The sequence below is a fragment of the Hippocampus bargibanti genome, linkage group LG05, assembly GCF_051943395.1.
Source record: "Hippocampus bargibanti isolate YZ-2025 linkage group LG05, ASM5194339v1, whole genome shotgun sequence".
Taxonomy (NCBI): Eukaryota; Metazoa; Chordata; class Actinopteri; order Syngnathiformes; family Syngnathidae; genus Hippocampus; species Hippocampus bargibanti.
In genome coordinates, this window is record NC_142738.1 from 15,787,501 (window position 1) to 15,845,102 (window position 57,602).

The window sequence follows — 57,602 nt, forward strand, 5'->3', positions numbered from 1 at the left end:
GGTTAACCACGTTGTCCGTCTCCACGGGATCCTGGTGGACATCGTGTCGGACCGGGGACTGCAGTTCATGTCCAAGATATGGAAACGCTTCTGCAGGGCTATAGAGGTGTCGGCGAGTTTGTCGTCTGGTTACCACCCTCAGTCCAACGGCCAGACGGAGTGAAAGAGCCAGGACTTGGAAGCGGGTCTACCGTCCAGCGTCCTGGGCCCTCCACTTGCCGTGGGTGGAGTACGCGCATCTCTTCAGCCACGGGTCAGTGTGCTTTCATGTCTGCCTGTGGGTATCAGCCGCCGCTATTCCCCACCCAGGAGGGCCAGGTGGCGGTCCCATCCATTCAACATCACCTCAGACGGGCCCATCGGGTGTGGAAGGAAACCAGAGCCGCCCTGTCGCGCACGGCGTCCCGGACTACCAGGTCGGGCAAGAGATGTGGCTGTCCACGAGGGATCTCAGGCTGGCCGGGACGTCGTCCAAATCGGGTCCTTTCCCCATCGAGGCCATCCTCAGCCCGGTCTCGGTCAGGCTCCGTCTGCCCCTCACGATGAAAATCCACCCGGTATTCCATGTTTCCCTCCTCAAGCCTGTGGCCCGTCCACCCCCCCCCCCCCCCCCCCCCCCGCGGATAGTGGACGGCGACCCGGTGTACACCGTGCGGGAGCTCCTGGAGTCGCCGCGCATGGGCAGGGGCTTGGTATCTGGTCGACTGGGAGGGCTACGGGCCAGAAGAACATCAATGGGTCCCCCGCTCCTGGATCCTCGACCCGTCACTTACCCGAGCTTTCCACTCGGCTCATCCCTTGAAACCGGGTGGGCCGCCAGGCGGCGTCCGTTGGGTGGGGTGGGGGGGGGGCACTGTCACATCCTGATTGGCGACAGGTGCGCGCCCCTCCCCTCCCTGCTCCTCCGGCACGCACACCTGTTGCTCATTCACTGATGTGCCTTCTAACTATAAGAGTCACCCGTTTTCTCCCTGTATTTGCCAGTGTATTTTTCACCACTGCCGTAGGCCAGGTTGGTCGCTCTCCCTTTGTGTCTTTTTGTTTGGTGTTCCCCTGTGTCAGTCAAACCTTTTGAACTCATATATTGCCTCCATCGAGTATTTTGGATCCAGCTCCTTTTTGTCCGACGAAGTCGTTTAGTTTTTTTGCCTCGTGCGGACGTGAAACGGGGAGAACATGCAAACTCCGTACAGAAAGGACAGATCGAACCTGGTACCTCCACCATGTGAAGTCAATGCGCTAAACATCGGGGATTTGACTGTTCAACTTTTTATTAATTTGCTTTTGAAATTTCAACAGCTTTGAAGGGTTTTAGAAGTAAGACTATTTCAAGACCGCGACCCTTGTGAGGATCGGAAAATGAATGGATGTATGGATGGTTTAAAAAGCTACATTAAAAGTCATGGTTGTACCACATTTGGTTCCCATATCTCAGCACCAATACAACGGTCGATGCACCACCAGAAGTCATCCTCTGACTCCCCTTTCCAGGCAAACACAGCTGTACCTGAGTGGGCCGAGGTAGGGAAATTACAGTAAATAACAGGATGAAGAAGACAAGAAGTGCTTGAAAACAATAAAAGTGTACCTCCTTCGGCCAGAGCAGCTGCTACGGCATTCTGGGTGGAGAAGATGTTGCAGGCCGCCCAACGGCACTGAGCCCCCAACACTAACAGAGTCTCCATAAGGACCTGGAAAATAGGCATCAACTGTCCCCACTTGTCATTTTCTGCCTTTATTTCTAGTCATTATTTGAAAACACCCCCACACAGTGACAAGAATACTTAATCATCAACTGTAGGGACACAAGGCGTGACCGTAAGCACTCGCCAATCATTTGCTGTGCAGTATACACACCACAACTTTGTGGGGACACCAAAAAAATCTCACTTTCCTTGGCTGGACAGAAAGAACAAGACAAAAAAACAACTTCCACACACATTGGTGAGAGGTGCATGGCTTTGTTCACTCAAGGGAAGTGAGACAGTCATAAAGTGAGGCTATATAACAATCTTTACAGTTTGAGATAAACTCATCATTTCAATATTTTGTGACTTTTTGACAGAGGGTCCGGAGAGAGTGCTTACCGCAGTTTGTGCAGTGATGTGTGTGCAGCCAACCACTTTGGCTCCAGCCAGAGGTTTCTCCACACCAACTTTCTTCCTCAGAACCATCAAAGCCGGCATCTCTGAGTAGACACCAGCATATATAACAAGCAGGATGTGTGTGTGTGTGTGTGTGTGTGTGTGTGTGTGTGTGTGTGTGTGTGTGTGTGTGTGTGTGTGTGTGTGTGTGTGTGTGTGTGTGTGTGTGTGTGTGTGTGTGTGTGTGTGTGTGTGTGTGTGTGTGTGTGTGTGTGTGTGTGTGTGTGTGTGTGTGTGTGTGTGTGTGCATGAGTAGCAGAAGTTTTTTTCCTCACCTTGCTCTGCAATGCCGATTTCGCGACGTCCGAAATCAGCCTGTTTGATATTTTTAATGCAAAAGTCTGAAACGCCTTTTGATGTCTTTTGGATTTTGTTTCTCGGTGAACTCTCGTCCTCCGAGCCGGCACTGTCCACTGTCCAGTAGAATAAGGCCCATATGTTTGCCATTCAACACAATCATGATTTGAAATAAGACAATTTAGATGGAGTGTTATGTTATGGTTGTAGAGTCTACAATCATAATTCAAGGGCATTTAAACCTAAACTAAAGGTGACAAATGACCGAAAGGCACCTGAACTTTGACTGTCAATGGACGACTGCGAGATGGAGCGAGCCAATGAGCATGGGATGGCCTTGATGGGACGTTTGTTGAAATCTCGTTTCTCCTCCGTCAATTGTATTTGCTGTAGAGCAAACAAACAACAAAGCACTTTTAAATGAAATAGTCATCCAATGAGCTCCTGTCTGACATTCCAGGCAAAGGAAGGATTTTCCCAGCACTACCTGCATTTGTTAAGAGCTTAACCTTCTCATGGCTTTGTATCACAGCAAATTTCCCCATTGTCGGACGAATAAAAGTTTTCTGATTCTGATTCTGAATAGTTTTAGCATGAATGTTCCTCTTTTTGTAGCTTCCTCGTGCGTAATAGTACTTGTGTGTGCTTTACTTTCTTTTATTTTGGTGTTCAATTTAATGACTCCTCAGATCTTTAACAAACATCGATATATAATTAAGGCTCCACGAGTCATGGGAATGCTTGTGTAATCACTTAAATCTTCTTGCATGTCAGCAAGGCAATATACATGTCAAATACTCACAAAAACTAAAATTTAGAATTATGGTTATATATTTTAAACGCACTGATCATCTTAAAAAAACATGATGCATGTCATTAAAAAAATGATAAAGTACACGAGCGTCTGTTTAAATATTTCAAATACATTGTAGTCATTCACATTGAATTTACATACAGTCTTCGTTTTTTGTTTTAAAGGACAAAAATTACTTATGCTGAATACGTATACCTGTCATTCAAAACACTCAAATTGTATTTATTAGATATTGTTGATAATCCTCCTCCTTTGTTTTGGAAAATGGCCTGTTTGTGTTTGAATGGATGGAAATGTATATATATATATATATATATATATATATATATATATATATATATGGATATAGATAGATAGATAGATAGATAGATAGATAGATAGATAGATAGATAGATAGATAGATAGATAGATAGATAGATAGATAGATAGATAGATAGATAGATAGATAGATAGATAGATAGATAGATAGATAGATAGATAGATAGATAGATAGATAGATAGATGAGCCCTCATCAAGGTCACCAGAATGAGTGTCACAAATACAATACAATGAGGCTGTGACCTCGTCCCAACTCAATGACCCTGAATATGGCAATATTGTCACAAATTAATACATAATTTAGTTTAAAATCTATGATTTTGAACCAATAATATCAGTGAAAGCCATCCAGTGCTGCATTTCCCTTGGCAATTATTACAAATGAGGCGCTACAGTTGAGTGAATGCCGGTTGCGTTTTCTTCTATTTGGTAGCACTTCAGTCAAGCAGCTTAATATTTAACACTGTGTGGCGGCGTGTCGTCAAATTCAATGATTACATTTCAAAGCTGAAGAATCCTTTTTTTTTTTAGATCAAGCAGTCCCGTGTGAAAGTTCAAAGAAAGGACGCATGTTACCATTTTGACATTAGGAGTAAAACAAAAAAAATCCTTGATTCAATAATAAATTGCCCATTGAGGCAAATTATCAACAATTTATGATAGAAATGTATATTTTGACAATAGTGATGTCTCTGAGGAGACAAAGGAAAAAAAGGGAGAGCTACCTTAATGCGAACAGACTGTACAGCATCCTGGTCCTTGGCTTTGGTCACATTAACAAGACTGTATACTTTCTTCATGCTTTCACCTTGGTGGAGTTCAGTACATACTGCTGCATTAGGCATTAAGCATGTGGTGACGCCACAAGTTCACAGAGCAAGCAGACACGCCTCGCAGAAGAACAGGCTACGCTCAAAGCAGTCTTTGTATGAGGATAGTTGAAAAAGAAATAATAATAGAGGCTCGGTGTAAATTCACACACAATGGAAGATAAAATGGCATGTCATGATTCCTTCAGGGTATTGCGGGGAACACAGTCCCATTTAAATAGCAATGGGTAATAAATGGCAAAATTGGTATATGGAATATTAAAAGTTTTTCGATGAAAAGGTTTCTTCAGCCATCATCTGTACTTCTTTCAAGGTTCAAAGAAGTACAGATGACGGCTGAAGAAACCTTTTCTTTGATGGACCGCTCCTGCACGACTGAAAGCTTACACAGAAGTATTAAAAGTTATATGGATTTTTTTTTCTACAACTTACTTAGAAAGATATGAAATGCTTCTCCTGTGTGTCTGTCTGTATTATCGCGCCCTAGGTGACCAAAGTGTATCTTCAAAAAGAGAACAACTAAAGTCCATCGAATTTCATAAAACAAAAAGTGGCAAAAAAATCTATGTATTGTATGTATACTGTATATTTACATTCTGTTTAATTTTGTCATCACTGAATATTAATATAAAGGACAATATTTTCAGATTCAAACTCTTTATTGAACCCCTACGAGTAGATAACTGTAGACTCCTGCCTGTTCATGGTGAGCGCAAGGCACGATGCACGAAAACACATCCACACACTACAAATACTGCTCTGACAAAATAGCATGCAAATACAGTGATACGTCGGCGTACGAACACTTTAGCTAACAAACTTTTCGCCTTACGAAAATTAAATTCGCGAGAATATAATCTTGGCATACAGAGCGCCATGGGATCTGGCGGACTAGTTTTCGGCAGAAGAACACCAAACCACGCGGCTGAATAGCGCCACGGTGGCTTCCGGACTGCTTTTCCCACACCCACTTTCTTTGAGTGCACTCAGTCCAGATGTGGTTTGTTATCGAGTGGATACTTTTGCTTTTTTGGGACCGAAAAACACCCCACCACAGGCTAGTGTTAAGCCAAAGGGGACACAAAAGAAAATTACGGTCGAGACGAAGGAGATCATCAAGATGTAAAGAACTACATGGTGGTTAGCTTGACTCAAACACACAAAAACTAAAATAAATAAAAAAAATGCCTCAAATCCAACAAAACACGTAAGGTGTGATACTAAATTATAATCCTTGATTGCTTTCCACCACTGGTCACCATCTCTACTCACCATGTCAGTCTTCAGCGCCTCGGTGACGACTTCCCCCGTCCCAGTCTCCTCTCCCTCTCTTCCCTGACCCTGATGGGGGGCCCACCTGCTCTCGGCCGCCTTCAACATCTGCAGCAGGTTGGGGCCCCTCTTGATCGCCTGCTCCTCTGCGGTGCCTATGCATCCATCTCGCTCGTCCTCGTTTTCTGTGGCTTGAGCACAGTGTCCTGAGCCCAACACGTGCAGGGTCTCTACGGAGACGCCCATCAGCTGCTTTTCCTTATCCATGGGACTCCACTTTCCAAGTGAAGTACGTGTTGCTCAAGTGGATGTAACAGAGCTTTAGTGCATGCACATAAGGGCTGTTTTGACTCCAAACACCATTTGTCTCAACGTAAAGTAGCCGCAAATTAATCCTGGGGCAGTGTGTACACGCTAAACACAGATTGTTGGCACACAGAGAAATAAATACCCCATGCAACTTCTGCCGCATATGAACAAGGGTGGGAAGTGATAAATATTTTGTAACTTGTGTGAAATCTTGATTTTGTTCTGTCAGCATTAAGGACAAAAACCTAGACAAACCGTGGCTTTCTGCTCTAAAATAACTGGCACTTATTTTGGACGCTTTTGACTTTTCTGAACATCTGACATGCGGGCTAGCAGGCCGCAATGCTCAAGACGCCTCACATGCTTTGTTTACAAAGTTTGAATTGCTGCCTTCAGGACGTCGATTTTGTTTCCCCACCTGCAGAACTCAAAGTAGAAAGGTCACTTTAGTGCTGAAAGCTGATTCACTCCTAAGTAAGTGAATTTCATCAAACATTTCTGTCTATCATTGAATATATTTGCACACGCGTTTACAATCCACACTAACTTGTACATGTCTTTAAAATTCTTCTTTATACATTTAAAGCTATCCATAACCTTGTCCCCCCATACTCATCTGACCTTCTTCAAATTTCTATTCACTCTCGTTCCCTCAGATCCTCTTCCTTCCTCCACCTCTGTGTGCCTCCAACCCCTGCCCGTCTCAGAACGATGGGGGACAGCTGCTCTGCCCCCAAACTCTGGAACTCACTTCCTCTCAACATTCGTAACATCGATTCTTTCCCACCATATAATTGTATTTTGTTTATTATTGTATCTATGCTTGTCTGTGACTGTAAAGTGTCCTTGAGAGCTTTGAAAGGCGCTTGAAATAAAAAGTATTATTATTATTATATTATATTATAATTAGTACTTTAACATTAGCCTTGTCCATGTACATATTCCTTTCATTTTTTTGTTTTAAATAGCTGCTTTACATACATTAAACCCACCCTCTTGAATAGAAATACTGTACTGTTTTTTTAATTTGAGAACCTCAACTTATGTGATACCAGCCGTTGTGAGCAGAACATTGTCTTGTGAGAAAGAACTTTTTCTAGTAGTGGAAATGCAAACACGCAATGCAACCTATAGGCCAATCTTTCAAACTTTATACAACTGACATTTGAACACACATGGTAGCAACACGTGCAGTAACAATACTCATAAGCATACAAGGGTAATTTGTTGCTTAAAACAACTAATACTGTTGCTCAATTGAAAGCATATTTTGTGTTTTATCAACAAGTCTACTTCTAATATGTCTCCATGTATGATATTGCTCCCCAGTAGCTACACAGGAGACTCCTTGAATTCAAGCATGAAATCAGGATGCAGTTTAATTCCTCACTGTAGCATATGTCACACTGCTACAGAATGTTGCGACAGGTCGAAAAGCAGCGGTGACGTCACGACCGCAGGTAGATTAAGATGGTGGCACAATAAACACGTTGACAAAGCAACTCTCCTCTCTCATTCCTCCGGACACAACATTGGCGACGAAGATGGACTTCTACACAGCTCCCCTCCCCTCGTTCCTCGCGCTCCCCGGTGAGCCACCAGTCCCGTGGTCCCGCTGGTATGACTCGTTTACGACGTATCTGACGGCGACCGGACTAAACGAGGCAAGCGAAGCACGCCGAACGGCTATGCTAATACACAGTTTAGGTAGTGAGGGGCAGCGCATTTTTCGCTCTCTTGGACCCGCGAAGACATACGGGGATTGTGTCACTTTATTGGCCCGACATTTCGCCCCACCTCAGGGCGTGATTGTCCGGCGGATTGCCTTCCGTCAACGACGGCAACGAACAGGCGAGTCAGTACACCACTACGTTGCAGACTTGCGGTGTTTAGCGGGCCTCTGTAAATTCGGCCGCTTGGAGGAGGAAATGATTAGGGATCAACTCGCCGAGCACACGATTGATCCCAAACTACGGGAGAAACTGTTATTGTTCCCTGACGACCTCCCACTATCGAAGGCTGTGGAAATGGCGTTTCAATTGGAGAACGCAGCACAATTAACGGCTCGGTTCGTGAACCCACCCACACCTTCACACTCTCCCGCGTTGGCACAGATTGTTGCTCCAACCCCTCCACTCCCAGACGCCACCTTCACCTACGACTCCACTGCTACATACGACGGTGCCGAGATAAATGTGGCCAGACGTCAAGGGGCCGATGCACGCACGCCTTGTGCCAACTGTGGGTCAGCCTCGCATCCCACACGTGCGCCCACTTGCAGAGCCACCGGACAACGATGCCAACGCTGCGGGAAGATGAATCATTTCGCAAGGATGTGCCGCTCTGCTCCCACCTTCACCTACGACCGTACCGAGATAAATGTCGTCAGACATCAACGGGCCAACACACGCAGACCTTGTGCCAACTGTGGGTCTGCCTGGCACCCCACACGCGCGCCAACTTGCAAATCCATTGGACAGAGATGCCAGCACTGCGGAAGGAGGAACCACTTCGCCAGGATGTGCCGCTCTGCTCCCACGTCAACATACCCGCCACGCCGCTCACCAGACCAGCCGAGGCGAACCACCATCCACTGCGTGGGCTCGCACGCCAAGCCATTCAAGTGGTGCACAGTGGAACTGGATGGAGTGAGCTTACCACTCCTGCTCGACACTGCAGCCTCCAGGTCACTGTTGAACGTGTCCACAGTTCGACGGCTATTTCCTCATCTCCAGATCGAGGCCAACGCTGAGGACTTGTTTGGCTATGGCCAAACTAAGATTGGTATGGTGGGCACTGCCACCTTCACAGTGCGCTATGGCTCGAGGACCCCCCCCCCCCTCTTCACCTTCCAAATATCCTGTCATGGCGCCAACCTCTTGGGCTTGGACTTGTTTTGTGCACTCGGCTTTTCCATCTCTGACAATGCGGGTGCCACAATTCACCCCCAGGCCAACGGGGGTGGAGAAAGCTCCAACCAAGCAGACGGCCTGCCCTACTCTTCCTCAGCCAGCAGAGGGCCCAACGAGAAGCGCCGGACCAAGCAACGCACACTTACTGTGTCGGACTGGGTCCGCATTCGCCGGCCGTGCTGCTCTCACAAATTGGACTCATTCTGGACAGCACCAGTCCAGATTACCGCCCAACTCGGACCGACCACCTTCTGTCTGGCTGACGGGTCCCGTTGGCATGCCAGCCGCCTAAGGAGAGTGGCGGCACCGACCCCCTCGAACGACTTCTCAGGCAAAGACTACTAACGTCCTGTCACACATCAGAGAACACCGATGGGACGCCTCGAAGAGCGTGGTGAACCAGCTGTGCCTGTGGGGCCAGAGCCTCGGCCAGCTCGCGTTCGCCTTTGCCCTTTGGTAATTTGGACAATTATCACCGATTTTGAATGTTCAGACCCTAGCCAGTGCTTAGCCTATCGCGTGGCAGAATAACCCACACGGCTAAGCAGGGAAACCGGCAGTCTACCCGGTTTGAGTGTTTTTGGTTCCTTCAGGGAGGGGGGTAAATGTAGCATATGTCATACTGCTACAGAATGTTGCGACAGGTCGAAAAGCAGCGGTGACGTCACGACCGCAGGTAGATTAAGATGGTGGCACAATAAACACGTTGACAAAGCAACTCTCCTCTCTCATTCCTCCGGACACAACACTCACGTTTCATTTAATCAACTTATTACTTTAATTTCATAACAATATTATAAAAATGTGTGGGTTTATGTTTTTTAGGGGTCTGAGATGAAGGAATTGCATTTCTATGCATTTCATTGGTGATGGATAATTTCAGATACTGTATAAATGTTTTGGACTGTGGTCACAGAATGTATTTCACTCAAATGACCGAAGTAGCTGTGATTTGAGATATAATTTTGGAGCATAAATACTTCCTATCAGGGGAAATACAGAACCAATCCACACATCACTGAAAACATGTATATTTGTGTGTGTGTGTGTGTGTGTGTGTGTGTGTGTGTGTGTGTGTGTGTGTGTGTGTGTGTGTGTGTGTGTGTGAGTAGCAGAAGTTTTTTTCCTCACCTTGCTCTGCAATGCCGATTTCGCGACGTCCGAAATCAGCCTGTTTGATATTTTTAATGCAAAAGTCTGAAACGCCTTTTGATGTCTTTTGGATTTTGTTTCTCGGTGAACTCTCGTCCTCCGAGCCGGCACTGTCCACTGTCCAGTAGAATAAGGCCCATATGTTTGCCATTCAACACAATCATGATTTGAAATAAGACAATTTAGATGGAGTGTTATGTTATGGTTGTAGAGTCTACAACCATAATTCAAGGGCATTTAAACCTAAATTAAAGGTGACAAATGACCGAAAGGCACCTGAACTTTGACTGTCAATGGACGACTGCGAGATGGAGCGAGCCAATGAGCATGGGATGGCCTTGATGGGACGTTTGTTGAAATCTCGTTTCTCCTCCGTCAATTGTATTTGCTGTAGAGCAAACAAACAACAAAGCACTTTTAAATGAAATAGTCATCCAATGAGCTCCTGTCTGACATTCCAGGCAAAGGAAGGATTTTCCCAGCACTACCTGCATTTGTTAAGAGCTTAACCTTCTCATGGCTTTGTATCACAGCAAATTTCCCCATTGTCGGACGAATAAAAGTTTTCTGATTCTGATTCTGAATACTTTTAGCATGAATGTTCCTCTTTTTGTAGCTTCCTCGTGCGTAATAGTACTTGTGTGTGCTTTACTTTCTTTTATTTTGGTGTTCAATTTAATGACTCCTCAGATCTTTAACAAACATCGATATATAATTAAGGCTCCACGAGTCATGGGAATGCTTGTGTAATCACTTAAATCTTCTTGCATGTCAGCAAGGCAATATACATGTCAAATACTCACAAAAACTAAAATTTAGAATTATGGTTATATATTTTAAACGCTCTGATCATCTTAAAAAAACATGATGCATGTCATTAAAAAAATGATAAAGTACACGAGCGTCTGTTTAAATATTTCAAATACATTGTAGTCATTCACATTGAATTTACATACAGTCTTCGTTTTTTGTTTTAAAGGACAAAAATTACTGATGCTGAATACGTATACCTGTCATTCAAAACACTCAAATTGTATTTATTAGATATTGTTGATAATCCTCCTCCTTTGTTTTGGAAAATGGCCTGTTTGTGTTTGAATGGATGGAAATGTATATATATATATATATATATATATATATATATATATATATATATGGATGGATAGATAGATAGATAGATAGATAGATAGATAGATAGATAGATAGATAGATAGATAGATAGATAGATAGATAGATAGATAGATAGATAGATAGATAGATAGATAGATAGATAGATAGATAGATAGATAGATAGATAGATAGATAGATAGATAGATAGATGAGCCCTCATCAAGGTCACCAGAATGACTAAGTGTCACAAATACAATACAATGAGGCTGTGACCTCGTCCCAACTCAATGACCCTGAATATGGCAATATTGTCACAAATTAATACATAATTTAGTTTCAAATCTATGATTTTGAACCAATAATATCAGTGAAAGCCATCCAGTGCTGCATTTCCCTTGGCAATTATTACAAATGAGGCGCTACAGTTGAGTGAATGCCGGTTGCGTTTTCTTCTATTTGGTAGCACTTCAGTCAAGCAGCTTAATATTTAACACTGCGTGGCGGCGTGTCGTCAAATTCAATGATTACATTTCAAAGCTGAAGAATCCTTTTTTTTTAGATCAAGCAGTCCCGTGTGAAAGTTCAAAGAAAGGACACATGTTACCATTTTGACATTAGGAGTAAAACAAAAAAAATCCTTGATTCAATAATAAATTGCCCATTGAGGCAAATTATCAACAATTTATGATAGAAATGTATATTTTGACAATAGTGATGTCTCTGAGGAGACAAAGGAAAAAAAGGGAGCGCTACCTTAATGCGAACAGACTGTACAGCATCCTGGTCCTTGGCTTTGGTCACATTAACAAGACTGTATACTTTCTTCATGCTTTCACCTTGGTGGAGTTCAGTACATACTGCTGCATTAGGCATTAAGCATGTGGTGACGCCACAAGTTCACAGAGCAAGCAGACACGCCTCGCAGAAGAACAGGCTACGCTCAAAGCAGTCTTTGTATGAGGATAATAATAATAGAGGCTCGGTGTAAATTCACACACAATGGAAGATAAAATGGCATGTCATGATTCCTTCAGGGTATTGCGGGGAACACAGTCCCATTTAAATAGCAATGGGTAATAAATGGCAAAATTGGTATATGGAATATTAAAAGTTTTTCGATGAAAAGGTTTCTTTAGCCATCATCTGTACTTCTTTCAAGGTTCAAAGAAGTACAGATGACGGCTGAAGAAACCTTTTCTTTGATGGACCGCTCCTGCACGACTGAAAGCTTACACAGAAGTATTAAAAGTTATATGGATTTTTTTTTCTACAACTTACTTAGAAAGATATGAAATGCTTCTCCTGTGTGTCTGTCTGTATTATCGTGCCCTAGGTGACCAAAGTGTATCTTCAAAAAGAGAACAACTAAAGTCCATCGAATTTCATAAAACAAAAAGTGGCAAAAAAATCTATGTATTGTATGTATACTGTATATTTACATTCTGTTTAATTTTGTCATCACTGAATTTTAATATAAAGGACAATATTTTCAGATTCAAACTCTTTATTGAACCCCTACGAGTAGATAACTGTAGACTCCTGCCTGTTCATGGTGAGCGCAAGGCACGATGCACGAAAACACATCCACACACTACAAATACTGCTCTGACAAAATAGCATGCAAATACAGTGATACGTCGGCGTACGAACACTTTAGCTAACAAACTTTTCGCCTTACGAAAATTAAATTCGCGAGAATATAATCTTGGCATACAGAGCGCCATGGGATCTGGCGGACTAGTTTTCGGCAGAAGAACACCAAACCACGCGGCTGAATAGCGCCACGGTGGCTTCCGGACTGCTTTTCCCACACCCACTTTCTTTGAGTGCACTCAGTCCAGATGTGGTTTGTTATCGAGTGGATACTTTTGCTTTTTTGGGACCGAAAAACACCCCACCACAGGCTAGTGTTAAGCCAAAGGGGACACAAAAGAAAATTACGGTCGAGACGAAGGAGATCATCAAGATGTAAAGAACTACATGGTGGTTAGCTTGACTCAAACACACAAAAACTAAAATAAATAAAAAAAATGCCTCAAATCCAACAAAACACGTAAGGTGTGATACTAAATTATAATCCTTGATTGCTTTCCACCACTGGTCACCATCTCTACTCACCATGTCAGTCTTCAGCGCCTCGGTGACGACTTCCCCCGTCCCAGTCTCCTCTCCCTCTCTTCCCTGACCCTGATGGGGGGCCCACCTGCTCTCGGCCGCCTTCAACATCTGCAGCAGGTTGGGGCCCCTCTTGATCGCCTGCTCCTCTGCGGTGCCTATGCATCCATCTCGCTCGTCCTCGTTTTCTGTGGCTTGAGCACAGTGTCCTGAGCCCAACACGTGCAGGGTCTCTACGGAGACGCCCATCAGCTGCTTTTCCTTATCCATGGGACTCCACTTTCCAAGTGAAGTACGTGTTGCTCAAGTGGATGTAACAGAGCTTTAGTGCATGCACATAAGGGCTGTTTTGACTCCAAACACCATTTGTCTCAACGTAAAGTAGCCGCAAATTAATCCTGGGGCAGTGTGTACACGCTAAACACAGATTGTTGGCACACAGAGAAATAAATACCCCATGCAACTTCTGCCGCATATGAACAAGGGTGGGAAGTGATAAATATTTTGTAACTTGTGTGAAATCTTGATTTTGTTCTGTCAGCATTAAGGACAAAAACCTAGACAAACCGTGGCTTTCTGCTCTAAATAACTGGCACTTATTTTGGACGCTTTTGACTTTTCTGAACATCTGACATGCGGGCTAGCAGGCCGCAATGCTCAAGACGCCTCACATGCTTTGTTTACAAAGTTTGAATTGCTGCCTTCAGGACGTCGATTTTGTTTCCCCACCTGCAGACCTCAAAGTAGAAAGGTCACTTTAGTGCTGAAAGCTGATTCACTCCTAAGTAAGTGAATTTCATCAAACATTTCTGTCTATCATTGAATATATTTGCACACGCGTTTACAATCCACACTAACTTGTACATGTCTTTAAAATTCTTCTTTATACATTTAAAGCTATCCATAACCTTGTCCCCCCATACTTATCTGACCTTCTTCAAATTTCTATTCACTCTCGTTCCCTCAGATCCTCTTCCTTCCTCCACCTCTGTGTGCCTCCAACCCCTGCCCGTCTCAGAACGATGGGGGACAGCTGCTCTGCCCCCAAACTCTGGAACTCACTTCCTCTCAACATTCGTAACATCGATTCTTTCCCACCATATAATTGTATTTTGTTTATTATTGTATCTATGCTTGTCTGTGACTGTAAAGTGTCCTTGAGAGCTTTGAAAGGCGCTTGAAATAAAAAGTATTATTATTATTATATTATATTATAATTAGTACTTTAACATTAGCCTTGTCCATGTACATATTCCTTTCATTTTTTTTGTTTTAAATAGCTGCTTTACATACATTAAACCCACCCTCTTGAATAGAAATACTGTACTGTTTTTTGAATTTGAGAACCTCAACTTATGTGATACCAGCCGTTGTGAGCAGAACATTGTCTTGTGAGAAAGAACTTTTTCTAGTAGTGGAAATGCAAACACGCAATGCAACCTATAGGCCAATCTTTCAAACTTTATACAACTGACATTTGAACACACATGGTAGCAACACGTGCAGTAACAATACTCATAAGCATACAAGGGTAATTTGTTGCTTAAAACAACTAATACTGTTGCTCAATTGAAAGCATATTTTGTGTTTTATCAACAAGTCTACTTGTAATATGTCTCCATGTATGATATTGCTCCCCAGTAGCTACACAGGAGACTCCTTGAATTCAAGCATGAAATCAGGATGCAGTTTAATTCCTCACTGTAGCATATGTCACACTGCTACAGAATGTTGCGACAGGTCGAAAAGCAGCGGTGACGTCACGACCGCAGGTAGATTAAGATGGTGGCACAATAAACACGTTGACAAAGCAACTCTCCTCTCTCATTCCTCCGGACACAACATTGGCGACGAAGATGGACTTCTACACAGCTCCCCTCCCCTCGTTCCTCGCGCTCCCCGGTGAGCCACCAGTCCCGTGGTCCCGCTGGTATGACTCGTTTACGACGTATCTGACGGCGACCGGACTAAACGAGGCAAGCGAAGCACGCCGAACGGCTATGCTAATACACAGTTTAGGTAGTGAGGGGCAGCGCATTTTTCGCTCTCTTGGACCCGCGAAGACATACGGGGATTGTGTCACTTTATTGGCCCGACATTTCGCCCCACCTCAGGGCGTGATTGTCCGGCGGATTGCCTTCCGTCAACGACGGCAACGAACAGGCGAGTCAGTACACCACTACGTTGCAGACTTGCGGTGTTTAGCGGGCCTCTGTAAATTCGGCCGCTTGGAGGAGGAAATGATTAGGGATCAACTCGCCGAGCACACGATTGATCCCAAACTACGGGAGAAACTGTTATTGTTCCCTGACGACCTCCCACTATCGAAGGCTGTGGAAATGGCGTTTCAATTGGAGAACGCAGCACAATTAACGGCTCGGTTCGTGAACCCACCCACACCTTCACACTCTCCCGCGTTGGCACAGATTGTTGCTCCAACCCCTCCACTCCCAGACGCCACCTTCACCTACGACTCCACTGCTACATACGACGGTGCCGAGATAAATGTGGCCAGACGTCAAGGGGCCGATGCACGCACGCCTTGTGCCAACTGTGGGTCAGCCTCGCATCCCACACGTGCGCCCACTTGCAGAGCCACCGGACAACGATGCCAACGCTGCGGGAAGATGAATCATTTCGCAAGGATGTGCCGCTCTGCTCCCACCTTCACCTACGACCGTACCGAGATAAATGTCGTCAGACATCAACGGGCCAACACACGCAGACCTTGTGCCAACTGTGGGTCTGCCTGGCACCCCACACGCGCGCCAACTTGCAAATCCATTGGACAGAGATGCCAGCACTGCGGAAGGAGGAACCACTTCGCCAGGATCTGCCGCTCTGCTCCCACGTCAACATACCCGCCACGCCGCTCACCAGACCAGCCGAGGCGAACCACCATCCACTGCGTGGGCTCGCACGCCAAGCCATTCAAGTGGTGCACAGTGGAACTGGATGGAGTGAGCTTACCACTCCTGCTCGACACTGCAGCCTCCAGGTCACTGTTGAACGTGTCCACAGTTCGACGGCTATTTCCTCATCTCCAGATCGAGGCCAACGCTGAGGACTTGTTTGGCTATGGCCAAACTAAGATTGGTATGGTGGGCACTGCCACCTTCACAGTGCGCTATGGCTCGAGGACCCCCCCCCCCCCCCCCTTCACCTTCCAAATATCCCGTCATGGCGCCAACCTCTTGGGCTTGGACTTGTTTTGTGCACTCGGCTTTTCCATCTCTGACAATGCGGGTGCCACAATTCACCCCCAGGCCAACGGGGGTGGAGAAAGCTCCAACCAAGCAGACGGCCTGCCCTACTCTTCCTCAGCCAGCAGAGGGCCCAACGAGAAGCGCCGGACCAAGCAACGCACACTTACTGTGTCGGACTGGGTCCGCATTCGCCGGCCGTGCTGCTCTCACAAATTGGACTCATTCTGGACAGCACCAGTCCAGATTACCGCCCAACTCGGACCGACCACCTTCTGTCTGGCTGACGGGTCCCGTTGGCATGCCAGCCGCCTAAGGAGAGTGGCGGCACCGACCCCCTCGAACGACTTCTCAGGCAAAGACTACTAACGTCCTGTCACACATCAGAGAACACCGATGGGACGCCTCGAAGAGCGTGGTGAACCAGCTGTGCCTGTGGGGCCAGAGCCTCGGCCAGCTCGCGTTCGCCTTTGCCCTTTGGTAATTTGGACAATTATCACCGATTTTGAATGTTCAGACCCTAGCCAGTGCTTAGCCTATCGCGTGGCAGAATAACCCACACGGCTAAGCAGGGAAACCGGCAGTCTACCCGGTTTGAGTGTTTTTGGTTCCTTCAGGGAGGGGGGTAAATGTAGCATATGTCATACTGCTACAGAATGTTGCGACAGGTCGAAAAGCAGCGGTGACGTCACGACCGCAGGTAGATTAAGATGGTGGCACAATAAACACGTTGACAAAGCAACTCTCCTCTCTCATTCCTCCGGACACAACACTCACGTTTCATTTAATCAACTTATTACTTTAATTTCATAACAATATTATAAAAATGTGTGGGTTTATGTTTTTTAGGGGTCTGAGATGAAGGAATTGCATTTCTATGCATTTCATTGGTGATGGATAATTTCAGATACTGTATAAATGTTTTGGACTGTGGTCACAGAATGTATTTCACTCAAATGACCGAAGTAGCTGTGATTTGAGATATAATTTTGGAGCATAAATACTTCCTATCAGGGGAAATACAGAACCAATCCACACATCACTGAAAACATGTATATTTGCCTTAAAAATTGAGAAGCGGTGCAATTCCAGTGTCGTCTTCAAGAGGCGTCCGAACGAATGGACGCGTCACAGCAAATACGAGGACACTCTCAACTGCGGTTAACTTTTATACCAGTAGAGGGCGAAACTCTCCCGTCGTGACCGAAGGACTTCCCATAGAAAACAAACACTCCTTCCTTTGAAAGGAGAGCTAGTTCGAGGCATGACAGAAAAACCTCTTTCTGCTCTTCTGCTCGCTCTCATTGCTATAAATCACAGAATGTGCTTCACTCGTTTATTCACTTTATTTAAATATGCCACAACATTTATTTTCATGCCATGATTTATTGTTCATGGTTTAGGTCAACATTGAGTCAGAAAGGGAGAGAGCGCGCGATAACGGTATTACTAAATATCATATTTAGTTTCACAACCTGCACTGGACCCAGAGTGAAAATGAACACAGTTGCACAGACACACGGTTCAACGTTACTTAAGCACAATGTGTCCTAATAGTTTATGGTCATTGAGACACATGAGTACCACTTTACGTTGTGTAGTTTGTTTGAAAACAGGGTAAACACATCATGACAATCAGGAAGACTATTCACATCATCTATTTATACTTCACATTTTGCACCCACATTCTATCTATCTATCTATCTATCTATCTATCTATCTATCTATCTATCTATCTATCTATCTATCTATCTATCTATCTATCTATCTATCTATCTATCTATCTATCTATCTATCTATCTATCTATCTATCTATCTATCTATCTATCTATCTATCTATCTATCTATCTATCCATCCATCTATCTATCTATCTGCGCAATAGAAAAGCACTATGAATTAAGCACATGTGCTTCAAAGTTCCACTCAACAAAACGTGAAGTAAATAATGACACAAAAGGTAATCTGGACTCGAAATGAATAAGGCAACTGATTAGATAACACTAGACAGTATAAAAGGGGAAACAAAATAAGATATTGTCATGAAAATGCGCGTTAATCGAGACCAACAGAAAATTGCGACTCACCCTGAATCTCCTCGAGATTGTTCTGGAAACTATGGGCGGGACATGGTGCCACACTGTGCGCCGTTGCGTCACTTCCTTCATAATTTAATAATCTACGTGCACAACTCCGTTACATATCTATCTATCTATCTATCTATCTATCTATCTATCTATCTATCTATCTATCTATCTATCTATCTATCTATCTATCTATCTATCTATCTATCTCAGAATCAGAATCAGAATCAGAATCATCTTTATTGCCAAGTATGTAGGACACACAAGGAATTTGTTTCCGGTAGAACACGCTGCACTAGTATCGTTGTCAAAAAAACTGCTAAGTGCCACTATACAGTTCCATTTTGGCTACTGTTGAAAGAGTTCAAAGAGTTAATGGCTTGGGGGAAGAAGCTGTTTAAATGTCTGCTGGATTTGGTGCGCATGGATCGGTAGCGCCTGCCTGAGGGGAGTAGCTGGAAAAGGTGGTGGGCAGGGTGCGGAGGGTCCAGTAAGATTTTCCGCGCCCTAGTTTGGATTCTTGCAGTGTGCAAGTCCTCGAGAGTGGGTAGGGCGGTGCCAATGATTTTTTCCGCCGTCCTAACTGTCCGTTGAAGTCGGATTTTGTCCATTTTTGTGGCGGCCCCGAACCAAACGGTGATGGAAGAACACAGGATGGATTCGATGACAGCCGTGTAGAAATGTTGCAGCACCTCCTGTGGCAGGCCATGCTTCTTTAGCAGCCTCAGGAAGTACATTCTCTGTTGGGTATTCTCTCTATCTATCTATCTATCTATCTATCTATCTATCTATCTATCTATCTATCTATCTATCTATCTATCTATCTATCTATCTATCTATCTATCTATCTATCTATCTATCTATCTATCTATCTATCTATCTATCTATCTATCTATCTATCTATCTATCTATCTATCTATCTATCTATCTATCTATCTATCTATCTATCTATCTATCTATCTATCTATCTATCTGTAATGGAGTTGTGCACTAGATTATTAAATTATGACGGAAGTGACGCAACGGCGCACAGTGTATAGTTTCCAGGACAATCTGGACGAGATTTATGGTGAGTCGCATTTCTCTGATGGTCTGGATTAACGCACATTTTCATGACAATATCTTATTTTGTTTCCCCTTTTGTACTATTTAGTGTTATCTCATTAGTTCCCTGATTCCTTTTGAGTCCAGATTACTTTTCATGTCATTATTTAATTCACGTTTTGTCGAGTGGAACTTTGAAGCACATTTGCTTCATAGTGCTTTTCTGTTGCGCAGTTAATCACCAGACGAAATCCATGCGACTTCACCCATCCCTTCTCCCATACTGTGTTGCAGGTAATGATTGTTTCATTTCGTTTTTATTGTATAGTATTTAGTTTCTTGTGCCTCGTGTCATTTGGCCGTGAGTGTTCGTGGCAGGTCGTACTGCCGCCATTACGGACTGCGTGTTCCCTCCGACCGCGTGTTCTGCCGACGTCTCTGCATGTGATGCGTTCAGGGACATCATGTAAATAACCGTGAACTTGCGTTGTTTTCTCTTTTTTTCTGGAAATAACCACTATACGATCACACGTTGTTCATTCTGTTTTGTTATCTACAATGTTTTGCATATTGAGAACAATCTGGACGAGACTTATGTTAATCACAAGACGAATTTTAAACCCATGCGACTTCACCCATCCCTTCTGCCACACTGTGTTGCAGAAATAAAAAGACACATCCACGTGTCTGACCTTATTATGGCAGCATAGTGGAGATGAAGACAGTCACTGTTGTGACACCCGTCACATATCTATCTATGTCTGTCTGTCTGTCTGTCTGTCTGTCTGTCATTCTGTCCGTCCGTCCGTTTTGGGGGGTAAATACAGTCAATTCCAAATTTACAGTTGAACATCTTCATTATAGTACTGTGTTGTGCAAAAACGTTGTTGGGCACACTGAGATCTCCTGGAAATGATACAACGAAGATAAAGAAGGGGAGAAAGTGAATGTCCCAAATAAGCTCCGACAATAGTACTTGTTCCGACAGAGTAATTGCTTTTTTTCTAGGGCACTTGTAAGTCACAGTATGATTGTACTTGTGGGTTATCCATATGTGTGCTCACCTTCATTTGGACTGCCTACAAATACAGTACAAGATTTTGCCATAACATCGACATTGAATGACAGAAGGCCCTGGTAATGAGCCCTGTGGCAAACATAAAAACATTTGGTGGATAGTGTCGAGTGAGACAAAAAAAGAAAGTTGGGGCACTTGTAAGTCAAGGTTCCATTGTACTTTGAAAGTTATGATCACATTTGGATATTTATTTTACATTTCGTCCATTGATTCTGCGTCAAGAGCAACCTCACCGCATTGCTCGTATGTTCTTGTACTGGCACAGTAACAGATGCTTAAAGGTGTTTTTGAAGGTGGTGTTACAGAGGGCATAGCACGCCGGGTTGATGGTGCTGTTGATGTAACACAACCAATAGCCAATGGTCCAAAGGGTGTTAGGAATGCAGACGGAGCAGAAGGTGTTGATTAGCACCATCACATTGTATGGCGTCCACGTCACCACGAAAGCCACCAGGATGGCCATAATGGTGCGTGTCACCTTCTTTTCTCTTGAAGATGTGCTCTTCTTGCGCCACTTGGCCACTGCGCTCTGCTTTGTCACCTGGAGGGAAATAGATGGCAACACATCAGTGATCGCAACTTGTGAGGTGTTCTCTGATGGCCTAAATGTAGTGAGAAAGACTGACCTACATTTTGTCACTTACAGAATGCTTGCATCATAAAAATAAAAAATAAAAATTGAGAAAAACCAAAAAAACACCAACCATCCACAGCAAAGTCTGTGTTCACGCCATACCAGCCAATATAAAGGCTTTCAAAACTTCACAAATGTTGAAGGACGATGGGTACATTATCAATCAAAACTTATATTCCTTGAATAATTGAATAAATAAAATGACAACAACAAAACAGGATTTCTTAAGGATTTCGACAACACCCGCCTCACCCGCAGAGCCATCAGGATCGCTGGCGATCCCACCCACCCCTCCCACAGCCTGCTGCCATCGGGTAGGAGACTGCGGAGTCTCCGAGCCAAGACCAGCAGGCTCAAGGACAGTTTCTGCCACCAGGCAGTCCGGAGACTCAACTCCCTCCCAGCCCTGCCCAACCTGCCCCATCCCACTGCCACACTCACCGAACTCTGAGGACATGCTACACGCTGCACTATCATCCTGAACTCTATTTTTTGTTCTTTGTCATTTTTTTCTGCAAGACCTCACTTCAACCACTTCAACCCTTTCTTCTTGTTTGTTTTTGCATTACTACATTACGTCACTTTATATATGTCACTTCCTCACTTTACATACGTCACTACCTCACTGTACATACATCACTACCTCACTTTACATACGACACTACCTCACTTTACATACAACACTACCTCACTTTACATTCAGAAATTACATGTCTAGTCTTGTCAATTGTATGTCTTTTTTAGCCACGTTAGCCAACTATTAGTGCCTTGCATGCTGGGTCCGAGAGGACATTAATTTCATCTGTGCTGTATGTCATGCATATTAGCATATTTGACAATAAAGCTGACTTTGACTTTGACTTAACACATTCCCTGCCAGACGATGTGCAAAAATATGTCCACTCGAGTACCAGGGTTTTTGTAATTTTCACTCAAATTGCAGGACCCACAGAATATTGAGTTTTAGGACCACATAAACATTCAATGCTGCATAAGAAACCGTAGATTCGCTTCTTTCCTTAGAAAAAAGAGTTAATTTCGCGCTTACTTTGTTGTAGAGTTATCCTCATTGAAAGTGGGGGCGGCTGTACAAAAGGTAAATGCTGCCCCTGTGACAGGTTGTAAATTATCGTATTTCCTATTTTGGTTACATTCGCGTAGTTCTATTGGTTTACAAATGATATATATCGAAAATGTTTATTTAAACATGGAACGCCTGCTTCGGTTCGTGTTTCGTGTCGGACCGATTTAGATCGTTGGACCGGAAATTGTTGTGCGCGTACGTTTGCATTAGATCGGGGCATTCGAAGTAAACCACTGTTGAGTCAAGACGTATCACATTGCTTGTCTTGTGGTTTTTTTCTGGATCCCACAACACCGTATCTCCCTTACTATAGTGGAGAGCGCAACATTTTGGAGGCACCGCTGGGATATTTGCGTTCGAGTGTTGTCTACTCGCCGTGGGTAGAAGCTCGCGCTGAATATCCCCAATCAACCCAGTCGGAGTGGCGTCGCCGTTTACTGGTTTGTTTCTACATGTGCTCTAGTTGCATCTCTGTGCGTACAGCCACCACTAGAGGGCACTGGAAGACTTTGAAGTGAATCCGGCCAGCTGAACTGCGTCTACCCTCTCGAAAATGGCGTTGGAGGAATTACAGTTGGACATCAAAGGCAAGTTATTTGGACTGAATTTTCGACAGTTGTCAGAGTTATGTGCTGAAATCCAAATATCTGGACTGGAAAGAGAGCAACTTACAGGAAAGACTCGAGGCCAACTAATTAATATTGTGTCAACCTACATTGAAAGAGCTGAATTAGAGCTAGAAGATGGAGGAATGTCAGATTTGCTACGTGTAAAGGACTTGATTGAAAGTATAAAAGATTTTGAACTAGGAATAGCCAACCCAAGTGAAAAAGGTCGGGATGCAGTGCGAAAGAGAAGCATAGTGCCCCCAGACACTGCCCCCTGGCGCAAAGATTTCAAAATACCTGGACAAATAGGGGAACTCGGACAAAAAGATAAACTCACATTTCCTAATTTGGTCAGACAGATAGAAAGTGGGCTCAGTAAAGGCTACCAGGGGGATGAGATCATCGATGCAGTGGTTCGTGCCATAACACCAGGTCTGCAGTTGAGAAGCTACCTCGAAGGGAAAGAAAATCTTACCCTAACTTCTTTACGAAGGATTCTCCGATCTCACTATCAAGAGAGAGGAGCCACTGAGTTGTACAAGCAGCTCTCATCGGAAGTGCAGACTAATAAAGAGTCCCCACAGAAATTTCTACTGCGTGCAATGGATCTTCGTCAAAGGATTCTTTTTGCATCTCAAGAAGCCGAATCAGGGGTGAAGTATGATCCCACGTTGGTCCAGAGTTTATTCCTGCACACAGTTCTGACGGGGTTACAGAGTGACAATGTAAAGAGTGACATGCAACCTTTCCTCCTGCTAACCACCACATCAGATGAAGTACTGTTAGAAAAATTAAACATGGCATGTGCAAATGAAAAAGAGCGACAGGAAAAAAAGAAAAATGCTGCTGCACGGGTGACAACGCTGAACACTGTCCAGTTAGATGACACACCAGTCCCGATTGGGAAGAAGACAGTCTTAAAGCAGAATACTGTTACTGTTCCGAATGAACTCCTTTCAGAGATCAAAGAGATGGGGTCAGAGATGATGCTGTTAAAAGAGCTGCGTGCAGAAGTGTCCCAGATCAAAGAGACTATTCAGAAACCAACAGCCACTTCTCAGCCCACCAGTGGAGGACCTGAACGCCTGCCTGACCACTACCCTGAACAGGTCGCCTTCATTCCACCTTCACAATATCAGGTAGATCCACCAGCCAGGCACTACTACACCCAGCACTCCCCATCAGCTCTTCAGCAGTACCACCCAGCACCAGGCCCCAGGCCGATGAGGGGGGCAGCACAGTTCCAGCAGCGGTTCGCCCCTCAGCAGTACTACATGCCCCGTCGCCCTCAGCCCAGGTGTTATTCTTGTATTCAGACAGGTGAAGAATATTGTCAGCACTGTTTTAAATGTGGAAGTAGTGAACATTTCAGAGCAGGCTGCAAAGCACAGAACTCAGCTAGGAACCACGCTTTAAACTAGAAAGGGTTACCCCAGTGGGACATGGTGTGACCACAGAGACAGATAGGTCCCAGTATTACAGTGGTGCTATGAAAATGGAATGTAAGCCCCACACATGTGGCCCCGTTCAGAAGAGACATAAGCAGTCATTTGTCGAGCGTACAGATAAGAAACAGTGTGGCAAATTACCTTCGGTCAGGGAGTTAGTGGGAAAGAAATGTCTTATTCGGTGCTTTTTGGGTAACAAAAGGGTTGAAGCACTCTGGGACTCGGGGTCCCAGTTGTGTGCTGTAGATGAGTTATTCGAAATAAACAAACTTACCTGACGTGTCATTGAAAAATGTGAATGAACTTATTGACCCTGATAACACTCTCAATATTGTGGCAGATAATGGAACGGATATGCCTTATGTAGGATGGCTTGAGATACCATTTAAACTTGGTGCTAATGATCCAGGGCTACTTGTACCAGTATTAGTACTAAAAGGTGACCAGCAACAGTGTCCTATCATAGGGTTTAATGTCATTGAGCGTCTTGTGTTAGATAGCCTCTCTAATGAGTCACAAACAGGGGATACAGAAAAGCTCTTGAAATCGGTTAGACTAGCTTTTCCCCACCTTAAGCGCAATAAAGCTGCCACTTTCATAAAAGCAGTTAGTCTGGGACAAGCACATGAGTACCGTGTAAAAACAACAAATGAGAGATTCACTATAGCCAGGCATAGCTCACTTATTATTCCATGCAAAGTACAGGCTAAGCCCTTTAAGGAAGATGTTACATTGGTTTTTGAGCCAAGTGAAAACCCACAGTGGCCAGATGGCCTCGAGCTTTGTGACTCGTTGGTCTCAGTAAAGGCAGGTTCCATCCCTAGGATAGTTGTTAGTGTCCAGAACCCTACTAATCATGATATTAGGTTTCAAGTAAAGGCTATTATTGGTACAGTGCAGTCAGTAGGGTCTGTCTACCCAGCTAACATATTTAAAAGGGACCTTCCTTCAGCGGTTGTCAATGAGGTCCATGTCCAGAATACCACCATCGCTCTCAGTGAGCAGTGGGACCCCCCAATTGACCTTTCTCATTTGGACGAAGATTAAAGAAAGACCGTTCAGCAGATGTTGAGAGAGGAATCGGCATCATTTTCAAAATCGGACGACGACATAGGGTGTGTGGAAAACCTACAAATGGACATTTTGTTGAAAGACACTGAGCCCGTTTCAAAGACATATATGTCTGTCCCAAAGCCAATGTACAGAGAGGTGAAAGATTATTTACAGGACTTGATAGCGCAGGGGTGGGTGGAAAAGTCCACTTCCTCCTACTCATCCCCTGTCGTCTGTGTCAGGAAAAAAGATGGTACACTGCGCTTATGTATTGATTACAGAGAGCTGAAGCGGAAAACACACCCTGACCGGCACCCCATCCCACGGGTACAGGACGTGGTGGATAGCCTTGGGGGTAACACCATCTTCTCGCTGCTGGACCAAGGCAAAGCATACCACCAGGGGTTCATGTCCAAAGGGAGCCGAATTTGTATTCAGTATTACACGAGAATAGTACATTAGGTAGCGGCAGCCCAATTACTAACTGTAATATCGATTTTAAATTGTGTTAATAACCTCATTATTAAAATAGAATTAACAGTACAGGTAGAGTAGATAGAAATGTTAGCGTCACTTTCACTTTATTGACCTACTACCAATACTACTTCGAAAAAAAATGTCCATGTTTCTCTTGTTTTGCTTATTACATCAGACTTTGTAGCTGTATGCCCACCTTGTCGCTTTTCATACGTGCAATGTCCACGTGAGGGACGTTTCTTGACTGCAAGAAGTGTTCCAAGTCTTCCTCCATGATGCGCCGAGTTGTTGCCTTCTCTCAATAAGCAGCGCGCGCGACCGTCTACCTGAGCCAAGCTGACCCGGAAGTACAGGAACGCACATTTTTTTAAAAAAGATTGCGAGATCTCGCAATCTTTGCGAGAGAACGCAAAGTATTGCGAGGGAACGCAAAGTATTGCGAGGGAACGCAAAGTTTTGCGAGGGAACGCAAACTTTTGCGAGGGAACGCAAAGTTTTGCGAGGGAACGCAAAGTTTTGCGAGATCTCGCAAAGTTTTTTTTTTTTTTTCTTCGATGTCCCCTTAGGGGCTCCGTACTAGTTCGAGGCATGACAGAAAAACCTCTTTCTGCTCTTCTGCTCGCTCTCATTGCTATAAATCACAGAATGTGCTTCACTCGTTTATTCACTTTATTTAAATATGCCACAACATTTATTTTCATGCCATGATTTATTGTTCATGGTTTAGGTCAACATTGAGTCAGAAAGGGAGAGAGCGCGCGATAACGGTATTACTAAATATCATATTTAGTTTCACAACCTGCACTGGACCCAGAGTGAAAATGAACAAAGTTGCACAGACACACGGTTCAACGTTACTTAAGCACAATGTGTCCTAATAGTTTATGGTCATTGAGACACATGAGTACCACTTTACGTTGTGTAGTTTGTTTGAAAACAGGGTAAACACATCATGACAATCAGGAAGACTATTCACATCATCTATTTATACTTCACATTTTGCACCCACATTCTATCTATCTATCTATCTATCTATCTATCTATCTATCTATCTATCTATCTATCTATCTATCTATCTATCTATCTATCTATCTATCTATCTATCTATCTATCTATCTATCTATCTATCTATCTATCTATCTATCTATCTATCTATCTATCTATCTATCTATCTATCTATCTATCTATCCATCCATCCATCTATCTATCTATCTGCGCAATAGAAAAGCACTCTGAATTAAGCACATGTGCTTCAAAGTTCCACTCGACAAAACGTGAAGTAAATAATGACACAAAAGGTAATCTGGACTCGAAATGAATAAGGCAACTGATTAGATAACACTAGACAGTATAAAAGGGGAAACAAAATAAGATATTGTCATGAAAATGCGTGTTAATCGAGACCAACAGAAAATTGCGACTCACCCTGAATCTCCTCGAGATTGTTCTGGAAACTATGGGCGGGACATGGTGCCACACTGTGCGCCGTTGCGTCACTTCCTTCATAATTTAATAATCTACGTGCACAACTCCGTTACATATCTATCTATCTATCTATCTATCTATCTATCTATCTATCTATCTATCTGTAATGGAGTTGTGCACTAGATTATTAAATTATGACGGAAGTGACGCAACGGCGCACAGTGTGGCACCAAGTCCCGCCCATAGTTTCCAGGACAATCTGGACGAGATTTATGGTGAGTCGCATTTCTCTGATGGTCTGGATTAACGCACATTTTCATGACAATATCTTATTTTGTTTCCCCTTTTGTACTATTTAGTGTTATCTCATTAGTTCCCTGATTCCTTTTGAGTCCAGATTACTTTTCATGTCATTATTTAATTCACGTTTTGTCGTGTGGAACTTTGAAGCACATTTGCTTCATAGTGCTTTTCTGTTGCGCAGTTAATCACCAGACGAAATCCATGCGACTTCACCCATCCCTTCTCCCATACTGTGTTGCAGGTAATGATTGTTTCATTTCGTTTTTATTGTATAGTATTTAGTTTCTTGTGCCTCGTGTCATTTGGCCGTGAGTGTTCGTGGCAGGTCGTACTGCCGCCATTACGGACTGCGTGTTCCCTCCGACCGCGTGTTCTGCCGACGTCTCTGCATGTGATGCGTTCAGGGACATCATGTAAATAACCGTGAACTTGCGTTGTTTTCTCTTTTTTTCTGGAAATAACCACTATACGATCACACGTTGTTCATTCTGTTTTGTTATCTACAATGTTTTGCATATTGAGAACAATCTGGACGAGACTTATGTTAATCACAAGACGAATTTTAAACCCATGCGACTTCACCCATCCCTTCTGCCACACTGTGTTGCAGAAATAAAAAGACACATCCACGTGTCTGACCTTATTATGGCAGCATAGTGGAGATGAAGACAGTCACTGTTGTGACACCCGTCACATATCTATCTATGTCTGTCTGTCTGTCTGTCTGTCATTCTGTCCGTCCGTCCGTTTTGGGGGGTAAATACAGTCAATTCCAAATTTACAGTTGAACATCTTCATTATAGTACTGTGTTGTGCAAAAACGTTGTTGGGCACACTGAGATCTCCTGGAAATGATACAACGAAGATAAAGAAGGGGAGAAAGTGAATGTCCCAAATAAGCTCCGACAATAGTACTTGTTCCGACAGAGTAATTGCTTTTTTTCTAGGGCACTTGTAAGTCACAGTATGATTGTACTTGTGGGTTATCCATATGTGTGCTCACCTTCATTTGGACTGCCTACAAATACAGTACAAGATTTTGCCATAACATCGACATTGAATGACAGAAGGCCCTGGTAATGAGCCCTGTGGCAAACATAAAAACATTTGGTGGATAGTGTCTAGTGAGACAAAAAAAGAAAGTTGGGGCACTTGTAAGTCAAGGTTCCATTGTACTTTGAAAGTTATGATCACATTTGGATATTTATTTTACATTTCGTCCATTGATTCTGCGTCAAGAGCAACCTCACCGCATTGCTCGTATGTTCTTGTACTGGCACAGTAACAGATGCTTAAAGGTGTTTTTGAAGGTGGTGTTACAGAGGGCATAGCACGCCGGGTTGATGGTGCTGTTGATGTAACACAACCAATAGCCAATGGTCCAAAGGGTGTTAGGAATGCAGACGGAGCAGAAGGTGTTGATTAGCACCATCACATTGTATGGCGTCCACGTCACCACGAAAGCCACCAAGATGGCCATAATGGTGCGTGTCACCTTCTTTTCTCTTGAAGATGTGCTCTTCTTGCGCCACTTGGCCACTGCGCTCTGCTTTGTCACCTGGAGGGAAATAGATGGCAACACATCAGTGATCGCAACTTGTGAGGTGTTCTCTGATGGCCTAAATGTAGTGAGAAAGACTGACCTACATTTTGTCACTTACAGAATGCTTGCATCATAAAAATAAAAAATAAAAATTGAGAAAAACCAAAAAAACACCAACCATCCACAGCAAAGTCTGTGTTCACGCCATACCAGCCAATATAAAGGCTTTCAAAACTTCACAAATGTTGAAGGACGATGGGTACATTATCAATCAAAACTTATATTCCTTGAATAATTGAATAAATAAAATGACAACAACAAAACAGGATTTCTTAAGGATTTCGACAACACCCGCCTCACCCGCAGAGCCATCAGGATCGCTGGCGATCCCACCCACCCCTCCCACAGCCTGCTGCCATCGGGTAGGAGACTGCGGAGTCTCCGAGCCAAGACCAGCAGGCTCAAGGACAGTTTCTGCCACCAGGCAGTCAGGAGACTCAACTCCCTCCCAGCCCTGCCCAACCTGCCCCATCCCACTGCCACACTCACCGAACTCTGAGGACATGCTACACGCTGCACTATCATCCTGAACTCTATTTTTTGTTCTTTCTCATTTTTTTTCTGCAAGACCTCACTTCAACCACTTCAACCCTTTCTTCTTGTTTGTTTTTGCATTACTACATTACGTCACTTTATATATGTCACTTCCTCACTTTACATACGTCACTACCTCACTGTACATACATCACTACCTCACTTTACATACGACACTACCTCACTTTACATACAACACTACCTCACTTTACATTCAGAAATTACATGTCTAGTCTTGTCAATTGTATGTCTTTTTTAGCCACGTTAGCCAACTATTAGTGCCTTGCATGCTGGGTCCGAGAGGACATTAATTTCATCTGTGCTGTATGTCATGCATATTAGCATATTTGACAATAAAGCTGACTTTGACTTTGACTTAACACATTCCCTGCCAGACGATGTGCAAAAATATGTCCACTCGAGTACCAGGGTTTTTGTAATTTTCACTCAAATTGCAGGACCCACAGAATATTAAGTTTTAGGACCACATAAACATTCAATGCTGCATAAGAAACCGTAGATTCGCTTCTTTCCTTAGAAAAAAAGAGTTAATTTCGCGCTTACTTTGTTGTAGAGTTATCCTCATTGAAAGTGGGGGCGGCTGTACAAAAGGTAAATGCTGCCCCTGTGACAGGTTGTAAATTATCGTATTTCCTATTTTGGTTACATTCGCGTAGTTCTATTGGTTTACAAATGATATATATCGAAAATGTTTATTTAAACATGGAACGCCTGCTTCGGTTCGTGTTTCGTGTCGGACCGATTTAGATCGTTGGACCGGAAATTGTTGTGCGCGTACGTTTGCATTAGATCGGGGCATTCGAAGTAAACCACTGTTGAGTCAAGACGTATCACATTGCTTGTCTTGTGGTTTTTTTCTGGATCCCACAACACCGTATCTCCCTTACTATAGTGGAGAGCGCAACATTTTGGAGGCACCGCTGGGATATTTGCGTTCGAGTGTTGTCTACTTGCCGTGGGTAGAAGCTCGCGCCGAATATCCCCAATCAACCCAGTCGGAGTGGCGTCGCCGTTTACTGGTTTGTTTCTACATGTGCTCTAGTTGCATCTCTGTGCGTACAGCCACCACTAGAGGGCACTGGAAGACTTTGAAGTGAATCCGGCCAGCTGAACTGCGTCTACCCTCTCGAAAATGGCGTTGGAGGAATTACAGTTGGACATCAAAGGCAAGTTATTTGGACTGAATTTTCGACAGTTGTCAGAGTTATGTGCTGAAATCCAAATATCTGGACTGGAAAGAGAGCAACTTACAGGAAAGACTCGAGGCCAACTAATTAATATTGTGTCAACCTACATTGAAAGAGCTGAATTAGAGCTAGAAGATGGAGGAATGTCAGATTTGCTACGTGTAAAGGACTTGATTGAAAGTATAAAAGATTTTGAACTAGGAATAGCCAAATCAAGTGAAAAAGGTCGGGATGCAGTGCGAAAGAGAAGCATAGTGCCCCCAGACACTGCCCCCTGGCGCAAAGATTTCAAAATACCTGGACAAATAGGGGAACTCGGACAAAAAGATAAACTCACATTTCCTAATTTGGTCAGACGGATAGAAAGTGGGCTCAGTAAAGGCTACCAGGGGGATGAGATCATCGATGCAGTGGTTCGTGCCATAACACCAGGTCTGCAGTTGAGAAGCTACCTCGAAGGGAAAGAAAATCTTACCCTAACTTCTTTACGAAGGATTCTCCGATCTCACTATCAAGAGAGAGGAGCCACTGAGTTGTACAAGCAGCTCTCATCGGAAGTGCAGACTAATAAAGAGTCCCCACAGAAATTTCTACTGCGTGCAATGGATCTTCGTCAAAGGATTCTTTTTGCATCTCAAGAAGCCGAATCAGGGGTGAAGTATGATCCCACGTTGGTCCAGAGTTTATTCCTGCACACAGTTCTGACGGGGTTACAGAGTGACAATGTAAAGAGTGACATGCAACCTTTCCTCCTGCTAACCACCACATCAGATGAAGTACTGTTAGAAAAATTAAACATGGCATGTGCAAATGAAAAAGAGCGACAGGAAAAAAAGAAAAATGCTGCTGCACGGGTGACAACGCTGAACACTGTCCAGTTAGATGACACACCAGTCCCGATTGGGAAGAAGACAGTCTTAAAGCAGAATACTGTTACTGTGCCGAATGAACTCCTTTCAGAGATCAAAGAGATGGGGTCAGAGATGATGCTGTTAAAAGAGCTGCGTGCAGAAGTGTCCCAGATCAAAGAGACTATTCAGAAACCAACAGCCACTTCTCAGCCCACCAGTGGAGGACCTGAACGCCTGCCTGACCACTACCCTGAACAGGTCGCCTTCATTCCACCTTCACAATATCAGGTAGATTCACCAGCCAGGCACTACTACACCCAGCACTCCCCATCAGCTCTTCAGCAGTACCACCCAGCACCAGGCCCCAGGCCGATGAGGGGGGCAGCACAGTTCCAGCAGCGGTTCGCCCCTCAGCAGTACTACATGCCCCGTCGCCCTCAGCCCAGGTGTTATTCTTGTATTCAGACAGGTGAAGAATATTGTCAGCACTGTTTTAAATGTGGAAGTAGTGAACATTTCAGAGCAGGCTGCAAAGCACAGAACTCAGCTAGGAACCACGCTTTAAACTAGAAAGGGTTACCCCAGTGGGACATGGTGTGACCACAGAGACAGATAGGTCCCAGTATTACAGTGGTGCTATGAAAATGGAATGTAAGCCCCACACATGTGGCCCCGTTCAGAAGAGACATAAGCAGTCATTTGTCGAGCGTACAGATAAGAAACAGTGTGGCAAATTACCTTCGGTCAGGGAGTTAGTGGGAAAGAAATGTCTTATTCGGTGCTTTTTGGGTAACAAAAGGGTTGAAGCACTCTGGGACTCGGGGTCCCAGTTGTGTGCTGTAGATGAGTTATGGAAACAAACAAACTTACCTGACGTGTCATTGAAAAATGTGAATGAACTTATTGACCCTGATAACACTCTCAATATTGTGGCAGCTAATGGAACGGATATGCCTTATGTAGGATGGCTTGAGATACCATTTAAACTTGGTGCTAATGATCCAGGGCTACTTGTACCAGTATTAGTACTAAAAGGTGACCAGCAACAGTGTCCTATCATAGGGTTTAATGTCATTGAGCGTCTTGTGTTAGATAGCCTCTCTAATGAGTCACAAACAGGGGATACAGAAAAGCTCTTGAAATCGGTTAGACTAGCTTTTCCCCACCTTAAGCGCAATAAAGCTGCCACTTTCATAAAAGCAGTTAGTCTGGGACAAGCACATGAGTACCGTGTAAAAACAACAAATGAGAGATTCACTATAGCCAGGCATAGCTCACTTATTATTCCATGCAAAGTACAGGCTAAGCCCTTTAAGGAAGATGTTACATTGGTTTTTGAGCCAAGTGAAAACCCACAGTGGCCAGATGGCCTCGAGCTTTGTGACTCGTTGGTCTCAGTAAAGGCAGGTTCCATCCCTAGGATAGTTGTTAGTGTCCAGAACCCTACTAATCATGATATTAGGTTTCAAGTAAAGGCTATTATTGGTACAGTGCAGTCAGTAGGGTCTGTCTACCCAGCTAACATATTTAAAAGGGACCTTCCTTCAGCGGTTGTCAATGAGGTCCATGTCCAGAATACCACCATCGCTCTCAGTGAGCAGTGGGACCCCCCAATTGACCTTTCTCATTTGGACGAAGATAAAAGAAAGACCGTTCAGCAGATGTTGAGAGAGGAATCGGCATCATTTTCAAAATCGGACGACGACATAGGGTGTGTGGAAAACCTACAAATGGACATTTTGTTGAAAGACACTGAGCCCGTTTCAAAGACATATATGTCTGTCCCAAAGCCAATGTACAGAGAGGTGAAAGATTATTTACAGGACTTGATAGCGCAGGGGTGGGTGGAAAAGTCCACTTCCTCCTACTCATCCCCTGTCGTCTGTGTCAGGAAAAAAGATGGTACACTGCGCTTATGTATTGATTACAGAGAGCTGAAGCGGAAAACACACCCTGACCGGCACCCCATCCCACGGGTACAGGACGTGGTGGATAGCCTTGGGGGTAACACCATCTTCTCGCTGCTGGACCAAGGCAAAGCATACCACCAGGGGTTCATGTCCAAAGGGAGCCGACACCTGACTGCCTTCGTGACCCCTTGGGGCCTTTATGAATTGATTCGAATTCCGTTTGGACTCATGAATGCACCAGCAGCGTTCCAGCGGTGTATGGAACAATGTCTGGAGGGGTTACGGGACGAAATATGTGTCCCCTATCTTGATGACATTCTTGTTTTCAGCGGGACATTTGACAACCACGTTGAGGACGTCAGACGAGTGTTGTGACGTCTCAGGGAAAATGGAATAAAACTCAAAGCCCGAAAGTGTGACCTCTTCAAGCCGGAAGTGAGGTACCTCGGCAGGATTGTCTCTGCTGAGGGGAGCCGAATGGACCCGGCAGATACAGCAGCAGTGCGTGCCCTGAAAAACAAGCAGCCAGGCCCTGTCGGTGAGCTTCGAGCCATTTTGGGACTATTAAGCTATTATAGGCAATACATCAAAGATTTCTCTTGTATCGCTAGTCCCTTGTATGCTTTGCTTAAAGCCCCTCTGAATGTTGAGACTCAGCAGCATCAAAGACAAAAATGGAAAGTGAGACATAACAGTGTGTCTTCCAACACACGTATTGAGTGGAGTGATGAGCATCAGTCAGTGTTAGAGCAGCTAATAGACTGTTTAGTTCAACCACCAGTTTTAGGTTTTCCTGACTTCGCGCATCCTTTCATTTTGCATACAGATGCCTCTAACCGGGGTTTAGGTGCTGTGTTGTACCAAAGACAAAATGGCAAACTTCGCGTGATAGCCTATGGCTCTCGGACATTAACTGCAGCTGAGAAGAAGTATAACTTACACTCGGGCAAGTTGGAATTTTTGGCGCTTAAGTGGGCGATCACAGACAAGTTTCGTGATTATTTGTACTATGCACCATTCTTCACTGTGTATAGCGACAATAATCCACTCACTTATGTACTGTCGACTGCTAAGTTAAATGCAACTGGGTGCAGGTGGGTCGCAGAACTTTCTGATTTTAATTTTACTGTTAAATATCGTCCCGGTAAGGAAAATGTTGATGCAGACAGTTTATCTAGGATGCCCCTTGATATGGTAACATATATGGAAGGATGTACAAAAGAAATGTCATATGATGCTGTGAGTGCTGCCGTACAAGCGGTTGACCAACAGAACGAGTCTAGTGCAGCTTGGTCTATGGGAATCTCAGCTACGTGTGCCGAGGTGTCACTAAACACACCGATAGCCCCATTGACTGTTGGACAGATCAAGCTAGATCAAGAGACTGACCCCATTATAGGACATATTATTAGATACAAACTGGCGGAGACGAAACCGCTAGGTACTGAACTAAGAAAGCATTGTCCTCAAGTTGTTTGTCTTGTGAGGGAATGGGACAAGCTACACTTTAATGACAGAGGTGTTTTGTACAGAAAAACGGCAAACAGAACCCAACTACTGCTTCCTGAAAAACACAAGGTGACAGTGTTAAAAGAGCTGCATGATGAAATGGGCCACCATGGTGTAGAAAGGACTCTTTCCCTTGTAAGGGATCGTTTTTACTGGCCCTTTATGCAAAAAGAAATAGAGGACTATGTACTGAGAGAGTGTGTGTGCCTAAAACACAAAAAGCCCAACTGTGAGACCAGAGCCCCTCTCACTAATATTGTGACTACTCAGCCTTTTGAACTTGTCTCCGTTGACTTTTTGCATCTTGACAAATGTAAGGGTGGTTATGAATACGTGCTTGTGCTAGTAGACCATTTTACACGTTTCGCTCAAGTTTATGCTACAACGTCCAAATCTGGCAAAACAGCGGCAAACAAAATCTTTAATGACTATGCTTTAAAGTTTGGGTTCCCCCTTCGAATTCACCATGATCAGGGTGGTGAATTTGAAAATCAACTTTTTGCTCAACTGAAGGAATATTGTGGGGTTGCGGGTTCAAGGACAACCCCCTACCATCCACAGGGAAATGGACAGGTTGAACGATTTAATCGAACACTAATCCAGATGTTAAAGACACTGACAGAGAAACAAAAGAGTAACTGGAAAGACTCACTAAACAAACTCGTTTATGCTTACAACTGTACCAAAAGTGAGGTGACAGGGTTCTCACCTTTTTACTTACTTTATGGACGTTCACCACGTTTGCCAGTTGATATGTTGTTTAGTTTGAATCCAGACTCTAACCAGGGTGAAACCAACCAGAAGGACTATGTGAAGAAGTGGAAACAGGGCATGGAGGAAGCGTATGCGATCACGCAAGAAAATAACAACAAAGCTGCTGCCAGGAGTAAGAGACTATATGACAGTAAACTAAAGTATTCTACCCTGTTGCCCGGTGAGCGTGTTCTGGTTCGAAACTTAACCCCACGTGGAGGTTCAGGCAAACTGAGAAACCACTAGGAGGATGTTGTTCATACAGTGGTTCGTCAAGTCAGCCAAGACATTCCAGTTTATGAGCTGAAACCTGAGAGGGGGAAGGGCAGATCTAGGATACTCCACCGCAATCTCTTGCTGCCATGTGATCATTTGCCATTAGAGACTTCACTACAGTCCCAGTCCAAGGAAAAGTCCACTCGGCAACGACCGAACAAGATGCCGGAAATGGATCCGGAAGAGGATGATGAGGAGGATGAGTATTATCCAGTGTTGCATAGCCAGAGCACCCGACCAGACTCACCAGAACCGCGGGACGTGAGCTTTGTGGAGACAACCCACCATGATGACAATCAACTGGGGAATGAACTGCCGGGGACGGAGCCGGGAGCTGCGGAAGTTGACCAATCTCAGGAGGGCAACATTGGTCCGGAAAATGATCCACCTGTGACAGTGTGTCCCCCTTTTCCCCAGCCACCCCCCAGTAATCCTGATATTGGGGGAAATCAACGGCCACGACGAGAACACAGGAGACCCAAGGTATTCACGTATGATCGCCTTGGTTCGCCATCTTGCTACAATGTAGGGACAGTACCATATCATGGTGAACAGACAATGCCTTGGATGTATGGCGCACACCCCTATTATGCCACGAAATACTACAGAAATGGTTAATCGACACTTCGGTTTAATAGAACAGTGAGATGGAAACAAGAAGACCCCGATGAGCCCTGTATAAGTAAAACGGAATGTATGAAAAGAGTTCCAGTCTGTGAATTGTTGATTGTTATAATGTAAACAGAATGTATGAAAAGAGTTCCAGTCTGTAAACTGTTCATTATTATAGTTCGTATTTGGATGCAGTTCATAATACCGTGCGTCATTGTTTTGGGCACGTCGTCCAGCGTATTTATGTATTTACTAGTACATATGTTGGGGACAACATCTATTTTGAGGGGGAGTATGTGACAGGTTGTAAATTATCGTATTTCCTATTTTGGTTACATTCGCGTAGTTCTATTGGTTTACAAATGATATATATCGAAAATGTTTATTTAAACATGGAACGCCTGCTTCGGTTCGTGTTTCGTGTCGGACCGATTTAGATCGTTGGACCGGAAATTGTTGTGCGCGTACGTTTGCATTAGATCGGGGCATTCGAAGTAAACCACTGTTGAGTCAAGACGTATCACATTGCTTGTCTTGTGGTTTTTTTCTGGATCCCACAACACCGTATCTCCCTTACTATAGTGGAGAGCGCAACACCCCCTCGGGGAAGGGAAAGACATTGCCAGTGGTTTGACCGGAGCTTGATTCACAGTCGAACAAAACTGGAAAACATTCGGGAATGACGCTCCTTGTCATGATTTTAAATTGCCAAGTAAAACTGGGAATGGCAATGAATGAGTTACATGCCAACTTTATGATTTTTACTATATGTCCAAAACTACAACAACAACAAAGCTTTCATTCTTGAGTCGGCATGGTTCCCACACAGTCATCGAAGAGGTGAAGTTTTACAGCACTTCTCAGATTGTCGAACATTCAAAAGAGTTCCAAGATTTATCCACAAGCTATTTTCAACACTTTAGAATGGCTTCATACAAAATGTAATATTTGTAAATAACAGACCAACAGTGTTGATTTGGGATAAAATATGAAATCGACCATTTGTGGCAATTAACCCAAAATGCAATAAAAATGACAAACAAATCCAGCAAAAATGGAGGAGCCAGGCCATTGAGGGCTCCCGAAGAGAAAAGCCATTGTGTACACATATGTTTAATTTTGGCAACAAAAAAATATTTTGAAGTGGTTGTGTCAAGTACTTAGCATCATAGCAGCAGATGTGTCAGCTTGATACTGGTCAGGTCGAGCCAACAAGGAATAGGCTGTGAAGAGCAAAAGCCATCTTCAGACTGCTTGATATCTCATATTCATTTCGAGCAGAAATTGCAGATAGCGGTGTGGAATTGCTGAGGTGTTGAATGTCTGTTTGTTTGGTTGCCCTACAATTTGATTGCTCATGGTTTCATAGTGCTGTAATATTGATAATGTTTGATATGATAATTCTGATGATATTTTTATTCACTGCTTCAGATGGGGAGGGAGTCTTGCTCAGTGGTCCCCAACCAACAGTTTGTAGGCCATTTGGTATCTGGTCACACACAAGTAAAGGGGAAAAAAAATCTAGATCCCCTAATCTAGATCCACTGCCGACGTTTGCACTGATCCGTGATAAATATTGTTTCTGTTTACGTTTAAGTTTCTGTTTACATTTTATTACTTGGAGCTCAGTGGACTTTCTGGAGCAGTTGTATCCAAACTTTCCATAGCAAGGTGCTAAAAGAATAACTGATTCATCAAAGAAGTCCAAAGATAGATGGTGCGCGAGTTGGCAGCCGTCAGAAACTGCTCTCACGGTTGTGCATTTTCGGCAGTACGAATATGTCAGCACTGTTTTGATTGGGAGTAATGTGTGTGCCATTTGACTGTCATCCAGGGCGATTGTGCTTTTTTTGCGCCTGTAATGGGCAGCATTTTCACAGCCCCGCTTTGTTCAGTGGAAAGCTCTGTGCAGTTGAACAGTCTGCGGCTGGATGGACACATGGCTTGTGGAGCCTGCGATGAGAAGAAAGGAGCGTCAGCGCAGAGTGCCGATGCGCATGTGGAGCTGTCACAGCTTGGAATTGAAGCGGATTTACGCGGGACAGGGGATGTGAGACAATCTTGTTTCGTCAATGGATGCTACAGCTGCGTGTTTGCTTTCAACATTTAGCTTGAAGTAGATGTGCACATTCCACCATGACGTCCCTGATCCAGTAGTGAAAAGGACGCTTTGATCCTCTCCTCTTTCATCTCGAACTGCTTTACGCAACAAAGGTGTAGAAAGTCATTGGGTTGAATGACTGTGTCTTGTGTTGTCATATTTGTTATCTAGTTTTTTGCTCTATTGACTTCAAGATAACGCTGTGAGAGTGGCTGCCTTTCCAGCAGCTCCTGTATTGTGTTTCTCTACTTCTTTCTTTCCTTTCCTCTTCCTTTCATAACTTTGCTGCTATGAAATGTAAATTTCTCCGCTGCAAGACTAATAAAGGTTAATCCAATCTAGTAGTCTTGTGGCTATCTGAAACCACTTCTTCATCCGTGGCAATTGGATTGGTAGAAGTAGTAATCCAACCACAGTTCTCCAAGCCACGTCTTCACAAATGTTGTATGATTAGTGTAAAACAAGCAAGTGAAGGATGAGAGCAGACTCCTTCTTTTTTGCTTCTCTTGCCTTTCCATCCAGAGTTGCATAAAAGTAGAACAGGGTAAAAAGACAATGGTTGATTTTATGTGAGCAGTTCATCAGCTCCAATCATGGACAGCATTATTGGTATCTGGTTGTAATTTGGACACCTCCATATGACGTTCGTCATACCATGAGTGAGAGAAATTGTCTATGCTGACACAATGCAGTAAAGTTGTTTACCTTAAGCATTGTTCTTGTGGTTTGACAGTCCGTCAAAGATGTTGCCCCGGAAGCTGGTTCTCTTTGATTCATCCTTCTTATGGCATTCAGTCCCTTCAGCACTGACACAGGGACCTCATTCTCCGTAGACGTGGAGGGTTGAACACTGTCCGCCTCTGGTTCCACCTTATCGGGTTTTTCTTCCTTGTAAGGAGTGGATCCGTTCTGCTGTGGTGCTTCCTTCTCTGTGCTCTGCACAGCTTCCCTGAGCTGCTCCCTCATCTTCTGAATGCAGCTGTTCAGAATCGTTTTCTCACCTGCGTCCTCGTGACTGTGAGAGTGAACTTCTCCGACACTGGTGCCGGATGTCTTCCTGCTGTCCCTCTGCATTCGGCTACGACTGGCCCTGGAGATGCGCCAATAAAGGTAGATCATGATGGCCACGGGTAGGTAGAAGGCGGCGATGGCAGTGCCGAATGTCACTGCTGGGTTGGAGAAGAACTCAATGTAGCACTCGCCATGCGGCACAGTTCGCCCTCCCACAATAAACTGCCAGAACAAAATAGCCGGTGCCCACAGGACAAAGGACAGAACCCAGGCGGCGGCGATCATCAGACCGGCCATTTTAGTGCTACGGCGCGCAGGGTAGCTCAGAGGCTTGGTGACGCAGAAGTAACGGTCAAAGCTGATGATCAGGAGGTTCATGACTGAGGCATTGCTGACCACATAGTCCACAGCCAGCCACAGGTCGCACACAACCGCTCCCAGTGGCCAGTAGCCAATCACAATGTAGACAGTGTACAGGTTCATGGAGCCGACGCCAATTATGAGGTCCGCGCAGGCCAGACTGAACAGGAAGTAGTTGTTGACGGTCTGCAGGTTCCTGTTTACCTTTGGAGAAACCACACGAAGCAGGCTGTCAGATGCTAATCTTTTTTGTGTGATGTATATTTTCTCCCTTCTATTAGGTTACATGGCAGAACATTGATTCTCTAATTGCTTCCCCACAGCAGGAGACCTTGCAAAAGGCTTGGAGTAAAATATGAAATGGAAAAGGAAGCATATTTTAAAAATAAAGTCATAAACACATCTTTGCATAGCCTTTGACCAATACTATGTATTTGAATTTTGTCTTCTCCACATCCCTTGTTTAAATACGGGGTGTGAAGTCTGTCAAAATGTTCGTCCATCAAAGACAGAGTACAAACAGTTATTGACATTTCACAAGGTAGATTGATTTCAAAGCCGAACTTTCAGTGCCTTGGCTTTTTTCTGGTCGGACATCCATTGCTATCATGGCTTCTCCATGGTCGCCTGAAACGTGATTATTGCAAACATAATGTCTTCTTTTCCTTTTGTCTTTTCCCTACAGGGTCACCACAGCGAATCAGTGTCATCCATCTTCAGAGGTTTGATTCGTATGTTTGATTTGGCCATGCTTTTACGTCGGATGCCTTTCCTGACACAACCCTCTGTATTTATCTGGGTCAAGGACCGGCACAATAAGACACTGGCTTGTGTTCCCTTGTAGCTACAGAACAAGCAACTCTATGAACTTAATAAAGATGATGATGCTCAATAAAAGGCAATGACAGCAAGGATAATAAAATATGTTAATAGTGCTGGAGATTGAGGAATCTCTTTTTGTGGAATGTGCATAATGTAAACATATCATTCTATTTTTTCATGACTTCAGGAGGACAGTCTGACTGTGTCATCCCTGACCAGCTTGTCAATCACCATTCATACCCACACCAAGGAGATTTTTGTCCAAAAGGAAAATAAATACCTGTACATTGAGTTTACTGACTTGACTTCAACAATGAACTAACCTTTATAGAGAGCATGACCAGGATGTTTCCAATGACGGTGATCAGACTAAGGGATCCCGCTACCAGAATGATGAGTACAATTTCCACAGAGGTGTAAGGACTGGCTGAGAAGAGGCCAGCTTCAACCCCGCTGCTCGTATTCACAGTCTCCATTGCGTCCCCGCAGATTTGGTGACAGATGCTTCGGACAGATACAAAAAAAGTTACATTTATTTCACAGCAACGTTGGCACATGTGACAAAAGTATTCACAGTCACACACCGATAACTTAAAAAAAAGAGGGCAGAAGTTCGGATCTAGCTACTGTACTTCATTTATGAATAAGTCAGCTAAAACCGAAGTACTGTTTGTACTGTATTACATACTCTGCCACTGAAGGTCATCAATGCAAAATGACGTGGAACATTTGGCAGGTGTGTGACAGCATTTCAGCTTACACAAGTATGTGTGAGCAATGACCAGGTGAGCAAATAAAGTCTTCAGCAGCTGCCTTAGAAAAAGCGGCCGCATAAAGGGAATGCAGTATTCGTCAGTCCATCATTTATAGTGTGACTCCCGACAAGATATAATTATTGAATATAATGGTATTGGACTGATCGTATTCCTTTGCGTCTTTCTCTCAATATGGAGATGATTGCATTATGATCTGCTTTTCCGAAAACTCGACCTTTACTGTAGAACGAAGCTGATATCATAACTAAATTAGCTTTTTGCTCACAGGCGTACCCCGAGGCTGGGAGAGGATCGTCGTGACACACAACATCTCGCTGGCTAATTTTTAAGACAGTCTCTTTTAATTTTGCGGTCTTAGAGGCATTACATGAGCGGATTTCTTCCTTGAAATAAACATCTTCGAACCAGGCACATTTTAAGATATTAAATTATGATTAGACTGAGAGAAGCACTTCCTAACTATCTAAAAAGAAATCTTATAACTCAAATCAAGGCTTAGTAGTCTGATAATAAATCTGAGTAAATGAATATTGCTCTTCCCTTGGGAAGTTTTTCTATAAACCAGCATCTTAACTGACCTGGAAGTGTAGACCTTGATTGGATATGTCCTGACAGCGGGGAAGGGACTGTGTCGTTGACAGCCACCTAGCAATATACCTCAAAATGGTTGTATTAAAATTTCCTAGGGCTTTTGCCTTGGATGTACAAAATCCCTTTTGAGTAGGTGTCATGCACGTTTGACGGCCAATTGTATCGTCCTGGACTCTTTGGTAATACTGTTTTGCTCTCGTCTTCAAATGAATTTCAAGCATTTTTGTCTATAGTCTCCCCTCACTATGTTGTGATTGTCTTTGTGCCTCGGCGATAGCGCAGTCTTTTGATTTTTAAATTTACGTTACAAATTTTCCACATATACAGATATTTTCATGTTAAATTGTGACAAAGATTTTTAAATACTTTTGCAAGTACAAATTTATTAGTTCAACATATGTAAAGTTGGGACAAAGACAACAAAAGCCTGGGAAAAGTAGAAGAATGCCCCAAAAACATGTATTTCGTTTTTCTACTTTCATTCCTTTCATCACTTTGCTGCTGTGAAATGTAAATTTCTCCACTGTGAGACTAATAAAGGCATATCCAATCCAATCCAATCCAACATTGTAGTAATTTTTCCACAGGTGAACAGGTTAATTGTAAAAACCAGTGCGTGTCATAATAGGTTGTAAGGCTTTCAGGAGATAAATCTACAATCTAGTGCATGAGTTAAAAGACAAACTATGATATCAACAATGTGTGTTGTTGATGTCTGCCTGCACTGAAGATGTTGAAGGTGTTGGCTGAAACAATATGTTGCATGCAACACATTGAACCTCAAATCTGATTGCATAAAGCGGCAAAATTCTGGTAGCTGCCCTGCGAAGACACATGCTATGAAATGAATACAAAAAAGGTATTACTATTTGATGTCAGTTGTCGATATAAGTCTGGGCTTCTGAATGTGTTTGAAGAACATGAATAGCACACAACTGTGAAAGGTACATTGGGCTTTTGTAGTAACATAAGCTGCCATCCAACAAGTGTGCATTTAAACCAGTTGATGGTGGGTTGAGAAATTACTCCCAATATTGTACAGTATTTTCTTTGGTGGGTGGAGGTTATTGAAATGTTTTTTTATCAGCCTTAAAACTGTCTGCTTCATTTGTTACGTTTACGCGAGGTACACCCCACGACATATCCAACCACCTGTGATGCAACTCTATGATGATTTCCGTCCACAAACTATAATACTCTGCATATTTAAAACCGCACACTCTGCACCCAAAATAATAAACAACTTGACTGACAGAAAACAGCACACTTAAAACAAAACAACTATTTTGATGCGAGACATTGACCTGATAGCAAAAAAAAAGATAAAAAGCTGCCAAATATGCTCGACATAACAATGTGACAATTAAAGCAACATATTTTCATTCCAAAATCAATGTTAAGACACACAAGGGTCCTTGCATGCTGTTCTTAGCCTGTAAGTGGCTCCATTAGGCCACATGATAACATCATACTTAACCTGAGAGACATTTCCTTCCTCCTCTTACAGCCTGAGAAACGTCATTACTACAAAATACATTTCTAACTCCATCTCTTACTCATCACCGACCCATTCGAAGTCTTTCTCTTTGTGTGTGTAATTTATATGGCCCGCATGCATGTATGATAACCGTGTTTCTGTTTCATGTGAACACGTTTTTTAGACCGGACATATATTTAGCCGGACCAATTTTTCAGCATTATGGTGCTTTAGGAAGGTGGTGGACTATGATTTAGATGTACGGGAGGTTGACCGGCTGCCTCAAGGTTCGGCGAATCTGCATTTGCGTGCATAAATGTGAACTATGGCTCATAGAGGCTCCATCTTTAATTGTGGAGATCTGGAATCAACTGGAATCAGGAACCAAAAACCAAATGGGTAGATTTTTCTTTCTTTCTGAATAAAACCTTTGTAATATAAACAGCAGCAGCTGTTGAGAAAGTGCCATTAAAATAACTCTAAATATTAAAGCAAAATGGACAGTGGAGTCCTGCATATATGCAGCGATAGTCACCATTTCACAGATCTCTATGACACGTTATAAAACATATTTTTTAATGGGATAGTACAATCTGCATTGCATATAAAGAAGTGTAGTGCAGTCGTGCCCAAGAAGTTTGAAGACACTGTGCATATTTTTTCGAATCTACATCTTAATTTTTTTGGCATATGACTGTGTTTATTTAAAAATGTTTTGGGTATAAAATGGGAAGGTGTTTTTTTCATTTGCATTGCAGTAAAAATTATGCTATTGCTGGCCGCGTCCGGTCACAACTTTCAACTGGTAGTGGTGACCGAAATGGCATTTTTAATGGTCCGACCTCAACTCCAATAACAGTGATTGCCTGTCAAGGACAAAACCCGTCGGATGATTACATCCAGTAGATGTAACAGTCAGAAGCAGCAGTATACAATATAGCTAAGGTAGCAGGGTGATTATTTTGGCTTTAGAAAGTCACACAAAATAAAAAAAAATCTGGACCGAGTAGATAGGGAGAAAGATTGACTTTGGAGCTGAAGAGTTAAAGCAAGCCATCATTTTTAACAGGAAGAGTTCAGCGTGATTCTTCAAAAATATTGGTAGTGGCTGCAAGGGCCCGTTGGTTCCACCACTAACTTTGGTCATCAGGATCGAGTCATTTCAGTCAGAGAACACAATCCACTCATTGAAAACAGGTGGGATGTGTCAGGAAGAGCATCTGGTGTAATAATTGTGCCAAACATTTAAGAGTGACTTGCTGTGGCAATCACTGGCAAAAGTAACTTGCTTCTTTTTCCTATATAATGTTGACTTTTTTTTCAATAATGTCTTGTTAGCTGTAATCCATCAATCTGAGTAGTTTTTACAATTTGTTGAATCAAAATCTTGGGCAAAAATCCTCAATCCCATGCGTTGCGTAAAAATAACCCTGTATGGTCTCAGTCCTTTTTGGGCAGGGTTAGGTATTTCACCCAAATCGGATTACTTTTATCCAGTGGCGGACCGTCGAGGCCTCCAAAGCCGTCTCTGCTGGCCTAAAAATATCTGAATTACGGACTGGTGTTAATAGTCAATCATAGTTTGCAAACTATGATTGGCTCGTCACGAGTCAATCATAGTTTGCAAACTATGATGTGGCTTGTTTGCTAAAACTGCTCTCATCACAATCCGCTAGTGTCAATAGCAAACTGGCTAGCACTAGCACACTGTATCGGTAGTGAGCTGCATTAGCAAATAGATTGTGTTTATTTAATCACACTTTTGTCAACCCACAATGGCTGAAGGAGGAGAAGAAATGTACTTGGTTGCATATATATTGTTAAAGCTAGTTTCAAGATGGAGTTTTTAAGAATCATTATTTTCATCATTAAGAAAGGTCGGTCAGTTATTTCCTCGCTATTGGTACACTCTATTGGACTTGTAGTAAATTACACCGCACTTTTTTTCAGTCAGGATTGATTCAGACGGAGCACTACTGAAGGCCTCGTGATGAAATTCATGGCCCACCACTGCTTTTATCCAAGCAGTTTTAAGGGTGTCAATATGGTGAAATGTCAGATCTGGTGTCAGTGTTTAGCGGGGAGATTAAAAGCAGCATGTTTACAAGTGTCAGTGTGAACCTTGACACACAGTACACAACTTCATCAAAGGACGCGTTTAATGAGTGGAGGGATCAGATGGCAGCAAGCTATTAAATGATTTTAATCACGTAGTCTACAAATATAAATATAGAACAGCCTATATATCAGTCTCTCATGACAGACATGTTCTCGCCGCCAAATGTAAGGGACAAATAGGAGAAATGAACACTATTAGGTATTTGTGTCTTACTCGATCCGATGTGTGACATCTTTTGCCGCCCACAAACGCCAAAGTGTGACTTCTTCTGGGCTTAAGCACAAATGTTCTGGATGCACTGTACCTGTCTTACACTGTAGCGCATTTATAGAAACCAGTGAGAAACCTGTTGCATTACCCTAACCTGCAGCAGATAAGCACCCACATTTGTCTTTCTGAGTCAGGTTTGGGATGTGCTAACCAGTTTATCATCATTTCACCAAGCTGCGAAACCATTGTTTTTCGTCCACCTCATGCTGATTGAGGCATGTACATATTCAACAACAGCGTCCCAAAGGTTTACCCCACACAGGGCATGAGCATTGTTCCATGATGTTCTCCTCTGACTGGTTGGCCAGAAGAAAACTTTTGACACTACAAACATGGGCTCCAAAACACATCATCAGCGATTTGCACATACACATACATTTAATACATATAATCAGAATATCTGATGACTATGATATACCTGACATTGTATTCATATATTATTTGATAAAGGTGCCACAATGATCCCCTTTATTATTACTGGAGAAATTAGCAATGTTTGTTTGTGATAGCAATTTTGAGCTCTGTGTATCTGTCATACCTGTCAACCTCCACAGCTCTATGCCCTCAAAAACTGTCGTATTTTCCCTTACGAAATACAAAATAATCGTACACCATATTTTTTTTCAAACCTGTTTATTTATGTAGTTTAACATGTTTTATTGTACATGTGTTTCGTTATATCATTATGTACATATTCTTAATAAATGATGAAATTACATGATGAATGATGCAATTGGAAATCCCCAGGCGGCAGACGCATACGCACAGTAGCATCAAACCGCTCGCTTCGTTTGCAACGAAAAAAAAAAAAAAAAAAAAACGATACCAAGAAAGAGGCTGCCGCGGCGAACTCGTTTGACTTGATTGATTTTCCATTTCGTGATAGTCGGTGTATACCGGATGGTACCCATAATTGACAAATTTTTCCGTACCGATTTTCTCGTACGTCGTACACGTCTTAAGATGCATAATAAACGTACTTTGTACGGCAAAAACGTACAGGTTGACAGGTATGATCTGTGCTCTGAGAAGTGGAAAATTTCACATCTGCCTGAGTTGTGGCCTCACGCAAGACGGTGATGGCGGTGGGACAGCGGGGTGTATGCAGTTGTACCTAGATGAGCCTATGAGGGGTGTCTGGGGCCGAAGTAGTGGGGTGTTGTCCGTGGGGTTGTTTAAGTAGACACTGTTCTGAATGAAACCAAGTCAGCAAAGAGAGAGGCATCTGCAACAGCAAACCAGCAGCATAACTTTATTTCAGTCATCTAATTTTCTGCATGCAACCCAGGGGGATTCCTCAGATGCACTCAAATGCACAGCGACGGGGAAGCCGCTGTTGGAAATCCTTTGTGCTCAGTATCAAAAGATTAATACAGAATCTGTGTTGGGAAAGATTCATCATTCCGTATTTCTGAATGACGGTAGATTGGATTTAATGTCATGGACCATCACTACACTATACTACTACAGCCTACTATATAGTTACCTCATCAGTCAAATGAAAAAGAGTTTTAGGCCAATAATTATTACCTTCCGTAATAATAATTAAATCCATCAATAAAAATTGATACCACGATATTGTTTTAAACTGAGTGAACCCAGGGCTCTCTCTGTTATGATGTGTCACTCAAAATAATGATATTTTCACACAACCCGTGCATTTGTCCCATGCAGAATATCTGACAATAATGTCCCTCATATTTCAGGATTTGTTTAATTTTCTTTTTTAGGAAAATGTCCTCCGGTTATTCTCAGAAAATTCATTTTTATATTGTCTCCTCTGCAGAGCAGATCACAACTTGTTTCACTTTGTGACCACCAACTGGTGTAACAACAGGCAACCAACAGAAAAATGGAAGAAATTATTTTATATATATTTTTTCTTATTGTCACTACATTATACATTCACCAGTGACAATTCGATGAACACTGTAATGACATATTTGTACTCAGTAAATAATCCGTTGGAAGTGAAATTGGATAATTTCCTGCAATTCCGCTGATATATACAAAATAAGTGATGCATTAAAATATCACACCAGTGAGATGCAGAACAGAGGAAAGACTTTCAGCACATGACCAAACACTACTAATTGATTTCAAGTGGACCCTCGCTTCACACATACATACTCCCACAAATAATGTGATTGCTATTTTTAAGTGCCCTTACCTTTAAAGCTTGTTGGAGAATCTCACTTTACAAATAAGTAGTGACGTGGATGAGCACTCTTCATGTGCTCCATGTTACTGTCACCTCTGTGGACAAACTGGAGGCAAGCAGAAAGTAACTGGATGTTCCTCCCCCTCTGATGATGTGTGTGTATGTGTGTGCGTGTGTGTGTGTGTGTGTGTGTGTGCGTGTGTGTGTGTGTGTGTGTGTGTGTGTGTGTGTGTGTGTGTGTGTGTGTGTGTGTGTGTGTGTGTGTGTGTGTGTGTGTGTGTGTGTGTGGCTGACAGACAGTTAAGGTATAGAGTGAGGTAGGAAGAGAGACAGGGAGAGGAATCTGCAGGAGCTTTTAGCGTTGTAAGCCTGCAGCTAGAGTGGTAAATTTGAATAAACAAGAGACGAGACAGGCGGCGAGGGCTGCTTGTTTGAGAAGGAGAAAGTGTAGTTGCCTCTGCTCGCAGCTGTAGGCCCGACGTTTATGTGGCATGGAATCAGAGAAAAATGCTAAAGCACAATTAAGGACAAACTAAAAAAAAAGAAACAAAAAAAAAAACAAGAAAGAAACAGGACGGCCCACTCTGTGATATTCCATTGCTGCAGGACGTTAACCTTTAAAACTGTTGTTTTGACCTTTTCAGTGAACCTGTGACGCAATGTGCTCCAGCTGGTGGATGACCTTACTTTGATGAAATTATCACAAAGAAGAATGGCTGCATTTTGTGCAGCAGTATTGCCAATTGAAGAGCGTGTTGTTGATTTTAAAAAAAGATTGTAATTGAGATTATTTATCACACCTCCTTCACTGCTCATCTTCTCTTCCTCCAATCATAATACTGCTTTCTGAATGAGCTGACTGAAGCAAAAGTATGACCACAGTCATGAGTCGGACATTTGACATGAACACGAATCATATGTGAGGCTTTAAATATGCCATATTCCAAGTGGTTGCTAATATAATCTTGTCCTAACATCATTACTGGCATTGACCCTCTGTTTAGGTCACAGGCGACTGATTAAATGGCTGGTGTCTAGGAGACTGGTTAATGTTGTTTTTATTGCCTTAAATAATTGTCTTACTGTCTTACTTACTACAACATATATGGATAATCACTCAATTTGTAGAGGTGGGCACACCTTCCAAAAAAAAAAAAATAAATTGAGAATCTTAGAATGAGCTCTCAATCCATGTTCAGATGCTCTTACAGACCAAATCAGCCAAAGATATTCTAACGTCTGACACACTCAACACACAAATTCAACAGTCCTTATAGTATAGTTTATTTGAATCATTTTATTTATTTGTGCTGTGTATTTTGCATTTTTTTACACATCAATATTTTACAATGCTATTTGTCTATGTTTAAAATAGCTTTATTTTCAGATGACGGTCTTTCAATTCATTTCACTGGGATTTTTTTATGTAAACAGTTCCAAACCTGGTCACAGAACGCAAAGGAACTACAGTACTTTGTGAAAAATATTGTGAGTGATATTTAGTAGATCATGTGCTGAATTACTGAAGAGGAAAAATACCTCTGAGGGAAGAATCTGCATCAAGAAATGCATAATTAATTAGCAGCAATAGTTATGTTTTTATCCTGCTGGCCATGGGCAGCCGCTATGCACGTGAACATCATACAGAGCTTAATTACATGATTATATGCTCATAGGTAGAGAGAAAATGGGCAGTTTTGGCCTGTGGGTTAGATATCATAGCCTACAGCTTGGTGTCACCTGACTTGATCCACCTTTTAATGGATGAATTTTGGAACTTGGGTGCACAGACACAAACCTTGTCTGAAAAAAGTAAATAAAACTAAACAACATGTGGACAGTATATAAACACGGGTGGTACTTTTTTCCCTGTTTTGAACGAGCTTCAATAGTTCAAGCACAATAGCCAGACTGCATCTGGTCTGCACATGCTGTCTTTTACGTAACTGGGTGGTGACGATGTCGTAAACGCATGAAGATGGCAGCTTCTGACTGACTAGCTTCTGACTATCGACAAAAAAGACAATTAAAGGTGGAGTTGTTTTGTTGTTCTTGTTTGGAGCATGCACTGCAACTTAAGTCAAGTGTGTGTTCCCACAAATGTGTGTGTTCCCAAAAATGCCATTCCACCCACTTAGCAGACTCAAAAGCAAGATTTAATAATCCCGGACCAAAGGAAGGCCTTCCCTCCCACCTTGTAACAACGCATATATGTTCTCAAGTGCCATGCCATATGATTAAAATCAATAAATAAATGCACATTTTACAAATTCAAGATTGGAGGAAGAATTGAAACAAATGCAGATGTGATCGAAAGTCAGCTGGCTGGTCAGGTGTGGCTGAATTTGAAATCGGATTGATTGAAGAAACAATCGTCTTTGTAATACAGTTTGAGTTACATCAACCACGATAATTTATTCTGAAGACCCTGTGCCTCAGATTCATTGAGTGGTAGCATATGTGTGTGAAAAGGCATATACAGTACGTACATGTTGACCGCATGCTCTTAAGGCCTACACATACAACATGCTAGGCTGAATAGGAAGTGTGAATAGGACTGATAAAAGGATACGGTGCTCGAGGGCACAGGGATCTATAGTACACTATGGGATTGTATGGTACCATGAGTGATAAAAGCCATCACCACTTTACATGTCTCATCATTTCCTTATTTGTGTTTTTTTAGTTTTTATTATGTTTTGTGGAAATGTTTTTTTTTCCTGGAAAAACATTACATGCAAAAGAATACATCCTCATTTGCTTTGTACCACGCAGAAAGAAAAAAAAAACAGTTTCTAACAATGAAGCAAGCTTTTTCCTTTTCTCCATTTGAACCCATGCCGCAAGCCCTATTTTTTTAAAGGAGAAATCAGGTCATTTAATTGGAGCAGTTTTCTAAATCTGAATGGATGACAAAGACCAAAACACAATAGCAGCAGCACAGAGCAATACAAAAATCTCGCTGACATGTTTATTGATGCGTGCAGAAATCAAAATGAGATGCTGGGGTTTCTGAGACGCAGAAGGCGAAACAACTCGGGCTTACATGTTGTCTTTCTCATTTTAGACAGTGTCAACCCCCTGTTTATTCCTGTCGTCGGGATACATTCCAGATCCACCAGGGATAAAAAAACAACAACATTGTTTCGCTATAAACGCCTACAAAACTTGCTTTATATACAAATAAACTTCCTGAAATGTACATATTTTACTATTAGGTTCGACTTATAAAGCATTCCCTAATTCTGTTGCTTCATATCTGCTACAGTTATTTCAACACCTTGAGTGTTCATTTTAACTCTGGCATAATGCCAATATGCATTCATACCGAATGTTAATTGTTAAAGTAACTAAAATATTAAATGGTAAACACCCAGTTGTGTTGCAGCAGCAACATGAAGTCAAAAGTACACTATTGAGTGTTCAGATTAACACAAATGCAAGAAATTACAAGAATGAAAGACATGACATGGGAAGTTTTCAATTTAGGACACTTTTCTTAAATCAATTTCAGACAGCATATGCAGAAGAGGTCTGGTATTGGAAGCTTACAAAGTCTAGGAGGACGATAGTTTCGCTGACAATTGACAGAAACAAGCCCTGATTGTCTGGTGTGTTTTCTTCACAGGGGTGAATGCAGCATTGTTGTTTCCATTCACTATATATGGAAAGGCTCTGTGCTTCCTGACCAGTAGGTGACAGTATCCACCAAAGAGTTATAATCTGTCAATTTAAAGAATAATAAGAAATGGGAGAAGAAGAAGCAGAAGGAGAAGTAGGCTACTAACATACATAGAAAAGAGATCACCTGGTGGGAGGCCTCCGAGGGAAGGAGGGGGGGGGGGGGAGGGGAATGGGAGTAGCAATAATAATGACAATAGCAATAATAATAACAGTAATCAAGCCAGTGCCCAGACTGGGTGTGAAACTCGCAAGGCACTCGAGAAAGTCGTCCCGGGTGTGGGAGCTGTTAGCCCAGGAAGAGCTTGAGTGCAAGTGACTTGCATAGGATTTTACAATGTGGAGCAGTATTCTTGTTTACTGTCCAAATGCAAAATTGGAATTAAAACTTTGGGCATTTTTGTCGTGAAAACAACAGCAATGCGCTCCTACTGCCAATGCAGTCCAATGCATTGGCAAAAACAGTGTACATATGTGAAATGAGTCAAGCTCTTTGATAAGGCTTTGTACGGTGTAGATACACTCATATTATGCACTATATGTATCATTTAAATCCAAATGATTTTTAAATTAGGTAATTTATCAATTTATTATTCATTTTTGACGGACTGACGACGGGTGGATAGTCTTAATTTGGGTCCTTCTCTGCCTCTTTTCTTCAAGTTAATGATGCTGCATCTCAGTGACTAATGTTTATTTATGAAAGATCTTAGTAATCTAGAGCTTTAACAACAGCTTGAAGCTGTAACAAAGCGCGAACATGGACTTGTGCCCCCTCATTAAGGGAAAAACAAGTTGAATTTATTGATGCAAGCAAAACACGTCAAATTCTGTGATTGTCTTAATTGTTTCCCATTTATGAAAGATCTTAGTAATCTTTTCTATGGACAGACAATTTTTTGTTGCACTCCTAACCAGTGACTTAATCCAAAAAAATTAAGAATGGCACATGCATATTAATTGGGTCCAATATAAAAAAAATTCTGATCAATCAACAAAGGCCCAATTGTTAATTAGTATCTCTGAAAAAATATCCTGAGTTATATCCTGTGTTCCTGTCATGTGGACCATGTTAAAGTATTTTCCCCTGATATGCTTGGGAAACACTGAGGGCTAACAATCGTAAATGGTAAACATGTTAAGTATTCTCCATTGCAAATTGTCATGTGTTTGGTCAGACATACATAAAGGGGCAACTTGTTGTGCAGCTTGTATAACATGTCCTCTACCACAATAAAAATGACAAGCAGGAGAAAATGAAATTGCTAAATATAAACTAACGGTTATCCTGGCTTCTTTTGTTTCTTCTCTTTTTGTATTTTACAATAGTCTGATCTGTGGCACCATTCTGTCTTGGTCCTATGATATGATCTGGTTCCAATTGGTGGAATTAAGAGCGCAGTGGGGACATCTAGTGTACACAATACACACACATTAAACGTCAATGGGAAGTCTCATCATTTCAGATGTTAAATATTATTCTGTATTTTTCTTCAGAGAGCAATAGCTTTACGCGAAGTGGAGAAAAGTTTTATCGATGCAGTAATAATGCTAGGACATCAATGCATCAAACTTATGATGGATGTAGTTTGTCTTCGAGTGCTTTTTGTAACTGGGCCTGTGGTGTAATGTTTCGCACCTGACTATGCTTTACAAAACATAACCTTGACCTGTCTGGATATTTGCATAACCTGACCAAATTTAAATGAATTTAACTTATCCATAACAATTTTCCTTGACTTTCAAGCACATCCAATGTGACAATTTGTTTCTCAATCACCAAATTGATTGTAGGCCTGGTGGGATTATTGAAGCAGAATAGATGATCATTTTCTAAATCACAGTTAATGCTTCCCTCTGAGCTAAAGTGCTGTTTCGGCACTCTGCTGCCACTCAGCGGACTAATGTGTGACGACAACATTTTTACGAGTCTACAATGAGGGCCAAACGTGAAGTAAATGAAGTGTACTAATTAGACTATAATACAAATATATGAATGTGTCATAGATTATTTAAGAATTTCGGTGTTTATCTATTTGTTTCAACACATACCTTTCACGATTTTAATACTTGTTTAAATGTTTTAAAATGTGTGATTTTTTTCATGCTCAATTGTGACGTTTTATTTTGTCACTTTTATCCCTCAGTGCTCTGCCTCATGATTTTTTCCCTGTCAATCCTCTCCCACCAAAGTCTGGTGGCAGGGCATGATAAGGATAATATTGTGTCATTATGCATAACTAAACAAATACGTAATTGTTAACATACAAAATTAATTCAGCTGTTGTGGCGGGCACTAGGACCAGGCATCTCACCCAGCAGGTGCAGAGGAGGGGGCGGTTCATGTTACATATATTACACTGCTTTTGCTGTTCAGTTCAGATCCACTTGTTAGCCGTTGGAATAAACACGTCTCCACATTCAGCGACGGAACAGCAGTGGATCTAATGGACAAAATGCTGTTGCTGTTAAATTCGGATGATGGCGGATTCCTTTTCCCCCACATTTTCCTTCGCCAGCTACCACCCGAAGTGCGCGCCGTGCTCGCTAACTCGACGTGCCTAGCCACCGGCGACTATCGTGGCTTGGCGGAAGAAGCAGATCGAGCGCTTCTGGCGATACGGCGGTTAGCCGTGCAAATTGATCCAACCGTCGTGGCCGCAGTGGGATCGCAGAAGCGGCGCGGGAAAGCCACCTGCTATTTCCATCAGCGGTTTGGCGCCAAGGCTCGACGCTGCGCACCTCCCTGCTCCTACGAGACGACGGGAATCTTCAACGCCCGACACCCAGTAGCAGCCGTGGGCGCCAGCAACGAAAGCGAGCTGCTTTTCGTCACGGACTCCTCGTCAGGAAGACGTTTCCTTGTGGACAGCGGGGCACAAGTAAGCCTGCTGACACCCACCGCTGCGGACAAGATGGCAGGTGGATGCGGGCCTGCCTTGTGCGCAGCTAACGGCTCGCCCATCGCTAACTTCGGTTCCAGGTCGGTGACTGTGCGTTTCCACGGACGGGAATTCAAGTGGAACTTTATTGTTGCCGCGACCACAGTTCCCATAATTGGCGCCGATTTTTTATGTGCTCACGGACTTCTTGTGGACATTGCCAACCGTCGTTTGATTGATGCCATCTCTTTCGCCACTTTTCCGTGTGAGGCCGGAGGGCTCGGGGCGTTAACGCATGCAAATTATTTAACATCGGGTAACGTTTATGAATGCCTGCTGACCGATTATCCGTCGTTAACCACACCCGCCTTTTCCAATGCCGATACTAAACACGGGGTAGAGCATTTCATTCCCACGGTTGGCCCGCCAGTTTTTGCCCGCGCTCGTCGCCTCGACGCGGCAAAATTGGCAATGGCGAAAGGGGAGTCCGCGACGATGGAGCGCTTGGGCATCGTGAGGCGTTCCAACAGCCCGTGGGCCTCACCATTGCACATGGTGCCCAAAAGTGACAGTTCTTGGCGGCCGTGCGGTGATTTTCGTCGGCTGAATAACATAACCACACATGACCGTTACCCCATCCCACACATTCAAGATTTTTCCGCACGTTTGGCCGGTGCCGTGATCTTTTCAAAAGTAGATCTAGTTCGCGGCTATCACCAGGTGCCGGTACGGGCGGAGGATGTGCCCAAAACAGCGGTGATTACCCCCTTTGGCCTCTTTGAATTTCTCCGCATGCCTTTTGGCCTGAAGGGGGCGGCACAGACCTTCCAAAGACTGATGGACTCAGTCTTGCGAGGTCTTGATTTTGTATTTGTCTATCTAGACGACATCCTTGTGGCCAGCCCTTCACCGGAGGAACACCTGTCGCACTTAACCGAAGTTTTCAAGCGCCTTGATTCGCACGGCCTTATAGTTAACCCTGTTAAGTGCCAATTTGGTCTGTCCAAGATCGATTTCTTGGGGCATCGCATTTCTCCACAGGGCGCCATCCCCTTACCCGCCAAAGTGCAAGCAGTGGTGGATTTCCCCCGCCCGGCCACAGTTAAGGCTCTGCAGGAGTTTTTGGGCATGATCAATTTTTACAACCGGTTTCTTCCTCACGCAGCTGACCTCCTACAACCCCTCTACGGCGCCTTGAGAAAAAAGAAGGCTAACGACCCCGTCGAGTGGGCACCGCAACGAGCGCAATCCTTCCAACGGGCCAAGGAAGCTCCTGCGGGTGCAACTCTTCTGGTCCACCCAATCTCAACCGCACACGTGGCTTTGACTACCGACGCGTCTGATGTTGCCGTAGGGGCGGTGGTTGAGCAGCTTGTGGAGAACGAATGGCAGCCCCTTGCATTTTTCAGTCGGAAGGTGCAAGATAACGAACGCAAGTATAGTGTTTTCGACAGAGAGTTGTTAGCACTCTATCTTGCAACGCGCCATTTTCGTTTCCTCCTCAAGGGGCGCCGGTTTACCGCATATGTGGATCACAAACCACTCACATTCGCCATGTCAAAGGTGACTGAACCGTGGTCGGCCCGACAGCAACGGCATTTGGCGGCCATTTCTGAATTCACAACAGACATTCAGCACGTGGCTGGCAAATGTAACCCTGTGGCCGATTGCTTGTCAATTGTGTCGATTGTGTGTCCAGTCCAGCTCGGGGTGGATTTTTCAGAGATGGCCACCGCCCAATCTGAGGATCCGGACATCCACGAACTCAAGGCAGCAGGCACAGCCCTGAAACTTGAGAAGGTGGCACTGTGTGAAGGGGGTCCCGCTCTCCTCTGCGATGTGTCTACGGGTCGCACTCGTCCCGTGGTTCCGCAGGAGTGGCGTCGGCGAATTTTTGATTCTATTCATTCCCTCTCACACCCTGCCGTCCGGGCGTCAGTCAAACTACTTGGGGCCAAGTTTGTCTGGCCTGGGTTACGAAAGGACGTCAGGAAGTGGGCAGCTGCATGCGTGGCATGTCAGCGCGCCAAAGTCCACAGGCACACCCGGGCGAACCTAGAAACTTTTCCAATTCCGGACAGGAGATTTGACCACGTCCATGTGGGTTTGGTCGGGCCCCTCCCTCCTTCGCAGGGTTGCACACATCTCCTCACCATGGTCGATCGAACCACTAGGTGGCCGGAAGCAATCCCCCTGTCCTCCACGACCTCGGCAGATATTGCCCGCGCATTTATGTCGTCCTGGGTCGCACGTTTCGGCACGCCATCCGATATCACTTCGGACAGAGGCCCCCAGTTTGTGTCCGAGTTCTGGTCGGCCATGGCGCAGTCCTTGGGTGTGCAGGTACACCGCACTATGGCCTACCACCCGCAGGCTAACGGG

The 57,602-nt window shown here is 43.5% G+C and overlaps 3 protein-coding genes across 5 annotated transcripts in view; all 3 read right to left on the bottom strand.

The window, feature by feature from the left end:
* The window catches only part of LOC148898054 (S-adenosylhomocysteine hydrolase-like protein 1), a 17,016-nt gene extending 11,004 nt beyond the window's left edge, over positions 1–6,012 (bottom strand). The window contains exons 1-6 of one of the 2 annotated variants that reach the window (XM_088996899.1): positions 5,677–6,012; positions 2,717–2,828; positions 2,420–2,557; positions 2,088–2,188; positions 1,589–1,691; positions 1,413–1,507 (exon numbers count right to left, since the gene is read on the bottom strand). In XM_088996899.1, coding sequence (XP_088853025.1) covers positions 1,413–1,507; positions 1,589–1,691; positions 2,088–2,188; positions 2,420–2,557; positions 2,717–2,828; positions 5,677–5,943 — 816 coding nt within the window. In that variant the 5' untranslated portion in view covers positions 5,944–6,012. The remainder of the gene's footprint in view (positions 1–1,412; positions 1,508–1,588; positions 1,692–2,087; positions 2,189–2,419; positions 2,558–2,716; positions 2,829–5,676) is intronic. The other variant, XM_088996898.1, reaches the window with a different exon arrangement.
* Positions 6,013–9,825: 3,813 nt separating this feature from the next.
* Positions 9,826–13,694, bottom strand: LOC148898055 (S-adenosylhomocysteine hydrolase-like protein 2). The gene is made up of 4 exons (XM_088995942.1): positions 13,278–13,694; positions 10,326–10,437; positions 10,011–10,166; positions 9,826–9,842 (listed from the first exon to the last, which is right to left on the bottom strand). Exons 1-4 carry the CDS (start codon positions 13,542–13,544, stop codon positions 9,826–9,828), a joined length of 552 nt encoding a protein of 183 aa, XP_088852068.1. The 5' UTR covers positions 13,545–13,694.
* Positions 13,695–27,797: 14,103 nt separating this feature from the next.
* On the bottom strand, positions 27,798–48,940 carry LOC148898056 (muscarinic acetylcholine receptor M2-like). Of its 2 annotated transcripts, XM_088996901.1 has the most exons (5): positions 48,667–48,757; positions 47,611–47,721; positions 41,587–41,767; positions 39,776–40,645; positions 27,798–29,271 (listed from the first exon to the last, which is right to left on the bottom strand). In XM_088996901.1, the coding sequence occupies exons 3-5, from the start codon at positions 41,737–41,739 to the stop codon at positions 28,960–28,962; spliced, it is 1,335 nt and encodes a 444-aa protein (XP_088853027.1). In that variant the 5' UTR covers positions 41,740–41,767; positions 47,611–47,721; positions 48,667–48,757; the 3' UTR covers positions 27,798–28,959. The 2 variants fall into 2 exon arrangements, with proteins under 2 accessions (XP_088853027.1, XP_088853026.1); XM_088996900.1 differs by lacking the exon at positions 47,611–47,721 and having other exon boundaries at positions 48,667–48,940.
* Positions 48,941–57,602: the final 8,662 nt, after the last annotated feature.

Bases quoted from the DNA above. Each gene is read 5' to 3' on its own strand.
- LOC148898055 (XM_088995942.1), bottom strand. From the start codon at position 13,544: ATGGATAAGGAAAAGCAGCTGATGGGCGTCTCCGTAGAGACCCTGCAC. The intron at 10,438-13,277 runs GTGAGTAGAGAT...TTTGCTCTACAG, and splicing joins AGGCGCTGAAGACTGACATG to CAAATACAATTGACGGAGGA. The intron at 10,167-10,325 runs GTGCCTTTCGGT...TCTACTGGACAG, and splicing joins CATTGACAGTCAAAGTTCAG to TGGACAGTGCCGGCTCGGAG.
- LOC148898056 (XM_088996900.1), bottom strand. From the start codon at position 41,739: ATGGAGACTGTGAATACGAGCAGCGGGGTTGAAGCTGGCCTCTTCTCA. The intron at 40,646-41,586 runs GTTAGTTCATTG...GTTTCTCCAAAG, and splicing joins TGGTCATGCTCTCTATAAAG to GTAAACAGGAACCTGCAGAC. The intron at 29,272-39,775 runs GTAAACAACTTT...ATTTCCCTCCAG, and splicing joins CCACAAGAACAATGCTTAAG to GTGACAAAGCAGAGCGCAGT.